The 72089-nt window shown below is 28.8% G+C and overlaps 4 protein-coding genes and 1 non-coding gene across 5 annotated transcripts; 3 read left to right on the top strand and 2 right to left on the bottom strand.

The window, feature by feature from the left end:
• Nucleotides 1-3915: 3915 nt before the first annotated feature.
• Nucleotides 3916-3988, bottom strand: TRNAR-UCU. The gene has a single exon. It is a non-coding gene; the product is annotated as a tRNA-Arg (tRNA).
• An 8920-nt stretch (nucleotides 3989-12908) lies between these two features.
• LOC101203749 (repetitive proline-rich cell wall protein 3) lies at nucleotides 12909-13494 on the top strand. Its single transcript, XM_004147096.3, has one exon. It carries the CDS (start codon nucleotides 12924-12926, stop codon nucleotides 13242-13244), a length of 321 nt encoding a protein of 106 aa, XP_004147144.2. The 5' UTR covers nucleotides 12909-12923; the 3' UTR covers nucleotides 13245-13494.
• Nucleotides 13495-25819: 12325 nt separating this feature from the next.
• On the top strand, nucleotides 25820-26370 carry PRP1 (proline-rich protein). Its single transcript, NM_001280702.1, is given in 1 exon segment — nucleotides 25820-26370. A coding segment is annotated over 1 exon segment (279 nt). The 5' UTR covers nucleotides 25820-25849; the 3' UTR covers nucleotides 26129-26370.
• Nucleotides 26371-33569: 7199 nt separating this feature from the next.
• On the top strand, nucleotides 33570-34688 carry LOC101211209 (repetitive proline-rich cell wall protein 2). The gene has a single exon (XM_031880847.1). It carries the CDS (start codon nucleotides 33570-33572, stop codon nucleotides 34686-34688), a length of 1119 nt encoding a protein of 372 aa, XP_031736707.1.
• A 17090-nt stretch (nucleotides 34689-51778) lies between these two features.
• On the bottom strand, nucleotides 51779-52996 carry LOC101206564 (ethylene-response factor C3). Its single transcript, XM_004150935.3, has one exon. The coding sequence runs from the start codon at nucleotides 52903-52905 to the stop codon at nucleotides 52219-52221; it is 687 nt and encodes a 228-aa protein (XP_004150983.1). The 5' UTR covers nucleotides 52906-52996; the 3' UTR covers nucleotides 51779-52218.
• Between the last annotated feature and the right edge of the window lie 19093 nt (nucleotides 52997-72089).

The following is a 72089-nucleotide window of genomic DNA, read 5'->3' on the forward strand; positions in this document are numbered from 1 at the left end:
TGTGGGCAACCTGAACAATGTGATGTAAATCAAGATAATAAGCAACTAATTGAGACGAGATTCTTTTATAAATCTGGATTGTTCAGTATAAGTTTGTTTAGTATCTAAACGATATTAATTCTGATAAAAATATTTGTACTTATAAACTTTTAGATAGTTAATATAAGATCTTTTCAATCGGGTTCATGACTTGCAGATGTAGGTGTTGTGGCATTGAATTGGGTTACCAACACTTTTCTGCTATGTTATCTTTTTAGTCTTGCTCATGCAGTTTTCTCGGTTATTAATTTGGAATTTATCTTGTCTCTTTGATTGATTGAGTGCTTTTTTTTCTCTCTATTATTTTTTTCTTTTTTTGGTTGTAACTTTTTTTTCTCTCTATTATTTTTTTCTTTTTTAATTTACTAAATTTAGGAGTGATTTTTAAAATCACTAAAAACTCTTACATTATTGTTTCATCCACGTTATTTAGGATATTGATTTTTACTTATTTCAAACTCACAAACGAGAGGGAATGTGTTACATGATATATAATTTTAAAAAAAATTCATCTCTTAATTTAAGTTTTTTGGTTAATCGATGATTTAAGATATCTCAATAACTTTATTTTAAAAGTATTAAACTAATTTTGATGGATTAAGTAAAAATATGATTAAGAGTCATTTGTGGAATTTATTTTAATAATTTTATAATAACTCTCAACCAAGGTTAGAGTTATTTTTGTAAAACTATAATTACGGACGATTGTTTTAAAAGTTAATGTAATTAATTACAAACTCACTCTAAATCAATTTCTTCGTAATGGGTGGAAAGAAGTTAGCATTTATTTTGGTAAGAGAATGGTCCATCTTGGCTGCTGTCTAGTAGTATGTCCACTTGCAAAAGCAAAATATAAAATAGTAAAAGAAGTTATAAAGCATTTTCAAACATGGAAAAAGTTTTTTATATATATATGGAAATTTTCAAATATAATATAATAAATCAAAATACTTATAAAATTTAAAATAGACAATAATAAATATGGATAGATTTTCATATTCATAGACATTAATATAAATCTATCAAAATGTTTATCAAATTTGTTCACAATTTTTTTTCTATAATTTAGTTTTGAAAATAGAAATAAAGGAACATTTTGAAACATAACAAAATGAACTAAATATTTATAAAATATAACAAAATTTAATATTATCGTTGATAGAAGTTTATCGATGATTGTTTGGATGCTGAATTGATATAGCATGTCTAAAGTCCATATGTTCGAGGAGTTTATATGTATTGAGAGTTCTTTATGTATCTATAAATATTTATCACCGATAGAATTTAAAATTAATTTTATAATAAATATTTTCAACCGATTTTCTATTTACAATGATTAAAAAAAATAAACTAAAATAAATAATTAAATATAAAATATTAATTTTGTTTGCCCACCATCCACCTTTTATTCAAGTCGGTAGGTCTTCAATTCTTCCTTAGCTTGTCATTTTGTGCAAAACTATCACCCTTTATTTCAAGTCAGTTGATAACCTTAGTAGCATTTCTACAGATCATGATTAGTTGAATATTGATATTTTAAATAAATTATAAATATAGAAAAATATATCAATGCTAAACTACTAATAATATTGTCTATCACGAAGAATGCTAAACTACTAATAATATTGTCTATCACGAAGAGATGTACTAATTTAATAGTATTAAGATGAAGTTACTAAATTGTTGTTAAATCATATGATTTTTATATATTAAAGTCGTACGTATTGATATTTTGAAAGAAAAATAATTGAAACACTGAATTCGTATTGAAGTCGTTGAAGACACGTTAAATAAAATTACAACTAACCATGAATTAATGGATGAAAATAAAATGTTTTCTTAAATTAATAATTGACTAATATTATGATTCAAAGACGAAAATAGTTGTTCTCAAACATAACCTTAATAAGTAGTCAATTGCAAAAATAATCCAACAGTTTGCTATAAAAAGCCATCTTAAGTAGTCAATTGCAAAAATAATCCAACAGTTTGCTATAAAAAGCCATCAAAAGTTGGAGCATTTCAACAAGCAAGTGAAACAAATCCAGAAAATAAAGAGTCACAAAATGTCTCATAAACATTTGGTTATTCTTCTTCTTGGAGTGATTCTTCTTAGCACCCAAGTGATTGCCCGGCCTTATTACTTGTCGGAGAACCACCACAGACTGACTCCCTCCGCCACCGTCCCATCGGCAGTCGGGGAATCTTTGCAAAAACTCCCACCATGGTTGAAGAAAATTTTTCCCAAAAAGCCTCCCAAAATCCCAAAAATCAACTTGCCACCTCCACCGCCGCCGCGACGCAGACTGAAACCGCCTTCTTCCAACTGATCAATGCTAAAAAGTTGTAGTGATTTGAAGGTGTTTAATAAATCAGCACCGCACCATCACTGTGGTGTGTGCTCTCTCTCAACTCTCAAGCTTAATTAGATGAATGATTATTGGAAGTTTATTTTTAAGTAATATGTTTTTCTAATATTAGTACAATCTAATTAAGTACATGTCTCATGTACTGTGGGACCATTTCTCTCTTTTTCAAATAATAAATGGAAGGCAAGTGCTTGAGTAGTCAATCTCAAAGATGGTGTGTTGTCGTCCTTTGTTATATAATATAAATTGAAAGAATATGATTGTACTGTTTATGATTTGATGAACTTATTTATAAATATATCAAAATTTAGACTTATATACACAACTTTCTCATTTAAGTAATATCAGAATATAATATATTAAGGGGAAAAATGAAACTAATAGCATAGTTATGAGTACTAACATGTTGTTTGTCATTGGAGAGAGTGTCATCTTCGCAAAGTGACAAATTATTTCCATGCAATTTGAATCATTTGCCCAAGTGGACCACAGTAACAGTTTTGATCCCGTGACAGACTCCAATCATAATTCATAACAATATGTTTTTTAATTAGCAATCAAAAATCATATAAGGAAAATTTGTCAACCATATTTGAAAAATAGTCTTTCCACCCCAACCTAGGTAAAAAAATTTAGACTGGCTAATCGTTAAAGATCTAAACATTCCATTGCAAATTTAGAGGTGGTGTGACCCACTGATAGCCTTATGATTATCGCCTGATGACCCTTCGGTAGCTCTATGATTATCGTCTAATATCACTAATTTTGGCATATTTGCAATATGCAAAAAATTGATGTCTTGAATTGTTTTTTTAAAATGTTTTTATCATTTGATTCAATTTTTAGTGTGTTTCAACGGATAACATATATTTTAAGTAGTTAGAAGAAATATTTATATTGTTACACAATTTTTATTGAATTGTTTTCAAATATATAAAAGTGAAAACTAAAATATAAGTCTATCACTGATAGACTATGTTGCAAATATTGGTCTATCATTGATATACTATTTGAAGTCTATCAGCGATACAAGTCTATCAGTGATAGTTTTGTTGTATTTGCAATTTTCAATTTTCCTAAAATTTAAGGTTTGAATTCAAAATCATTTATTAAACCTAATAATTCATTGAATAAAAATGGTATTTTTATATTTATTATTAGTTAATACAATTTCCAAATAAAGTACACAAAATTGGCTAAGCAGCCATGTTCTAATTGGATAAGTAGTATGACTTCTAATGAAGTTGATTGTAGGTTTGAGTCCCACTCGACCTGCTTCCTTTTTGTTTCCTATCACTCACATTCGTCAATCAAGCTGGATTTTGTGTCATTTGTGTTGGAAAAAATCTAGAAACCCCCCCCCCCCCCCCCCCCCCCCCCTCCCCTCATTTTTTAATTAAATTTCTCCGATTTTCAATTTTTATTCAAACAATATTTTTGATAAGTCACTGTCAAAAATTAAAAAAACAAGGAAAAACAATTTAAAAAAAAAAAGGGAAAAAGGAAGCACGCCCAGTGGGACTCGAACCCACAATCGCCTGATTAGAAGTCAGACGCCTTATCCATTAGGCCATGGGCGCTGATTTGATAACAGGTAAACAAAATAATGTATCTATCTACTCTTCAAACGTTTCATAATTGTCAAACCAATGTTGTGTAAATTAACTGTAAGATATTTTAGAATGCAAAAAATTATTGGAATTTATGCATGAATGAGTAACATATTCATCTAACACATATCTTCATTCTCACATGTCTAAATAAATATTGTTACAGATAATTAATTATGGGTGTGTGTTATAGGTTGAAATCATGTTATCAATAATTATGAGTCACTTGCTATTAAAGCTCAAGTTCATAACGAAAAAGCAAAACCTGATATCTCAAAAAGTAGTACTTTATTCCCCTTTGGATGTGTCATTTCCAAAAGAATATATATACATACATATATAATTTTATATATAAATGCTTGCAACCAGGCTTTCAAATTGTAGTTGTGGTAAAGTAGTTAATAACTTTTCCCACATATGTGCATTGTTGATATCCAGTCGAATGGGTTTGGACATGAAAATAAACAACTTTTTACCGTCTCTGTGTGTGTATATATATATAATTTAGTTTTGAGAAGAAATATACAAAATTTCTCTCGTTTTCCTTCTCATTATTTTTTTTAGCCTACTTAATTCTAAGTTGTTTATTGTTTAATTTTAGTATGTATTTTTTTACAAACGCATGTAACGGATGAGTGTTGTGTTAAAGTTGGGATCAACCAACTTTTTATGTTTTAGTATCCACTTTGTAATATTTTTTTTCTTGCAAGTGACAGAAACTTGTTTGGTCCCCTTAGAAAGATGACGATCGATCTTTTCCATGACAGACAACATGTTGATAGTCAATGTGCTATTAATATGATTATTTCATGATTGTGATCCCCTGTTAAATCACATTCATTATTATTTTGTTAGGATCACATTAGTAGCACAAAAGTAAATATAATTCAACATTAATTTAGCCTGTTGCGCTAAAAAAAACTTATATAATGGATCATTAGTATTTTATTAGAATATTTTGACGAATATAAAATTAATTTTATTTTTATTTGAAAAAAGATAAAATATCTTTCTTATATTTATTATCATTTATCAATCTCTTTTAACAGGGAGTTAAAGATTGATCTTCCTTAAATATCTAGTTTAAAGAGAAAGATATTCTTCGTATTTAGAAATATTTTACTGTAAAGTTCTTCTTTTTTGGCTATTTAAAAAGTAGAAGTTCTCTAAACGTAAAATTTATTCTTCACGGCTGTTGTTCAAAAGTTTATATTTTTTTGTGAAGAATCTGTACGAAGATAAACCGGTTACCTACAGATTATTGAAGATCGTCAAGAGATTTGAGAGAGTATCAATTGATAAGAAATATAAATGAAAGCTGAGATAATTATATTGTGGTCAATGAATTCAAGGAGAGCCTAAATTCGTCTTCGAGGAGATTCAAATTTACCGTTAGCTTTTCGAGGAGATTCAAGTTTACCGTTAGGGGGAGCTTAAGTTTATACGGTTAAGTTATGGTGATAACTTGTTAATATAACTTTCGTTAAGTTACAAACTTTTGAATTTCAGTAATACTTCTTACCTGAGCAAAGAAGCTTCTTAGATGTAAGTCATACTTTGCCGAACTAGGTTACCAAAGCCTTCTGTATTATCTGTTCGTTTTGTTACGTTTGTTCGTTTTTTTATGTTAGCTATTTCCTGAAGTTAATAATGTTAGTCATAGATGAAGGATATTATTTATCATCTCACATATTTTTCATATTCAAAATGAAAATCATTGAAATAGAAAAGTTAGCTTACTTCAGTAGAAATCTATAATCAATTCCTTTTAAGTTGTAGAATTATTTTTTCTCGAAATAAAAGTCTAACTTATTAAGGTAAAAGAAGAGACAAATATTTTATTATATGCTCTCAAAATTACAAAATAGTTATAAAGTACGTATACTAAATGTAGAACTCGAACAACATTTATGTATTGCCAATAATAATTCTTAAAACAATATTAAAATTTTTATAAAAAGTACAAGAAAAAACCACATTATTTCATAAAAATAAACTTCCAAAAATTATCTATCTTAAGCTTGAGAGAAGCACACACATAGTTATGGTGGTGCTGGTCTATTGAACACACTTATGGCATTCAGTTCGAAGAAGGTGGTCTCCAACTGCGTACTGGTCGAGGTGGCGGTGGCGGTGGCGATGGTGGTGGCGATTTGACTTTTGGGAATTTGGGAGATTTTTTGGGAGATTTTTTGGGAGATTTTTTGTGAAAATGTTTCTTAAAAAAGGGTATGACTACTTTCCAATATGCGGCTGAGACGGTGGCGGAGGGAGTGAGTTTGTGGTGGTTCTCCGACAGGTAATAAGGTCGAGCAACAACTTGGGTGCTAAGAAGAATCACTCCAAGAAGAAGAAGAATAACCAAATACTTCTGAGACATTTTTGTGCCTTTTTTTCTCTTTTTGTTTTGAGATTCTCAAACTTAGGTGGCATTTTATAGCAACGATTTACATTATTTTTGCAATTGACTACTTATTAAGGTTATTTTTGCAAAGAAGTAATCTTTTGGTCCTAAAATCATAACATAGTCCATGATTATTTTTTAAATATAATTTCCTACGTAATCGCATATCATGATTGTTTAGAAAAAGAATTACACGAAGAATTTTTTCCATCGTTAAAAAGAACTACATGAACATGTATAATTTCTGACACAATCGTGTATCATTTCTTACACAATTGATACACGTTTGTGTTTTATGATTGTTTAGAAAAAGAATTACATGAACCATTTTTTTCATCATTAAAAGGAACTGCAAGATCGTGTATCATTTCCTACGCAAATACAATCGTGTGTCATGATTGTTTACAAGAAGAATTACATGAACCATTTTTTCTATTATTAAGAAGAACTACACGATTGTGTATCATTTTCTACGCATACGATTGTGTATAATTTCCTAGATGATCATGTATCATGAATTGTTTACAAAAAGAATTATACGAATCATTTTTTCTATCGCTAAAAAGAACTATATGATCATATATCATTTTTTACACGACTGCGTATTATGTTCGTGTATCATGATTGTTTAGAAGAAAAATTACACATGCATATGTGGTAAAGTGTTGATACTAGCTACATGAACCAGTAGTGGTAATTGAATGAATGAATTCTATAATATCTCAAGTATAAAATAATCAAACTTGTGAATCATTTGTGTGTTTCAATCTTTTTTTACTCATCTCCATCAATATATTGGACATTCAAGTATTTCTTCTTATGATTCATTGTTCACATGTCTTGCTTCTATTTAATGTAGAGTAAGTTAGCATTTGGGTTTTTTATTATTGTAGCTAGTCGATTATTTATTTATGTATTTACCAAAAGTAATAATAATTAATAAAGAAAACTACAGCTCTAAGGTGATTTAGGGAAAATCATCATTGTATGAGTGCAAGATCAATTCCGTTAATAAAACAAGTTTACTCTGCTTACGTTATAAACAAACAAAATTGATATTGAAAATATTTATAAATATAGTAAAATTTTAGAATATATCACTCGTAGATACTAACAAATTTGAATGATGTATGATAGTACTAATAAAGACTAAAATGATAATTTTTTAAATTTTATTATATTTAAAAACAACTATGGAAAAGTATTTATATTAATTGAATATAATATATTTACGGGAAATAATGAAATTGACAACCAAGTTTGACCGGTTCAATCTACCTTCAAGTGACAAATTCTCACTTTAATTTCAATATCTTCAATAACATTTGCAAGTAGCCAAAGTCAAATTTCATTTATTGGCTATCAAAACTAGAAGAAACTTCTTATCATTAAATATATATTCTCTATTGTAAATACATACTAATTAAGAATTATTATTCATTTTAAAATGACCGTTGATACATTATTATTCATTGAATTATAATAGAATTGATTTAAAGAACTACTAATTGGCATGGCTTAATCTAATCAAATGAATACTTTATTACATATACTTACCTTTTATATTCATGGTTTATTAGCAACCACTAAAAATATATATCTTATACTCAATTGGACTATATATATACACATATGTTTAATTTTATTTCTTTATTAATGCGAAAGAAATTAGGAATTTGAACACTTTAAATATATATATTATTTGAAAGAAAAAATCATAATTATAACGATTCAGAACAACTATTCCATTGCAAATCAAATCACTTAAATCTGCACGCTTCATTTTTTAAAAAAAATCTCCACGCTTCATTTTCCTTTGCCAAGATCTAAAGGCCCAAATTGAATTTAGATTTCACTAACTTTTTCATTTTTCAACCAATAATTTTTAATATTTGCAATCCTGCATAACTCAATAAGCCACCATTGTTGCTTCTCCCCAAGCTTTCATTTTTTTCTTCTATCTTCTTCTTCAAAGAGATATATTCTATGTTGGATGACTTATTTGCTGTGATTTATTTTTTGAGTGTGTTATTTAATTCTTCCAAACCTATTGTCAGGGGATACTCTTGAAGCCATAACAAAAGTGTTGTAAAGGCTAGAACCTCGAAGTGGAAAGGATCAAATTTGTTCTTGGGCACGAAAAAAGAATAATGGTGTGGTGGATTGACTCTAACTCATGAATAGAGTTAAGTTTGTAGTGACATATATCCAAAAGGAACTTGAAAAGTGGATCATATAGATGGATTTTGTACCAAAAACGCTACAAAGATAGCTATTTAATTTTACAAAGTAATTTGTTTATATACTTCGTTACATATAAAATTATTCATTTAGCCCTTGTGTACTTGTCATCTAATCTACACTTTGTAATTGATTTTTAAAAGAACATTACACTACTACAAAATTGGCAATACTTGACACTTTTTACCTATCAAGTATTTGTTTACATGACACTTTTAAATGCGTCAAGTAATCTAATGTTAAGAATAAGAGAAGTTTACTTGACAGTTTTTAAGCGTCAAGTACAATTATACTTGACAGATAAAAAGTGTCAATTGTATGAGATTACTTTAAACTTTTTACATGTCAAGAATAAGAAGGTTATTTGTTTGACAGCTTTTATGCGTCAAGTAAATTTATATTTGCCAGTTTATAAACGTCAAAAATTTATTTATTCTTGACACGTTTTGTATGACAATATTTTTTTTCTTTTAAATAAAAAATTGTACAATTTGAAATATTCATATTATTATATTACACCTGTTTTGAAGTCCATTCACACACATATAAGTAGAGTCTTTGAGATTACACAAAGTTGCTAAACTACGCATATTAATTAAACAATTGAATCAACCCAAACTTTCCATTAAAAAACTAATACTTTAACAAATTGCATATATCACTGAACCATACCTATAGTTAGTCATTACAAACTTAATTACAATAGCCCAAATTTCTACCATATGAAGATATTGTTCTACCTAGCTCTATGTCTAATATGAAAAATCTTAAAGTCTGCAAAATGTAAATATGAGAAAAAAGCTAACATTTGGTCAAAGCTCTGGATTCTTTCGTAACATGTCCACAATAAGTGTTTTCCTACATGTAGAAAAGAGCAAGAGTTTCAACATTAGATTGCACAAGACAACTAACTATGCTAAGCATCAATACATTTATTCTCAATTACATCAGTTTTTATTCACTAAAACTAAGCAAACCATATAAAGAAAGAAGTCATGGAAGGAACAAGTTATTCAAAATCACTCAAAGAATAAGCTAAGCAAAAACATAGAAAAATTAAAAGAAAAGAAAAAAAAGAACTGCTTGAAGTTCATATTTAAGTTTTTTCCTATGAGATATGGTACAGACAACTAACTAAAATGATGAAAGAAAGCAAGTCCAACATACTATTTTTTTTCCATTGCTGAAAGGTAAGCTTATTTATTCTAAGAACTCAAGAAAAGTAGGAACTCAATTTAACCCTCTTCACCAGATTCGAACATTCAAATCATGCAAATATTAATACTGTAAAATTACATCTAGACTTTAATAAATACCACAAGAAACCAAAGGTAATGATTTCATATAAGAGACATAGGGATGGGTTGGAATTTTTTTAAAAAAACGGTCAACTGTTTTCAAAACAAAGATTTAGTGAAGACATCTTCAAATAACCATACAATTACTTAACTTCCTATAGTTAGTTGTATTAATAGCACAACTCGTGTTTTTCTTTCTATAATCATGGATATATGTAAAGTTTTTTAACAACACTAAAACCATGACATTTTTTTCATATGGCACTATAGAACTAATTTGATAAACAATACAAAACAAACTCTTGGTAGAAAAAAATGTACCATACAAATTCTTGATAGTTGACTTTCTTCCATGTGTAATGGTAGGTCTTCCATTAGTGTAAACCTAAACAAAGCATGAAAGAGAAAGAACTCAATCACCAATCAAGAAAAATTATCATAAATAATAATTGAAAAAAGGTTTACAAATATTTCTAATGGATATCCTGTTTTCTAAGTCCATTAACAATGGTCCAAATTTGGTACTTCACAAAAATAATTTTTCTTGGTGGACAATGCCCATAAAGATATAACTTTTCTTGATGGATCTTGTCCATGATTTTTTTTTTCTTTTTTTGTATTTGTCTATCAACAAATCCTAAACCCATCCAGAAATTTAATATATATATATATATAAAATCAAGAAAATTCATCTCTTAATGGGTCTCGTCCATAAAAAAAATCTAACTTGTTAGACATTGTCAATCAACTAATATATTATCTTTGATGTTTATTCTCCATCGACAAATAATTTTCTTTACGCTTGTGGACCATCAATAAAACTAAGGAAACTTTGTCCATCAAGAAAATAAAAAATTCATATTTTTTTTTAGGTTTTTTCATATTTCTTCAACAAAATAAGTGAACTTTTCTTGACGTACATGACCGTTTTTATGATGTTTATGTGCATTCCTTCATTTATAGATTTTTGTGATGTCTAGGAGCAAGCCATCGACCGAACAAAAAAGTTTCAGAGAAATTGATGAGAATTCAAATATGAAGAACGTAAAAATGGGAGACTAAAAAGAACAGATCAGAAGCGTCGTTTCCAAAAAATAACAAAGTGGCATGATGATGCTAAAGAACTAGGTTTTTCATTTTTTTTTTTTTATTGCTTTGTAATTAAGTATGCTTTTGATATAAAGATGTAGGGTGTGCTTAGCAATATATAGTATATTATGGATCTTATAATTGAGGGATGAAGGAAAAAAAATGTCTTTCTCCTTTTGTATTATCTCAAAACAATAACTAATTATAATTCTTGAGAAATGTGTTAAATAATTATACTTCTTGAATACGGTAGAATATGGTAGAAGTACATAAAATAAATAAAATTAACACAAATGTCCAAATAATAATAAAGTCAATACATGTTGATGTCCAAAATTCCAATCCATTTACACATTTGATATGCAAGAGATACATGTAAAAAAAAAACCTACACACTTATCTAAAGTTTGATTGAAAAGATTGTTTCATAATCATACTATCAAATTCTTAATATATTTTAATTAACTCATTTGATTTATACACACTCGTATAAGAAATCTTGAGTAAGAGGTCTCTACAAAATAAAGCTCCAAAATGTAATTCCAAAAATCATGAGTAAAGAAACGTAACTTCATATTATTTGTATAATTAATTACTCTCTTAATTTTATTTAGTCAAATAAAATAAAAAATTGGCGTGTGTATAGTAAGTGTTATTAAGATTTTGGAAACTGTTCACAACTAAGTTTTGTTTATAATTTCATCGTATTTGATTCCCAATTCTCGAATAAATATCCAAATTGAAAATTATTCAAAATCCAAACATAAATAGAAATTATAGATATACACAAATTGGAACCAGCACAATGCCTAGCCACAAAATCTAGAAAGGTTAAACGTGTCCCAGTCTCAATTCAAAAATATCCTATGCAACTTCAAATTTGTCCTATTAAAATACTTAGTTCCATTGGATACTCCAACTAGCTGTTTAATTGGGTAGGTCTTATTAACTCATTCAGTTCCTTCCTAATTCTAATTCTACGGTTAGCTATATTTGAATCAAAGTTTAGTAAGTCAAGTGATCACTTAAAAAAGTTTTTTTTCTTGTTGCAACTTATAAATGTTATAAATGTAAATTAGGAGTAAATTTAGATATTACCTTATTTTCTTGTATTTATTCGTTAATGTACAATTAGTTGTTCAATTAAAACTTAGAGATCACTCATTTACCGAAGAATATTTATAAAATATAACCAAATTTTGTATTTTATTATTAATAAATATTATTGATGCAAATTGAAATTTTGTTAGGTTTTTTAAATTCATTGAAAATGTCCTGAAGATTTATTATGTGATATATACATTTTTTTGAAAAAACAAAAGGAAAAGATTGGAAAGAGGTTACACACGCCAAATCATTATCTACGTTAAAAGAGATACTTTGGCTATACAATACAGTACAATGGCTATACAAATATTTTTCCCAATAAATCATTGCAGCTATGAACTCGTAATGGAGGGTTATAATAATAATTAAAAAAACGGTTGTTACTAAAGCAAGCAATGAAAAATATAAGTCATTTAATATTTATAGTTGTTTTCAGTATAGTAAAATAAATCAAAGTATTTATAAAATTAAATATATTAAAATTTTAAATTCTATTAATATTTAGTAGGCACCCATAATTTTTTTTTTAATGTTGATAAGTTGCTGAAATCTTTTTATATTTATAATTATTTTAAACAATTTTATCATTTAAAATTAAAAACAATAACAGCTTTGAATTTGAAAAAAAATTACAAACATTGTAAAATATTATATTTATAAACTAATATGTTAAAAAGATTTGAATATAAAAAACTTGCCCTCAAAACACCTACCTCATTAATGGCAAAATAATAACCCCGTAAAATGCTATAAAAGGCCACAACGTATGAGGTTCCCAGTAGGAAAAACTCAAACTCCAAAAGCCACAATGTTTCTCAAATACTTCCTTCTCCTTCTTCTCGCAGTTGTGCTTCTTACCACAACACAAGCCCTGAAACACCCCTCCAACTCCAACCAAGAAGTGATTCCAACCACCGACGTCACCCACGGAAAGCTCCCGACCACCATCACCGATCCAAACGAAGAATCCAAATTCTACAGGAGGCCGTCTCCCTACAAGAAGCCTTACAAGAGGCCACCCTACAAGAGGTATCCACCCTACAAGAAACGCCCTCCATACAAGAAGTACCCACCATCTTCCCACTAAATGGCATCCAAAACCAAAGTGGAGGCCATGGACAATTAATGTATCATCTGTTTAATTTCTTTGATAAATAAGTGGTGCTACAAGCTCCAAGGGTAATACTAGGAAGTTCATGATGTTGGCCTTTTGAATTACGTAATATCTGTTAATCCAAACTTCATATGTGTGACATATGGTTTGTATTTTCTGTGTTATTGCTTCACTTATTGTGTAATAATTTAAAGTTCGAATGGATTTAATATTTTGTTTCAACTATGTTAGTCTTCTTTTTATACTCTTTAGATTTAGATATTGAAATTGTACTGATTTCAACATTCAACATGTAGGAGAGAAATTTGAACATTGAACTGTGATCTTTTTCTTAATACATATTCATCAAATTAAAATATATATGTATTTAAATTAACAATTTCATATAACTAATGTATTAGTTATTAATTAATTTTGAAACATAAAAACATTTAAGATATGTTGAATGAGAGAGCGAGATGTTTCCTTTTGAGATTAGACCGGGCTAATTAGTTATATGATAAGAATAACAATTAGGTTAACTAAAATATAGTAAATACTTATGCTAATTAAATTATATGTTTTGAGAAATTTTCACAGTTGAACTATTTATATATATCGACAAAAAGATACTCATAAACCATGATAGACTTCTTTCATAGTTTCTATTATTGATAGTATCAATATTTATAAACTTCTACTAGTTTCTATCCATCGTAGAAATTGATAGATTTCTTTTCAACCTCTATCAATCATAGATTTCAATTAGTTTCTATCACTAATTAACTTTTATATCAATGTTTATCAAAGTTTATCAATGTCAAACTTGTGTATTAATTTCTAACATTGTTAGACATTGATAAACTTCAATTAGTGTATATATGGATATAATGAAAGTAAAAGTTTTTTATATAACTGTAAACTGCTTGACCCATTTTTCTACCTTTAAAATTTCTTAATTAAAAGCATACTTTTTTGCTTTTGTTTTTTGGACAATTATTTATATTCATTTAGTAAAAAAGATAAATAACAACCAACAATAAAAAAAATCACTATTACACAATTATTTATATTCATTTAGTGTTAGAATAATATGAAAGTAGGTTTTGAAGCGTATTTTTAATCATATTTATAAAACATGTATTTAAATAAAGAAAAAAAGAAAGTTAACAATTCAAATTAGACTAACAATTGAGGAAGATTTGATTTCTTTTCCCAAAAAAGGAAGGAAAAAAAAGAAAGAAAAAAAAAAACTGTCTATTCCATCCCATCACAGATATGTGTTCTGTGGGTCTAAAATATTAATATTGTGTATTCCTCTATATAATTGTATTTTGGTTTTGTTCATAACTTCAGACTTCACTTCAGTCATGCATGACGTTACTATAAGATAAGCTCACATGCTCACATAACTCTCTCCATCACTCACCATTATCTTATTGTTCTAAAAACATACTTCCATTCTAAATATTCTAAATATAGATTTCCATTATTATGTTTAGTGTCGGCAATGTGTTACTCTCCTCCACTTCTAATTCTCTTGCCAAACGTTGTGAGGATATCAATTCTTAGTTTTCATATAATCAGAGTGTCATTTGTTGAGTTTAGTAAATTAATTATACATCGCATAATTTCTAGAGTTAGTAGAGATTTTTTTAAGATTTCTTTATTTTTTTTTCTTATTTTCTTTTATTTTTTTATTTATATTATTTACATACTATATTTTAATTATTTTAGTGCTATATTTTTTCGTTTTATGTGTTCCAATTTTGTCTCATTTTTACATCCCCTTCTTATATGAGATTTAGTTTCATTTTCTAAAACTTTTTTCAAATATATGTTATATAAATTATATTGTAAATTGATATAAATGATGTTATGTACATGGTTTATACTCTTACGTATTATAAATCGAGTCAATTTTAATCCTATTTTAATGATAGAAAAATCTCTCTAGAGGATCGTTGGGTCTACCAACTTATCTAAGTTAGTATAAGCACAATTCAACTTAATTCATAAAACATTATCGAACTTTTACAATATATCAATTAATTTTATCTTCATTTTATTTATCTTCTCATACCATATAATACTCATAATTCAAGAAAAGCACACAACACCATGAGTACATTTGATTGTAACACAACACAATGACACTCTCGATTATTCTACCAACATCGAACTTGATGAACGTAAATTTGTCGTGAACCTCGTGGCACAACACCCTAACACCGTGTCTATAAAAAGAGTGTTAGCCCTCCTAGTTATCTCTCTAGGATTGCAACTGATTCCAATGCTTTTTCGGTTTACTTTTCTTCTCTTTTTTGTCAGTGCTGGTATCAAAATTCTATCCAACTTATCGACATGTCTATTGTGGGGAAAAGATAACATTTTCTAGCCTGGATTCTAAGATTTTTTTCTGGTTCTATGTACTTGGAAAACCACAATATTGTAATTAATGAACTGAATTTTTTCTTCATAGTATTATCATAGGCTTGATGAGATTGTATGATATTGCTGTCTAATTCGTGATACTTGATTATATAATATTAATTCATAGGAATGAATATGTTAGGTTAACTTAGACAATCAAATAAAATAAATATTATCCTAACCAATCTAACACTAAATCCAATAAATATTTTATTTAAGATATTAGAGAATTAGATATTCACTTAAACAATAATTTAAATCTTAACGCGATTTGGAACGAATCTAAATTAGTATGTTACTCCAATTTGATTTAAACTGATTAGTATATTAGGACAAGTTAATTTGCGTTTTAATTATTAGTTTGGTTAGTTGTAAGCACTTACATAAGTTCATTTTATTTAGTTTTTTTTTTCGAGTAACATTTTTTCTCATATGAACAATTTTTAAAAATATTTTAATTACTTAAACAACAAGTTTGTTTTTAATGTGAGATATTTTAATTACTTCATCAACAAAAGTATTTGTTTAAATTTCTTTTAAATCAAAATCAATTCTCGTATAAAGTTCACCAAACTCTATCGATATATAGGATTTTTCACTCTCTATGATAGATCATCCAAGTAGACGCATCCAAGAAAAAAACTGTAGCAGAATTTTGATTGAAACCTTTACGTTCAAGTAAATACTTGCATGAAGATTATATTACCTGCCATAAAAATGGATATAAGAGATTAAAGACAACTCTAATAATTGAAAGCTTCAGTTATCTACCTATATCTAAAATTTTCAATTTATCGAAAGATTAAAGTTGCAAAATAGAACTATAGCACATTATCTTTGTTTTTCTTTAAAAACTATGTTCTCTATTCGTACTAATTTTGTCTTCTTTATAATGAATGAAAACACACTATTTATGTTCAAAAGATTTGTCATTCATAAAATGTTTAAATTCTGTTTTTATTTCTAAACTTTGTATCTTTCTATCTTGATCTATAAATTTTATAAATATCTATTTTAATCTTTAAGTTTTTTTTACGTTGGTATGTATCATTGGGATCTTATTAACTTTTTAACATATGACATATATCAAGATGATATAGATTTAGTATATTACTTAAATTACAAAAAAAAAATTACTAATTTATTGTATAAAACTTGTATGTCAACTAAAAAACCTATTTATAATATACTAAGAAAAATTAAAATGGTTGTATTTGATAAAATTAGACAAAACAACTTGAATATAATCAATAATATCACATTATCTTATATTTGCACCTAGTTCAAAATATCAGTCTATAAAGTATTCAAGTTCCACGAAGACAATATATTAAAAATAGCTAAACCCTACACCTATTCAAAAATGAAAAAAAAAGTAACAAATATAAGCAATAGACTCAAGAAAAAAGTTTAATAAACGTAAGTAAAAAGCTCAATATATTAAAAAACCATATCTTCTTTAGGTAGAAATATACTTGCGCAAAATATATATTTGTCAGTTTAGAATTATTGTGTAATCAAACCAATTCAACTATTAAAGAAAAATTGGTTTAGCTCCTTTTTAAAACTAATCTGCTATTATTATCAATGAGGAGGTCAAGAAGTTATTCATTATTAATGAAGCTTTCACTAAATAATCAAACATAAAAGTAAATCTAAGAGTGAAATTAATTAGAATCTAAATAAGACTTAAATTGAAAGAAAAAAAAAAAGAAGTTGATTCTAATGATTGTCATCTTAATGGGAGAAAATGGTAGGCATAATTAGGAAAAATTAGCAATAAAAAAAAAAAGTGCACAAAATTATAGCAAAAACAGTGAATTAGTGCAAAAATAAAGAGTAAAATGCCAAAAATTGACCAATTCAAAATTGAGAGAGAGAAATGAGGACACCAACCTTGATGGGTATTGGATTTCAACTTTTCAAGGAAAAATCCAGCCTTAACATTATTCCAATCTTCGTATGAGATGGATTAAGAAAAGGAGTTTGGAAAGAAACAAGTAAAATAAATTAAAACATCAACTAACATGGAACTACCACAATACTATTATGACAAAGATATGAAATGAAACTTTAACACAATTTTATAGAGAATTTAATGATTTTGGGTAAATAATTTTAATTTTCTTTTTTCTTTTTTTGCTATTTAGACAAGTTCTCGTGAATTAAAAACCAAAGTACAAGAAAGAAAGAAGAAAACTTGAATAAATAAGGTGTGAATTCAACTCAATCATAACTTATTCATTTCCACCAAAAATAGTCATTCTTATTTATAAAAATAGTAAACTCTAAAAGAAGTGTTCCAAAAATTATTTAAATAGATTATCAAACATTTCAATTTTTTGTAAGTAACAAACTTAAAATGTTAAACCAAACCCACCCATAACTCACTCCATAATAAATTAAGAAAAGAATTATATTCTAATATTACCATGTTCTAAAACCCTTTTATCTTTTATCTTTTCTTTCTTTTTTTTTAATTTAAAACGGTGGAAATTTAAATATTGAAGTTCATGAATTAACCAATTTTTGTAGGTTCACACTCTAAACTCCAATTGCTTAAGAAAAAAAACAAATTTTAGTTTTTGGTTCTTGGTCTAGTTTTTCTTTGGTCTTTAAAATCCAGATATTACAATGTCATCCTAAGTCTTGAGTTTATTTTGAGTCCATTTCATAATCTTTATAATTTATCCTTTAAATTTGAGAGCTTCTTGTTAATTTAAGTTTATAACAATAAAATATTTATTTCAATATTTAGAATTAATTCAAATATTAATTAATTGAGAATTTAAACTAATATATTTTTTTAGTTAACTAAAGATTTGAACTACTTCTTACTTTCTAATCAAATACATATTAACTAGCTTACATCCAATGTTAAGTGTTATCATTTTCTTACCATAATTTGCATAGTTAGATTTCAAATTAAAAGTGTTGAGTAAGAAATTTCGGCCAATTAAATTCTGCCACATCATCGCAACAAATATTCAATAATTATATTTTATTGGATTTTGATAATTAAGTTTAATCCAACCCAATTCAAGTCCAATAAACAGATTAGCCAAGTCCAAGCTTAACAAGCAGATGGGCTCAAGCCCAAGTCCAAACCCAATAAGGAAAATGGACCCAAGCGTAAGCCCAACAGGTAAATTGGTCAAAGTCCAAACCCAACAAGCAAATGGGCCAAAGCCCACCTAAAGCCCACAAAATTTCTCTATAAATAGAGACATTTGTCATTCATTTGAGAAGTTCTTTTTTTGAATGAAGAATTGAAGCTCTGAAGTACTGAAGAATTGAAGATTCAAACTTCTATAAAGCTTTCAAGACGTGCAAGTTCTTATCAACTTCGAGATCATCATCTTCTGAAAGATTGAAGACTTGGAAGATCAAACTTTTCTTGAATTCCAGAAGACTGAAACTCAAATAGACTTGCAACTACAACATCCTAAAGACCGAAGATAAAAAAATTCTAAGTTTTTAACTTGTATTCGAGAGAAAGCATCAAATGAGCAAATACTAGAGATTGTATTCACAATATTCATCAATATGCAAATTTCAATTCCACGAAATACATTTCTTCGAAATGTCGTGTGAACAAAAAGTAAATAGCACGTTTTTAAAGACTACTTATTTTGTATTTTCAAAATTTAGGTTGATTCTTTAAAATAGTAGTAAAAAGTAGATAAGAAATAAACAAATTTAGGTGCTCCAAAAAAAAAAGGAAATTTAATTTGAAAAAACTAAAGTAAGAAAATTAAATAACACTAAAGAGGCTTAATTTTCTAATTCTAATGTTACCATACGAAACATTAGGGGGAGAGAAAATGTTAGGGGAAAGGGTTATGTAACCCTTCCCCAATTTTCTCAATCCTTCCTTAACTTCCTTATTCATTTTTTATTCCTTACTCAATCCTTCCTCCTTCCTTCCTTCTTCCTTCTTCCTTATTCCTTATTCCTTATTCCTTATTCCTTATTCCTTCCTCAATTTATCATAATTAATCCATTTAAGTTTATATATTATTTAATCCATTTTTTTCGTTTATAAATTTTATGATTGTGAGTTCGGTTAATTTTAATCTTATTATTTAAAAAACACAACAATTTAATCACACAAATTATGTAAAAAAGCTTGAAAATAGATGTCATATTTAAAGAAATTATTACAAATTGTTTTACCAAAACTATGACAATTTAGTAAATTAAATATACAAAATTTTTGTATTAGATTTAGAATATGAATTTTTTATTAAAAAAATTAATAATTTAATTGTACCTATCGATTACGTAAAAAAGGTTGAAAATGAATGTCGTATTTCAAGAAATTACTATAAATTATTTTATGAAAACTATAGTGGTTTTGTAAATTAAATATATGAATTTTATGTATTGGAATTAGAATATGAATTATTAAAAATAATAATATTTTTTGCTTGTACATTGTGTTCCAATGAAAAAGGATGTCGTATTTGGTTTAAATCAATTGTAAAATATATGCAATCTGTGTATTGCATTTAGAATATCAATTAAAAAACAAAAATATAATATGAATTAAAAAACACAACAATTTAATGGCACATAATGATTACGTAAAAAAAAGTTGAAAATGAACGTCGTCTTTGAAAAAATTATTGAAAATTGTTTTACGAAAACTAAGATGCTTTGGTAAATTAAATATATATAATTTGTGTATTGAAATTAGAATACTAATTTTAAAAAAATAATAATTTATTGGCACTAAACGTTTGCATAAAAAACGTTGAAAATGCACATTGTATTTAAGAAAACAAATGTAACTTGTGGCGAAAAATTACAATTTGATAAATTAAATATAAGAATATTTGTGTATTAGATTTAGAATACAAATTTTTTAAAAATAATAATAATAAATAATTTTCATAATTGTTTTCACGCAATCCTTCTCCCAAAGAAATATTATCATAACACTACCTACTATAATTCTTCCCTAAACACATACGACCATAACACTACTATTCATAATTCTTCTCCCAAACACATATTATCATAACACTGCCAATAATAAACCTCTTCCAAACACATTTATTATAACATTAGAATTATCATCATCATTTTAGTCGGTAACTTTTTTTTCTTTTCTGTTGGAGCGCACCTAATAATTTAATATAGGCTAATTTGTTCCCAAAATAGAATCATTATTTTACATATAATTATATTAATTGAACGGAAACGTAATTTGAAGAGCATGAGAAACAAAAACGTTTCCAAAACAACCAATTTAGAAAATACAAAAAATGAGGTGGATCTTCTTGCTCGACAACAACGCTCAGAAACGCCATGGCAACTGGTGCGTCTCTTCATCAATCCCTCCACCACGTATTCTCTTACCATCGCCGCCCTCCACTTGCCTCACTATTCTTTGGAAGCCTGATATCTTTGGAAGATTGAATAGGAAAACTCCATAATAACCCAAGCTTACTAGACTTTCTCATATATATTCTCAATTGTTACTTGTAAATTGATTTTATGCTGTTTAATTTTATGTACAACCAAAACAATTTCAAACGGCGCTTTTAGTTCCCTCTGCGTTCGACATGTGTACCAACGCTATTACATTTTTAGTTAATAGCGAAAACAATTTAGTTTATCCAATCCGAATTTGGACGAAGAATTTCAAGTTGTTGAAGAAAGAAGTCGGTTGGGTTGAGATGGTAATATAAGAAACAAAATATGAAACCAAAAGTTCCATATGTCAATGCCATTGTGAAAAAAATAGGATGAGAAATGAGGAAGAAGGAGAAATTTTAAAAGAGAAAATAAAAAACTTGGTAAATATATATTTGCATAAATAACCATAATATTGTAAAATGAAGAAAAAGAAGTGAAAAGACCGTCCACGTAAACTTAAAAATTTTGAAATATAATAAGTTTTTTTATTTTGTCATACGGATCATAAATATTTGGATGTAATTTCGTTATATATCGATCAAAATTGACCAAATATTAAATATATATATATATATATATATGAAACAATTTAATAAAGGAGGTAAGGAATAAAATAAACTAAGAACTATTGAACATCTAAATATGAAAAAATAATTTTAAAAAAATCATCAATGTTGAAAACTGAACCCATGAATATTAATATATAGGACAAAATTTGTTTCAAGCATAACTCCACACCAATGTGGTAATTAGAGATTTTAGAAAATAAAAAAAGTTAAATTAAATTAAATAGAAACGAAATTGTGATAAATCACTTCCCATAGTTCCTCAATTTTTATCCAAATTTATGAAACGTTCCTTAATATTTGAGAACGAAAAATGTGAACTGTTATCAAACATATAAGTTTCTTAAAAAATGAGAAACAAATACATAAAACATGAAATAAGAACTTATCAAACAAACTCTAAAATTTTAGAATTATGTTCAGTACCAACCTCTTCTACCTTTTACCTTTTTTTTTTAATACAAGAAGTGTTAGATGTCATACCAATATTTACTAGTCAAGCTTACTTTAACATAATTATATTAAATACAATGTAGGCTCATAAAATGTGTTAGAATGATTCAAGGACCTATTAAGCTTGTTCCTCTTGATTACGTGAGTGATCAAACCATATCCTAATCATGTTCACATATGCAATATAAGTATACTATAAATTTAGTTCTTAAACTTTTCAAACTATATGTTAGTAAAATTTAAAAATTTTCAAAACTTTATTTATGAATAATTGCAAGTAATGTATTGAGAGTATAATTTTCCTTGCAAATTAATTTTCAGTCTAGTTTGTTTAGAGTGCAACAATTACTAGACAGTGTTATCTAGTAAACATTCAATTACCCGATACCCACTCGATATATGGGTACAAATTAATCACGATAGTACAACTTATATAACAAGTGTGTGTTTGTGTCTCACTAGTGAGAATATTTGATTTTGATTAACAAAGCTTAGTAAACCATTACCCATACAATGTCCTTAAGTTGGCTTTCATTGGAAAAGGTGAAATAACTCTACAAATCTTTTTCTATTTCATTTTTCTCTCTCTCTCTTAGATAGATTTTTCATCGACATATTGGATCCATTGACAATAGCCATTCTAAATTTGTCATTTTGAAAAATAGCAAAACCGTTTTTTTTTTAAATAGCAAAATGAAAAAAAATATACAATAAAGAGAAGAATTTGTAAAAGCTCTTGTACACATGAAGTGTAAGCTACTTTCTTAATTCTAAAATAGAATAAATACACTTTAATAAATCATGAATACATACTTGTTCAATCAAAATCTTAACCCTCCATCTTCATTTTCCACGATCAAAGTCAGAACTCTTCATTTTCATTTTTCATACGCGTTGTAACGATTTTTGTTTTTCGTTGTTTCTCATCTTCCATTTTGAAAATCTTCCTTCGTCTCTGTTTTCCATTTAATTTTTATCTCATCTTCTTCGAGCAGGCAAACCTAATCTTTCCACTTTGAAGCGAGCAAACCCCAATCTCCACCCTCTTCCATTTGAAGTTTCAGTTTCATCTTCATCATGTATTTTAAAAAAGAAGAATATAAACATTTGAAGCATGCAAACAATATCTTCATTTTGCATCTTCCATATTTGATTTTTAAGTTTACAACTTGCAATCTCAAATGCTTAGGGTGGAAGAACAAAAACCTTCACTCATAATAAAAAGATACAAAAGTTATCTTCCTTGTCTCGAAGGGAAATTTTAGCTTATTTTTTTAAAAAAGTTATTTATATTAATTATTTAATAAATTGTAGATGAAATTTAAGAGATTTTATATAAAAAGAAACACAATATCTTAGCCTATTATAATGAAAAAATAAATTTAATTTTAAAAAATAAATTAAGATCTAATACGAAAACTAATTTTAATTTTTAAATTATTAAGGGCGGAAACATTCCACTTATTATGAAATAAAAAAGGGTTAGGTTTTAATTTCCAAATAATAAAGGAAAATTTAAGATCTTACTATAAAAACTAATTTTAATTTTAAAATTTAAAATTTAAAATTTAAAAATAAATTAAGATCAAATAGAAAACTAATTTAAATATACAAATTATTAAGGGTTGACAAGAGATTCAGCAGATTTTGAAATAAGAAAGGTTGAGATTTATCAAATAAAAATTAATATTATGATTATTTTGAAATAAAAAAATGAATAAAGTTATTAAAATCTTTAACGAAATAAAAAGATGAATAATGTTGTTGATATCTTTTAAATTTTGAGATATTAGGAAAATGTTAACGAAATAAAAAAAATGAATAAAGTTGTTGATATCTTTTAAATTTCGAGATATTAGGAAAAGGTTATGATAGAGTTTATTAACATTGAAATTAATTACATACTCATAATTGTATATCACAAATTAATTATACTATAAACTCATCATTGTATATCACAAGTTAATTACACATAAAAAAACTTTTGATTACAACGCGATATATTAAAATAATTACATTAATTACACTTTTAAACTAGAAATTATAATTTAATTAATGTCTTTAAGTGAAATGAACATGTTTTGGTATAAAATTCTTTTCAAACATAATCAATGTAATTGTTTTTTATTTTAAATTCATTTACATCATTATATGAATTAATGATATTGAACTAATTATATATATATAATGTTATATTTTTAAAATAAGTTAATTAGAATTTAATAAAAACATTGAAAAACAAATAAGCGAGTTCTCACTCGAATAAAAAGTAAAGAAAATTTTAATTTAAAATAATAATTTGATTATTTTTATAATTTAATGAAGGAATGTTATTTTGATATTAAAACTTATTTTGAAATAAAACCAATTGTTGAAATTCTCCTAAATTCAAAATAATAATTGGATTATTCTGAAACTGCGTTTTAAAAATCAATCGTTGAAATTCTGACATTCTAACATTTATAATTTGGTTATTTTGAAATTTATTTTAAAATAAAATTAATGTTGAGATTCTTTCACTTTTAAAATAATAATTTGATTATCCTAATATTCAAGCCATTATTTTGAGATAAGATATCAGTTGAGATTTTTTAATTTTGAAATTCAATTGGGTTATTTTGAAATTCAAATTCAATAACCGTATTTCAAAATTTTAATTTGGTTATTTTGAAGTTAGTAAGATTGAATAAAGTTATTAAAAAGTTGAATCAATTAGTTGAGTCCCATGATAATAAAAAAAAAATATGATATGAGTTGTTATATATTTTTCAGGTAAAAAATAATTAAACGCTAATAAACGCATAACATAAATTAATTACAATGTAAACACATAGCATAAATTAATTACAATGTAGAAACGAAATAATGATAGTTGGAGAAGATAGATATTTTGGTATTTTATAAAATAACATGCACGTGCAAAAAAATGTTATTTGCTAAAATTCAGAAGAAAAAATAGTTTTGTCATTTTTCAAAATGATCCATAAAAATGTTGTTATATCTCTTATTATTAGTCTAATAACCTCATAAAATTAGTGTTACGTTTTTATTCTATAAAAACAAACGAGCCGTAAGCTTTTTATGATACATCATCGCAGACAAATCAAGAGAAGCTAATGATAGTGACTAAATTTGAGAGAAATTTTGCCTTACACTTCAGCAGTGTTTGTTAGTCATTTAAGAATCAATTCGGGTTTTGATCAAGATGAAATTTTAATAGTGTGTTCTTGGCATGAGAGACTTCCACTAGAAGGTGGAGATTTTGTTTGGAGCCATTTACACTTAGAATTGAATAGATAGTTAGTTGCCACATATTTGAGATTATTTTAAAAATAATAATAAAGGTTACTTTTCAAATATAGAAATAAATCAAAGTATTTATAAAATTAAATATATCAAAATTTCTAATTCTAATAATATTAATAGATACTAATAACAAATTTTTCTATACTTGATTGAATATGTAATTTTTTATACCCCTAAATACTTTTATCATTAAAAATATTTTTCATTGTGAACGTTATAAAAAAAATATTTAAACGAAGTTCAACTTATTGAAATATTATAATAATAAACTAATATGTTAAAAATATTTGAATGTAATAAACTTGTCCTCAAAACACCTACCTCATTAATGGCAAAAAAAATAACCCCATCTATTGCTATAAAAGGCCACAAAGTATGAGGTTCCCAATAGGCAAAACTCAAACTCGAAAAGCCACAATGTTTCCCAAATACTTTCTTCTCCTTCTTCTCGCAGTTGTGCTTCTTACCACAACTCAAGCACTGAAGCATCCCTTCAACTCCAACCAAGAACGTATTCCATCCACCGACCTCACCCACGGAAAGCTCCCGACCACCATCACTGATCCAAACGAAGAATCCAAATTCTTCAGGAGGCCATCTCCCTACAAGAAACCCTACAAGAGGCCACCCTACAAGAAGTATCCACCCTATAAGAAACGCCCTCCATACAAGAAGTACCCACCCTCTTCTCACTAAATGGCATCCAAAACAAAAGTTGTGGCCATGGACAATGTGGCATCTGTTTAATTTCTTTGATAAATAAGTGGTGCTATAAGCTCCGAGTCCTAGGGTAATACTTGGAAGCTCATGAAGTTGGCACTTATGTAATATGTGTTAATCCAAACTTTATATCTCTGATATATTGTTGTATTATTTGTCTCTACGTTATTATTGCTTTCCTTATCGTATAATAATCTAAAGTTTAAATAAATTTACTACTTTCGTCAACTCTGTTAATATTTCTTTTTTTACTTTTAAGATTGTGATATGAAAGTCGTATTGAATTCAACATGTAAGGAGAGAGATTTGAACTTTGAAGTGATCTTTTTTCTAATACATACACATCAAATTAATATATGTATTTAAATTGACAATTTCATAGGGCTAATGCGAGTTATTAATTAATTTAGAAACACAAAAACATTTAAGATATATTGAATGAGAGAGCGAGATATTTCCTTTTAAGATTAGAGACGACTAATTACTTATATGATAAGAATAACACTTACGTTAACTAAAATATACTAAATACTCGTGCTAATTAAATTATATGTTTTGAGAAATTTGTATAGGTAGAAAAAATGTCAAACTATTTACATAAATGGTAAAGAAAGATATTGATAAACAATATTAAAGTACTTTTATCAACCTCTATTAATAATGATTTACTTGTATCACAGTTTTTAAAGAAAGATATTGATAAACAATATTAAAGTACTTTTATCAACCTCTATTAATAATGATTTACTTGTATCACAGTTTTTATCACTGATAGTATTAATATTAATAGACTTCTACGAGTTTCTATCACTCACATAAAAGATAATAGATTTATTTTCTAGAATTCAATTAGTTTCTATCCACTCATAAACTTCTACCAACGCTTATCAATGTTAAACTTGTATCAATTTCTAATATTAGTTTACTTCTATTAGTACCTATTTGGATATAACCAATATATAAGTTTTTACTCTTAACTTGTAGCTTGTAAATAGCTAGCATAACCCATTTTCCTACCTTTAAAACCTCATAATTACCAAACATATTTTTGCTTTTTGTTTGTTGGACAATTATTTTTATGTTCATTTAATAATAAAAAACAAAGAACAACAAACAATAAAACAGTTACTATACCCTATTCTATTTTATTTTTATTAGTTGAAAATGAGAAAAAAGAACAATATTATCAATCAAAATGTTAACAAACAAGCTAATTTTTTTTCTTCCAAAAATTGATTGTATTTGTAATACATTTTGAAGTGTTTAATTTAAAACACAAGTCATGTTGAAAATTTTAAAAGTGTTATAGAAAGCTACTAGTAGCTTTTGAAACATAGTTTTATCCCGTTTTATATTTAAAAAGATATTAAAATAAAAATGAACCTTTTAAGTTAAAAATTCCATTTGATATTTCTATTTCCAAAAAAAGAAAAAAAAACAACTCTCTATTCTATCCCATCACAGATATGTGTTTTGTCAGTCTAAAATATTAATATTGTGTAATCGTTTATGATTATATATTGCTTTTGTTCATAACTTCAGACTTCATTTCAGTCATGCATGACGTTACTATAAGATAAGCTCACATGCTCACATAACTCTCTCCATCACTCACTATTATTTTAGTTATAATCCATCATAAATATAGATGTCTATTATTACGTTCAGTGTCACCCTCTTACCTTTCCCACTTGTTTGCCAAAAATCTTGAAGATAACAATTTTTAGTCATCATATAATCTATTTCATATTTGTCAAATTGCCTCTCAGCAGTGTTATTGGATGGCTTTAGTAAATTATATATACATCAGTGAAATTTATCGAGTTAAGTGGAGTATTTTGAGAATTCCTTATTTTTTTTCTTTTTTAATTTATATTATTTACATACTATATTTATATTATTTTAATATTATATTTTTCTCGTGCTCCAAACTTATTTTCACTTTTTTTATATGAGATTTGGTACCATTTTCTAAAACTATTTCCAAGTATATACATTGCCATTAATGATGTAAATGATGTTATGTATATGATTTATACTCTTACGTATCATGAGTCGAGTCAATTTTAATCCTATTTTAATGATAGAAAAAATCTCTCTAGAAGATCGTTTGGTCCACTAACTTATCTAAATTAGTATAAACAAATCAATTTAGTTTAATTTATAAAACACTATTGAATTTTGACAGTATATCGATTAATTTTATCTTCTCATACTATAGAATACTCATAAATTGAAGAAAATCACATAACACCGTGACATTTGATTACTACACAACATAGTGACACTCGATTATAACCTTCAACAAAGTAAAAACCCTAATTACATAACACCGAACTTGAGTTGCACATAAATTTTTTGTCAACGTCGTGGCACTACACCCTAACACCATGACTATAAAAATGGTGTCGTTTGCCCTTCTAGAGTTTATCTCTCCAGGATTGAAATTGATTCCAATGGTTTTTGGCTCTACTTTTCTTCTTTTTTGTCAGTGCTTGTATCAAAACTCTACCCCACTTATTGACATGTCAATTGTGGGGAAAGATAACACATTTTCTAGCTAATTGGTTGTAAGATTTTTCCTAGTTGTATAAATGGATAGCTAGATTTTTTCATATAGATATCAATGAGATTTAATAATGGATATCTAGAAAATTATAAAAAATTAATAAGGAAGAAAAAGAATAAAACATATATATGAAAAAATTTAATAAGGGACGGAAAGAATGAAATAAACTAAATATGAAAAACTAATAATAAATGATCAATGTTCGAAACTAAACCCATGATTTATGGGACGAAAATTGTTTCAAGCACGACTCCAACCTCTCATACCAATGAGCTAACTACACATTTTACAAAATACAACAAATAAAATTAAATAAAATGGGAACACAATTGTGAGAAAATATTTTCCATAATTTCTCAATTTTTACCTAAATTCGAGAAATGCTCTTTGATATTTAGGAATAAGAAATAAGAACCGTTGTCAAACACGTCTACTTCTTAATAAAAAAGAAACAAATACATGAAACAAGAAATAAAAACGTTATCAAACGGACTCTAAAATTTCAGAATTATGTCCGGTAGCAGCCTCTTATATTTTTTGCCTTTTCTTAGTACAAGACGTGTCGAGTGAAAGTCAAGATTACTTTAACGTAATTATATTAAATACATTGGAGACTCATGTTGAATAAGAAAATTTGAGACCAATCACAAATTGCCACATCATTTATTAAGTTAACGATGAAAAGTACAAATAATTAAATTTGGGACTAATTAAAATTGACATGTGCCCCAAATTAAAGAATTGAAAAAGAAACATAAATTTGGTCATTCTAATAATGTCATATGTTTTCATCTTAATCGTTGGATTAAGTTAATCATTTTGGTTCAATTAAATATTATTTACTTGAACTAAGTTCAATTAAACTAAAAAAATAAGCTTAATTGAGCCCAAAGACTAAATATAACCTAAATCCATATGGTTAAGTCCATAGGTCTAGTCCATGGATCAACCAGGTTTAAGCTCATAAATCCCACCAGTGAACTCTATAAATAGAAGAATTCTTCTCATTTGTAGGGGTTGTAAATTTTTGACTTGAGAAGACTTAGAGAGAATTCTCCCAAGAGCTAGAAGACTTTTTAACTCCTGAAATCGATCATCCTAAAAAATTGAAGCTTCTTTGAAGATACAAACTTTCTTCCAAGACTCCAACTTCAAAAACATCACGTGTTTCGCTTCCTCAAATCAAGCGTAAGCATTCAACCAACTTGAAGAACATCATGTGCTTCGCTTCTCCAAATCAAGCATAGACGTTCAACAAACTTCAACAACATCACGTGCTCCGCTTCCTCCAAATTAAGCGTAAGCATCCAGTAGAGATAGAATCAGAAGATCAAATTCTAGAGATAGAACCACATCGCATCAAATGAACAAAAATACAACATCAACACTCGAGTTCAAATCCACGAATTAAATTTCTCCGGAAATCTCGTGCGAACAACTCATAAGATTTGTTTGTATGATTCAAGGACCAATTAGTTAGTTTGTTCCTTTTCCCTTCGTGAGTGATCAAATCAAATCCGAGTCATATCAACGTGCAATATAAGTATATTATAAATTTAATTTTTAAACTTTCAAAACTACTTTGGTAAAAGTTAAAAATTTCCAAAACTTTATCCAGATTAATTGCAAGTAATTTATTATTGAGTATAATTTTGAGGACAATTTATTTAGAGTGCAACAATTATTGGACTATGTGTTATCTAGTAAATTTTCATTTACAATTGTGTGGTTATGTCTCACGAACAGTGACTGTTTAATATAATTAACAACTTAGTTAATCAATATAATTGCTTTTAAGTTGAGGTTTCACTAGAAAAGGTAAAATAACTCATCAAATATCTCTTTATTTCATTTTCCTCTCTTGGTAGATTTTTCGTCAACATATTCGATTCATTATGTCTTTGACGAATCTATCAACAAAGAATCAACTGAAATGACAATTCCTTCACCAAATGAAATTAATAAAGGAAGATTTGTGTTAAGTTATTTCACTTTTAAAGTGAGAAGTCCCGAAAGGTCCGTCAGATTAAATGAGAAATTTTTAAAAATAGCATATTTTATATAATATTTACGATATATAACAAATTCTATCACCGATAATCATTGATATGCTATAGTGATAGAAGACTATCATTGATAAAATCCATAATTTTGGTGTAAGTTGTAAATATTTTAATTTATTTTTTATTTTTAAAAATACTCCTAATAAGAATTAGTTTTTTATTTTATAAAAACAAAGTAGGCAACAACTTTTTAATACATCATCGATTGAGAGAACCTAACTAGAGCGAGTAAATTTGAGAAAATTTTTGCCTTCCACTTCAACAGCATTTGTCAAATCAACTTGTCGAATTGAGCTCAAATTTTGATAGTGTATTCTTGGCATGAGTGTCTTCAAACCGACAATGAAAATTTTATTTGGAGTTACTTACTCAAATCAGATTTGAGTGAATAGTTATTTGTCACCTATTTGAAGTTATTCTAATTTATTATTTGTTATTTTTTGTTGTGTAGATTGTTACTTTTGATATAATTTTATATAACTCTAGTTGTGACTAGAAAGAATTCATTGTACACGTTACTTCGATTATTGCGGTAATTTTGACTATCGGTCAGGAATTTTTAGTGAGACAGTTTTTTGATGTCAAGATTTCTAGTGTGTTCTTACTTTATTATTGCTTTTGTTAATTAGTATTTTATTAGATTCACACAGGAATTGAATTAAGTTATACAAAATTTTGTGGAGATTTTAGTCGACCAAAAACCACCTTTGCATTGAATTAGGATAAAATTAAAAGAATTATCTCAATGATATTACTTGTGAATTAGTTTTCTAACAACTTCGTTAAAATTTTCCGCTTCCATTATAAATGTTTTCCAGTTTGGAACAAATACTACTTCTCAACACTTCCTTCTTAATTTTATTTCTCCAAACAACTACTTAATTTATTTTCCAGTTGTATTTGAATTACTAATATTATCATTTGATTTAAATAAGACTTTTTTTTTAAAATATAATAAAATTAATCAAAATAATTACAAATAATAGATAGTAACGTTCACAAGGTGTGCATCAATTATAATTAATAGTAGTCTATTGAAATCTATTGACTATTAGTGATAGATAGTAATCTCAATAGTTGTTTATTATTAATAGACTGTGACATCCTACTAAATTTATACACATTCTCAACAATTTTGCTATTTAAAATAATTATCCAAGAAAACTAAATACATGATACCATTGCTAACAATTCAATCTAATTTTGTTCTTGAGAGAGAAAAAAAAAAAGAAAGAAAGATAGATAAACATGAGCATTACCAAAATCTCCACCATAACCGACATTCATAAGGTTGCAAACTACACTCTTAATTTAGGCTAAGTATATTGATATATTGGAGTTAATACTTTGACAGCTTTCTTTTTAGCACAATAAATTTGGGTAATGAAAATTCTACCTCTAATTTTAACAAAGAAGAAGAAAAAGGTAGATATGAATTATTAGATTAGGTTGTCATATTAAAATATAGCCAAATAATTGAAAAAGTGAACCAAAAGTTTGAAATATGAATGACTTTTGCACCAATATATATATATGTAATGGTACATGTTTTGGATTTTTCTCTCTTTTAATACCCATAAAAGTTACAGTTGTCCAATATAAATTTCACACTTCATTGCCGACAAATTTTGTACATCTACTTTTATTTTATTTCTATTATATATTTCACACCTTTTTCTTTTCTTTTTTCTTATCTATTCTTTTAGTTAAAGTATGTATGTATACATAAAACTTTTTGGCAATGGATCAACTTTCAAGCTTGTATTAATTAAGCTTTTGAGTGTTAGGAGAACTCTAATATGTTGGAAGGCTTTCAATTTGTTACGTTCCATATGTTTAAATTTAATAATATTGTTCTCCTTATAACCTTTGAGATGTAACTAATACACTCTTAGATGAGCTACGTATATTTGTTTGTCAAACTTTATATGTTTTTGTATTGGTTAGTTGTTGATTTTGTAACGTTCATGATAAATCTCTCTAAATTATTAATTAAAACTCAAACACCCGCACTAGTTACTATATTAATTTCATATAATTACACCTTCGACATTTTTTCTCAACAAAAATATTTAAGCAAAACCAAAAAGAAATATAGGAGCGATTGACATAAAATTTAAAGTTGAAGGATCACTTGATATTAAATTTAATAAATTCTATGTTATGTTTGTTAAATCGTTCATTTAAAAAGGTAACTTTTTAACGATAGTAAAATGGATCAAACTCTTTACAAGTTATAACAAAATTTTCTACAATTTAAAGTCTAGATAGACGCAGATAGAAGTTTATCACTCACCGTCTATATTAGTGATAAAGACTAATAAAAGTCTATCATTGATACTAATAGAAATCGATATCGGTCTATCATTGATAGAGGTCGATAAAAAAACTTTATCTAAAAAAACTAAAATAATTTTTTTTATATAGTATATATATTTATGTCAACTAAGCTACACTCGTATTGACAAAAGTTGAATACAAATTTAATAACGTGAAAATGTTGATTTAATATTAAATTATGTTTGTTAATCAACACACGTTTTGTATCAAGATCTTCTATCCTGTGCTTATTTTTGCACAATTAATATTCTAATAATTTTATTTATAAAGCACATAAACATATCAACTAAAATGGTGTTTGGTAGGCTTAAAAGTTGTTTCCTATTTTAAAAAAAGTTAAATAGTAATGAAAAGAAAAGGAATGAATAGTTTTTAATATATATTTTAGGTTAATTTGTCTCTATAAATGCAGGCGGCATTCTTTTCCAGCTCCTTCATCACAAACATGTCTTCTTCCAACTACTTGTTAGCTCTACTTCTTGGGTTACTCTCCGTGGTTCTCACCAAGCCCGTTGTTGGTGATTACATCCTCAATCCTCAACCTCCCCATCCACCATTCATTCCTATTTACGAACCACCAAAACCTCCGGTATTTCCTATTTACGAACCACCAAATCCTCCAATACTTCCAATTTACGAGCCACCTAAACCTCCCGTTGCTCCAATTTACAAGCCACCCAAGCCGCCAGTGAGTCCAATTTACAAGCCACCTAAACCTCCAGTTGCTCCAATTTACAAGCCACCCAAGCCACCAGTGGGTCCAATTTACAAGCCACCTAAACCTCCCATTGCTCCAATTCACAAGCCACCTAAGCCGCCAAAGCCGCCGGTGGGTCCAATTTACAAGCCACCGAAGCCTCCGGTAGTTCCAATTTACAAGCCACCCAAGCCACCAGTGAGTCCAATTTACAAGCCACCTAAACCTCCCGTTGCTCCAATTCACAAGCCACCGAAGCCTCCGGTAGTTCCAATTTACAAGCCACCTCAACCTTCACTGGGTCCAATTTACAAGCCACCCAAGCCGCCAGTGGGTCCAATTTACAAGCCACCAAAGCCTCCGGTAGTTCCAATTTGTAAGCCACCTAAACCTCCAGTTGCTCCAATTTACAAGCCACCCAAGCCACCAGTGGGTCCAATTTACAAACCACCAAAGCCTCCGACTGTTCCAATTTACAAGCCACCTAAACCTCCGGTTGCTCCAATTTACAAGCCACCTAAACCACCAAAGTCGCCAGTGGGTCCAATTCACAAACCACCAAAGCCACCGATGGTTCCAATATACAAGCCACCTAAACCTCCAGTAGTTCCAATTTACAAGCCACCAAAGCCTCCAGTAGCTCCAATTTACAAGCCTCCAAAGCCTCCAATGGCTCCCGTTTACAAGCCACCAAAGCCTCCAGTTGTTCCAATTTACAAGCCACCCGAACAACCAGTAGGTCCAATTTATGAACCTCCAAAACATCCAGGAGATCCCATACACAAACCGCCAGTGCCAATTGACAAACCATCTCTACCGCCACCATACTCTTACAATCCTCCGTACAATCCGCCACCATCCAACTGAGTTCGTGTGTTGAGTGAAGCAACCTAATTAAGCTGAATTAGCATATATAAATAAGAGCTTTTGGCTACTCAATGTTCTATGCTTATTGTGCTCATCTTTCTTCTTTGTAAAGCAGAGCATGAGCAGGCCATTTGGTTTATGGCGTTTCCAAAATTATTTCTACCTTGTTGATGGTGTTTCAGAAATTATTTCTACTTACTCTTCTGGTCTATTTTTCATGTTTTCACTTATTGGAAATTTCATAATAAAATCTTAACTACAATCCCACATTGTATTTATAATCCTCTCTGTCTTGAGTGAGCCTTACTCCTAAATGTTATTATCAAGGTATTGTCTTTTTAGTGTATCATTGAAATAAATAAACTCAAACCACAAACTTCTTGATCGCTGTAATTTGTGTAAAACACTAGTTAAAGAGGGTGTATGAATTAATGTAAGTTAAATCAAATTCAACTAAGAGGAATCTTAAAGATTATTAAATTATGGTTAAGAAATATGTTCAAAAGAATTTAAAGTTGTTATCCTACACTAACCAACAAGGTGCCTCTTTCTTTCTCAATGGTTTGATTACGAAAACTTTAAAAAGTCTATTATTTTTAGTATGAAGTAATTCTATGTTTGATGACCTCTTAAAATATGTTATAGAAAGCATGTGAATGAGAACAAAACATCGTACCATGATTTTGCTAGAGGTTCTAAGAATTGTAAATTAATTTAGTTAAATTTGTTCTTGGAGACTATAATTTTCTTTTGAATTTTGTTGGGCGTGTGAAAGAGCAAGAAACTTGGTACGTTTTTTAAATGATGCATAGAGGGAGGCTTAATAAAATGAGGAGAGAGAATTTCATTAAATAAGGAAAGTAGAGAAAGGGGAGAGGGGAGAGGGAGAGGGGAGGGGAATTTTGTATTTGAACAGTGGAGAGATAAAGGGAAAATAGGGTTTTGGTTTAAGATGAGGAAAGAGGGAAAACACAAATTAATATTAATGAAGTGAGAGAAAAAATAGACATTTAAATGATGAGTGATTGATTTTAGAGAGAAGGTAGAGAGTATTATTCTGGAGAAAGATTCATGGGTTCTCAAATTATTATACAACATCATATTTGGCTCTATTTATAAATATTTTCATAAATTTTAATACTTAAAATATTTTTCCAAACAAACATTCATCTCTTTAGTTTAGGATTTGACGTTGTTAACCCTATGTTTGGATTCGAGAAGGTTGAAAGAAAAATTATTTTATTTGGAATGAGAAAGATTTTAAATAAATATATTTAAAATTTCATGTTCAAATGTTAATTGGGAATAAAAAAAAGAAGGTAAATTAAGAGTTTACTAATACTTTTAATGTATTAGTTAAAAATTAGAGAAGGATGAGTTCAATTATGTAATTTACTTTTAAATCTGGTAAATTATTTTTAAAAAATTAAGCATTTTGGTACAAATTGTTAATTAGGTTAGTGTGTTTTTTTCACTCCTTGAGCACTTTGATAACATTTAGACTTTGATAAAGGATTGATAACATTTGGACTTTGATAAAGGATTGAATGAAACGGGTAAAAGGTGCTGCCACTTAGAATTTAAAAAAGCGAGCAAGATTAGTGTTTTCTTTTAATACTCTTTTTGTTTTTGGGGTTTTGAGTTTAGTTTTTATTTGATTTCTATATTTTGAAATAAAACTGTTTGTCCCATCTATTCGAAGGATGCTAAATTTTAGTCTTTAATATAATAAAATGGATGGGTAGTGAATTGATGAAAGATTAAGTTATATAGGGATGATGATTGGATTAATTTAAAAGCAAAACATATATTTATAATGAAAAGACGTTCCTAATATTGAAAGGGCAAGAAGAAAATGGAATTGAGAGGAAGAAACTTTGACGCTTTTTGGATCACTTGGGTCCAAAAGTGATCCAGAAAGTAATAGGCAGACGGGGAGGGATTTAGAGTAAACTAAAAACATTCAATTCAGACTTTTTTATAAAAAAAATTATTTAATTACCTTCTCCTACTTTTGTGGATCCTAAAACCTCAGCAATAACTACAAAGCAGCCTCAAGAAGTACCTAACTTCTTCAAACGCACAGAGTACGTATTTCATTATTTAATTTTGAGCTTCTGCTTCTAATTTACAACAGGTTTGTTTCTCATGGGTTAATTCTTTTGTGCTTTACTTACTTGACCCATTAGGGTTTTGTGTCGATTAATAGTTTTATGTTTTAAGAGCTTTTTGGGGAAAACTATTTGCAGGGATAAAATGAATACAGAAAATTGGGTTGAGAGTGTTTTAGTGATTTGTGCTTTTCTTTTCCAACAGCTCCATCGTTTCATTTTTCGTCTTCTTCTGCATTATTGTTGTTTGCTGATAAAGATTTCTACCTCTCATTTATACTTTGCAGGGTGGATTTTGATCGAAACTAAACTCAAAGACTTTGGACCAAAATGATATTTTTGGTGCATAGCCGATGGATACAGCTGGAGTGGCAAGTGGATGAAACTTAAATCTTTCTAATGTAAGAGTGAATGCAAAACAAAGGCATCCAAAAGTTCTGAGAGAGTTGTAATCTTCTTGTTGGCCAAAAAGGCAATACTGAGGGGTTTGCAACTGTATGATTGATGAAGGTAATCTGTTGATTAGGTAGGCACCAATCGTGAGACAGTCTCCTTAGAATTTTATTGACACTCGTGACTGAAAAATGGAGTTTGTGAGACATTTAGTAAGTGTTGATGCTTCTTTTAACTATGAAGCTTTTTTCAAGGCAGCCAAGACATGAGTATTGATGAATGACTCTTTTGGTGTTGAAAAATTATGTAAAGATTCATTCTGGAGCATTGTCATATCATAATTTCTTCACAACTCCAAACTGATTTTCTATGAGTTTGAAGAATTTTGGAATTATAGACAATACATCTTACTTTCTTTTAAGAAGATATATCCAGATATATGTTGAAAAATCATCTACAACTGTTAAGAAATATTATTTATGTTCACCTCTAGTGAGAGATTGATAGGGACCCCATATGTCACAATGTAAAATATCAAACATTTTATTGCATATATAGTTGTTTGATTGAAATGGTAACTTTTTTGTTTAGCTAAAGGACATACTAAAATTGTCTTGAGAAGTTTCAACAAATATCAAATCTTTCAAGACATTTACAAGTTTGCGAGAGAGGTGGTCAAGTCTGTTGTGTCATGTATGAGAAGGTATAGATGGTGTCGAAACAACATTACAATGATAACGAGTTTGTAGAGTGGTTTGAAAATCATGTAAGTGAGAAAAGACAATAGCTATGATATTTATTTTTCTATACAATTTCTACTTATTTTTAAATATGAAAGTATTTTCTACGTGGGTTACTAAATAATATATTGAAGTTGGCAAACAGTTATTAGACTTATCTCAAGGTCCATCACAAGAAGTAACACACTCTACATGAGGTACATTGTTGATGGATTTAGATTTTGTATCAAGGATGTTGATAATTTAAGAAAAACACAAAATAGTTAGGGTGGTTGAGAGAGTAACTGATAATCAAAATTACTTTGGTGTATTACAAGATATTATTGAATTGCATATATGGGTGAATATATCAATAGACTTGGAAAAGGAATTAGAAACTGATGATCATCGAATAACTAGTGTGAATGTGACATACACATTTGCTACAAATAAGCCATTTGTATTATCATGTTAATCTAAACAAGTTTTTTACCTTGAAGATAGAAGAAACTCGATTTGCCATTTTGTGTTGAAAATTGATCCAATAGATTATTACAATCACTACAAGAAAGTAGATCTTGCCCGATACAACCACATGTCGAAAAAGCTACAATTCGCGTCGGAAAAGGTATTTTCGACGTTTGAAGCGACCTCAAAAGCCACACGTCAGAAAAAAGTGTACTATTAATTTTAAAACGTCACCTTTCCTGACATGGGGCAGAGGGATGTTGGTAAAGGTTGACATTTTAAATTAATATTTAACTTTCCTCGACGTCACATTGATACACGTTAGGGAAGATTCAATATTCATTTTATATTTGAACTTTCCCCAACGTCCCTCTGCCTCACATTGGAGAAAGTTCAATGTTAAATTAATATTCATACGTTCCTCAACTCCTATTTTCCATTCGTCGGGAACATGTCTTATGTAGATGCGACTATGCATGTATCAACGTTGGGTGGTCAACGCTGACGAAGGGTTTGCCAACCTTATGCCGCATTGAAATTTCTCTAATTTCTTGTAGTGAATGTCCTCTTGATCATAGAAGGTTATTGTCAAGATGGTGAAAAAGATGACAATAGATGAATTTAGATGAAGAGAGAAAGATGTAATATGAAGCTAACAATCTTGGTGTTTTTTCATCCGAGATGAAATGTAATATGAAGCTAATAATTTTGGTGTTTTTTCGTCCGAGATGAAATGTACCCTTAAGCTAATAATCTTGGTGCTTTTTCGTCCAATAAGGTATTTAGATGAAGAATGAGTATTTATTTGAAAGCATGAGTTTGCTTATTTGTGAATGAGATGAGAATTAGATTTTGATATTTAAAATATCTTTTGAATTATCCAGGCCTTACCATCTTGAGGTAGATTTGTGTAAAAGATGAAAATAGTGTGAACCAAATTGAATAACAATGATAGTACAAATAGTCACGACTGCATCTACATCTAATCAAATAGTTGGTGATCACCAAACTTCAACAAAATCTAATGCAAAAGCGGATTTAGGAGCTTCATCATTGTTTATACAGGTGAAATTAGATCAACTACGTACTACTCATGAAAAGTTTGTTAATAGAGAGGTAACATTATTCATTGTTATACGTACATATTATTATTTATGTATGATTTGTTACTTACTTTTTTCTTTTTCATTTTACTTTAGAGTTTTCTTTTGAAAAAGGAAAGGTACGTGGCCCCACACGAAATCTCAAACTTGTTAAACTACCACATGGGATGAGATTTGTAGTATCGTGGTGGAAGAAATGACCCGTTACGAATATTACTAATATCTTCAAAAGCCAATGCACTCTCTTAACTAGACATGTCAACTTTACTCCTTTACGAGTGAAAACTTGAAAAGATATTGATAAACTGAAGAAAAAAAACTAATTGAACTTATAGTGGTATGTGAAAAAATAATAACTTTTTTCTTTGATTAATTTACTTCTTATATAATTAGATTACAACAATCATTTTCCTTGCAAAAGCGATTTAAATTAAAGTTGAAAGTCACGAAGCTTCAATGTTGCTTCAAATTAATCGATCTTATAATAATTGGAGGGATCGTTTAAAGAAAAAATGGTTGAGCAAATATGATAGAATTATAGAAGTTTTAGCAAATAATCTATCAGAAATTACAAAAGAAGATGCAGAATATCTTGCGAAGTTATGAAAGTCAGCTGAATATCAAGTTGTAATCTAATATCTTTTTCTTGTACATCCAAAGAAGTTGTACTTACTAATTTAATTTTTATTGATGCTTATATTCTACTTTTGAAATGCAATAGATATGTGTGTGAAAGAAATCAAAAGAACTGCTCTAAGTTGAATGTATATCACACGTGTGGTTCACAAAGTATACAAGAAAGAGTTGAAAAAGAGGTAATTAAATGAAAAATTATATAAACTTCTTTTAATTTTGTGAAACTATCTAATATATATTATTTTCACTTAGGTTCAAGACATGTAATGAAGAACCTAGCTAGTCGAATTAGAATTTGGGAGCTAACTCAACTTGACCAATAATGAATTGCTTGTGAATAAAGCTACACAAGAGAAACTTGTAAGTACAAAATAATTAATATATATGATGTAGCTAGATTGTGTTATTATTTAATCACCATAATTAAGAATAGCGAAATTGTTTATATTGCTCTGCTTATGTATTATTTAACCATCACTCGTGCGTTTTGATTTTGTATAATTGGAGCTTCATGTTCTTTCTATTTATGTTGCTCTGTTTATGATAGGAAATATAATTTTGTAGTTGGAACTGTATATGTTGCTCTATTTATGATTTTGTATCATAGTTGTTGTATGGTGGGTGCAAAACTTAGCGTAGATCAACACATGAATTCATATTTGTGTTAAGTTTTGAATTATTAAATGTGAATTTTTGTTTTGTAGTCTGAACTTAAATCGTATGCTTCTCAAGTGATTGATTGTACTTTTGAAGTGAACGAAGATGATATTTTTGTACAAGTATTTGGACTGGAGAAACGCGGACGTGCTCGTGGTTATGAAGTAGGTGTTACCCCTTCTAAGTTGTTTGGATCATCATCTAAGGTAAAAAATCTTGAGTGTCGTCTTAATGAGTTTGAAAAATATCTTCACGAATTTTAATGACAAAGAAAATCTGAGGTACAAACACTACATGATAGAATTACCGAATTAAAAAACCGTTTGAAGGATAGATTCCAAGTTATGATGGCAGATATGCAATCATGTTTCTAGTTGATCGTCTGTCATAGTTTGATGTTATAGAAGTTGAATCGTCTCTTGTTATGTAATTTTACGATAAACTTACTAGCTTTCATCCAAGTCATTGATTATTTTTTCTATTTCATTTTTATACATTGTAATTCGATATTCACCATTAGGTAATGGATTAGTAAAAACAACATTTTGATTGTAATTCAATATTCACCGTTAGGTGATGGATTAGTAAAAATAACATTTTGATATTTGTCAGTAAATGTGTTAAAAGGTTTTGTGAGAAAATTTTCGAAAGATTTATACATTTGTTGAAAAAGTTCTTTTATAAAAACTTCAAAAAAAAATCATTTAGATAATAAATATTTATCGATGAATAATTTAACCGTTATCAAAGGTATGTGTTACCTTTAAAAGTTATTAATTATTAATTAGTAAAACCTTCGAGAATTAGTAATTTTCAAAAGTTAGTAAATCTTCGAAAAAGGATTTTCGGCGGGATCTACTTCGACACATTTCAAAGGTTGAAATAACCTTTAGCAGAAAATGTATGAAAGGACTATTAAATATATTTTGGAAGGTTGTGGCATTCTGGATTGTTTTTTAGTGTCCAAGTATTTGTTAAAATCACACTTTTGATTTTATTAATCACCCACACAATTATTTTATTCTAAATTTTCTTCTTCAATGATCCACTCCTTTCTAATTAAATTATCTTTGTATTTTGTGTTGTGTATTTTTGTAGGTGGATTGAATGATCTTGTATTTTTGTAGGTGGTCTTCAAATTTTATACTCGTTACTTTAATCTTCCAAACCTTAATCCATCTTGTATTTTGTTTACTCTTGAGTAATTACTTTGTGATGTAATGAATTATAAAATTTCAATTATGAGATGAAATTTAAATTGTTATGATACAAATATATGTTTTTTACCTACCATTTAGGTTTCGTTAAAACATTATCCACGACTTTGTTTTATTTGAATGTTTGAAAATAATTGCTTAATTATTATCGATTTGGGCTATAAATTTTAGGCTACATTGGCAAAAAATAACAATAACAAATAAAAAGTAGTGACATTTTTAAAAATTATAAAATAAATAAAATATTTACAATCTATAGCAAAATTTTGGATTATATCAATAATAGCAACTGATAGACTTCTATCATTGTAGCATATCAATGACTATCAGTGATAAAATTTAAAAATTTTGCTATAGGTTATAAATATTTTGTAAAATTTGTTATTATTGAAATTTTTCTAAAAAGTAATAATAAAAAAAATTGTCTAGAATAAGTTAAGTTTGAAAATAATTGGAAAGACTCACGTGGTTGAAGGACTCTACCTACTTTACACACACTAACCATATAGAATGTTCTCTCATTGAGCATTCTATATTTATATATGTTTAAAGGCGCAACTAATGTTTGACATCAACGCTTAGGACATCCATCTATTGCTTGATTGAAGGATTTGTTACAACTATGAAAGGTCCTGATCGCCTTTAACCTTATGCGATGCATGTGACAAAGAACTGATTATGCAATGAGACATCTTTGCATTGAAGGCTACGCGATAAACTATTATGCGTTTGAACTTATTTCACTGGGATGTAGTGTGACGTCACCCTTATGTAAGGAAGTTGGTGATTGATTTGACATTGCCACCCATTCATCAAAATTTAGAATAAGGACGTGGCACTAGTAGGTGCCAATTTGACAATGGATCATTCCCATCGTCGGACAAAAGTAATCATTTCAGCATTAGAAAGTGTTGCTGGAAAGACTTTATAAATAGGTGAAGTCCAGTCATTTTGAAGCTTCTTTTACCTTGAGCTTAATTAAGATAGAATCGAGAGAATTTCCAAGATTTTTCAGAGAGCTTGAATTTGGCAAGGAGTTGAAAAGAAGAATAACAAGGTGCATATGTATGTTAGAAGATCCTTTTCCGACGCGTTTTGCTAAATATACTGACGTGTGCCTGCATTGAAAGAGCCCTGTATTCTTGTAGTGGATGTTCTATTCTTTGAAGACTTATCGCCATATCAAACTCAAAATGGAGATACCACCAACGCCACCCCTGGCTTCCTGGATCATTTTGTACTTCCTTGTCCGATTTTTGATACATCTAAAGCTTACTCTAGCAGCAGATATGGTGTTTTACTCTTTGGTTCACCATCCAATATTCAATACATTTATGAAAGTAATGACTTCAATGCAATAAAACCTTGAATAATGACATATAACAAAATCTTGAAAGTGCTCCAAATACTGAATTTGTGAAGCTGTAATTGAACCTGAAAACATGCCCAAATCTATTATATCTCTGAGGAGGATCTCAGGACAAACTCATCCTCCTTCATATCTCAAAGATCACCACTGCAAAGTTAGATTGTTATTTTCTGTTGTATTAGTTGTATTAGTTAATATGTTAGACAGTTATTAGTTGCTACCAAGCATCTATAAATACCAAGTTTGGTTGATGTAAATATTTTCATATACGAAAATAAAAGAATTTATTGCAGTCACTGAGTTTTCTTCCAAATTCTGCTTCCTCTGTTATGGTATCAAAGCTATTTCCGCAAAGAAGAGTTGCAGAATAAAACCCAAACGTCCTTTACCCTCGTGCAATCTACAGTAATGACGGCACCTGAGAGTTCGACGTCTGGCAACTCCAACCACTCAGTTTCGATTACCTCTTCTGATCTTGACGCCCAACTAAATTCCTTCATGCTTCATCATTCCATCACTCCAACCACCAACCTTGTTTCTACACCATTGGCAGGAGCGAATAACTACTCATCATGGAGTAGAGCAATGATGCTGGCGTTATCTGGAAAGAACAAAGTTGGGTTCATCACCGGCCTGATCAAGAAACCTTCAGAAGGTAATCTATTATCCGCTTGGAAATGCAACAATGATGTGATAGCTTCTTGGATTATCAACTCTATTTCGAAAGAGATAGCAGCAAGCCTCGTTTATAATGGAAACGTAAAGGAGATGTGGGATGAATTGAAAGAAAGGTATAAACAGTCCAATGGACCTCACATATACCAGTTACGAAAGGACCTAGTAACCACTACACAAGGAAGTTTATCAGTTGAAATATACTATGCAAAAATCACCACTATATGGCAAGAACTTGTGGAATATCGTCCTATGGATGAATGCACTTGTGAAGGATCAAAGAAAATGATCGATTTCTTGAATGCATAATTCGTAATGACATTTCTCATGGGATTAAATGAATCCTATTGGCAGATTAGAGCCCAAATTTTGTTGATTGATCCTTTACCTCCCATAAATAAAGTCTTTTCTCTAATCATCCAAGAAGAAAGACAAAGATCCATTGGATCTTCACCCTTCATTGAGAGCATCACATTGATGACTAACTCTGAAAGAAGATTTTCTTCTGATAAATCCAAGAAGAAAGATACAAGACCTATATGCTCCAACTGTGGCTATAAAGGACACACTGCTGACAAATGCTACAAGTTACATGGCTACCCACTCGGACATAGACTTGCCAACAGCAATAATTCTGTCTATGAAAGGCAGAACAACACAATCCAAGATGGAAATGACAAAATGACAGAAGTTTCTAAGAGCAATCAATCTGCCTTTTTTGCTAGTCTCAATAGTGATCAATATACACAGCTTCTGGGCATGCTTCAAACTCATCTGAACACACCTCAAAATGGTGAGAATTTAAAAAATGAGACTACACACATAGCAGGTACTTGCCTCTCTAACTCACTCAATGATCCCTTAACATGGATCATTGACTATGGTGCTTCCTCATATATTTGCCACGACAAGTTTATGTTTACAAATCTCTATAGCGCCCAGAATATGTTTGTTATCTTGCCCACTAAGACTCGTCTAAAGGTTGAGCATATAGGAGATGTTTTCATATTAAATGATCTAGTCCTGAAAGATGTACTTTATATTCCTGACTTCAAGTATAACCTGCTGTCAGTAAGTACTCTCCTTAAGGATGACAAATTTGACATATCATTTGCTGATTCTAATTGTCTTATTCAGGACAAGTGGCTTTCGAAAACGATTGGGAAGGTTGAATTAACTAATGGGCTCTACCTACTCAGAATGAAAAATGAAAGAGTTAATTGCATTCAACACACTACACTAATGTGTAAAGTCTCGGCCTCTATGTGGCATAAACGGATGAGACATCCCTCTATCAGCAGAATAAAGGAGTTAGCTAAGATGATACAAATTTGTATAATGATGAAATTTGAAATATGAAATTTGTAAAAAGAATAATGATGATTTTATAAGTTTTTTTTTTTAATACGGGAAATAAATATTTTTGAATTTTATTTATATACGTGTAAATTAACCTTTTTAAAATGTTACTGTTGGGTAGGATACACAATTTTCTTTCTCACTGCCTACATTAAAAAAAATATATTAAAATAATTATATAAAAAAAGGATATGATTAATTGTAATTAAATATATTAGGATAGATGTGGTTGGAATGCATCAAAATATTGTATTTCCATAATTAGATGAGGTGTGAGGAAATTTTGTGATTGGAAAGTGAGAAGAGGGAGAAGAGGGAGAAGAGGGAAAAGAGGGATTTGGGTTGCAAAGAGGGAAAAGGGGGATTTGGTTTGGAAATAGGGAAAATACAAAATCAATCAAGTAATAGAAAATTTGAAAAGAGAGAATATTGGATGAGTTTTCAACACTTCGTACATACCTAAATTTAAATGACTGATTCAAACCGTTGCTTAAATTTGTGTCAAATAAATTTTGTAAATATAAAAATTTGTTCATTATAACCTTTTCATCTGACCAATTTAATTGCTTAACATATTTAAATTGTCCTAAAAATGGTTCTAATTCAACTTGTGAGAGAAGAGGAAGTGGAAGAGGAAGAGTTTGAGGGAAGAAGGAGATGTAGAAGATGTGATTGAAGTAAAAGATGTTTCTTTTTAGAAAAATGGGGGCAAAAGGTAAGTCTAAGAATAAGAAGTGGTAATTGCTGATGATTTTAGAAAACTTGGGAAAAATAGTGAGCCAAAGTTTTTAGAAATTGTTGGAAAAGGTAAAATGTTCGTTTTAATTCTTATCGGCCACATAACTTTCCTTCATAGATAATAAAAGTTTATGCCCATGTACGTGGGCAAAAACTAAAATAAGTGTTTGCAAAAATTCCACCTAGTAATTTTTTGGACGCCACAAAACATTTTGCCCTTGTATATATTTTTGTTGGCAAAAACAATGATGTGCTAACATAATGAAAATGTGTTGGAAAAACATATCTCTACCGATATTTTTTGTTATGTTGCCAACGAAAATTGTCTCCAAATTATAAATTTTTTTTGTAATTTGTACTTGTTGTCCCTATTTTACTTGTTAAGATGCATCCTCAAAGGAGGCTGAAATTCTTGCAATCCACGAGGCAAGTGAGAAGGTGTATGACTAAGATCAATGACTCAGCACATTCGTGGAACAAGTGGCTTGTCTTCTAGTAAAAATTTCCCAATGATAGTATATGAAGACAACACAATATGTATAACTCAAATCAAAATAGATTAATTATATTAAAGGTGATAGAACAAAACACATTTCATCAAAACTTTTCTACATTCATGTTCTTGAAAAAAATGATGACATCACAACACAATAAATTTGTTCAAATTAAAGGATAACCTGACAGAGTTATTAACAAAATCACTACCTACCATTCTTGAAAAACTGATGTGCACAACACTGAAATAAGACGACTCAAAGATCTTAAGCGATGTTTCAAATGAGGGAGAGTAATTGTACTTTTGTAAGTGTATTAGATTATATGAAATATATATTCTTTTTCCTTCATTAACATTTGTTTTTTACCTGTAAATTTATATTTTATATAAGTAAAGATCATCTATGGGGAGTATTATAATTAAATATTATGATAATATGTGTCAAATAGATACTAATCTTTAGTGTCTATAGATGACTTCAATTCTAGCCAGAGATGACTTCAATTACTCAAACAGAATTTCTAAATTAATTAGATGGGTTTTCCTCAAGTTTTTAAGGTCAATTTTCAATTTCCAGAACGGAATTCATTTCTAAACCTAGAAACAATAAGATAACACTCGAAATTTGAAAGAGAGAAATAGAAAATTAGGGATTAAGGACGTACTAGAAGCAATTTGATGATGTTGCTAGCACTGAAGATACAGTGAGCAATGGTGAACTTGAGAAGCTCAGAGGGAGGAAAATAGGCCGCCAATACACATTTCTTGGTGCATCTCCAACGGTGAATCTTGCACGCCGCATACGAACTAAGCACCACGAAGGCCTGAATGGTCGGCGACGGTGAAGGAGACGCGATGACGATCGAAAAAGGAGAAGAGTTGAAGTCGAACTGCAATTTACCTTAGTAGAAGAGCTGAGGGAGAATGAGAAAGTGAGGGAGAAGGAGAAAACCATGCAAGAAGAGAAGAGGAGGGAGAAGAAAAAGGAGAAAATGACAATGACCCAAAGTTAATTTTTAGGTTTATTTTAATTAAAAGGTAATATAGACTTTTCACAACTTATTTGTCCTAAAAGTCTTATTTTTGAAAAACTCATCTCAAAACTCTATATACCCATCCAAATAATCTCATTGGCAATTTCCCAGCATGGTTTAGATACTGTTGTGATTCTTGCTCAGAGCGAATTGTTAAGACTCAGAGTAATTTTAGAAAAAGAGAAGATGTAGAGGAAAAGAAAATACTATAAATGAAGTAATATTAAGTTAGTGAGAACTGAGAAGAAAACATAATTAATAATTAATTAGAAAGAAGGCATATTCTGTGCCAAAAAGAATAAACCTAACTTGAGAGCTGGTTGGATTGTAAATTTGTATGTTCAATGATGAGTGGTTGGTGGAATTTGACCCTTTCTTTGACTTTGACTATTTGACTATTTGACCATTTGACCCAATTATTCAACCTTTTAACAGTCTTAACTTTCAAAGTTTCACATGAGAAACTCAACTGCATATATACCATTTTCTTTAAAAATATACATCTATATATATTTCCAATTATCATTAAAAAATGTTACGTTTAGTAATACTTATAACCAGTTTTGGTAAACTGAGTAGAATTTCATTTCAATAATTGAAGTTTAACAGAATATACTTTAGTAAAATATATGTACATTATCACCTTTCTCTATTTGTTGTATAACATTTCCTACTTCTATGTGTGTATGCATATGCATGTTTACTTTGCATGCCATTGTATTAAAAAAGTAATTATAATTTATAGTAATTTTAAAATTAATAATTCAATATATAATAACCTTTTAAAAAAATTACAAATATAGTATAATCTATCACTCATAGACTAAAGTACTCTTATAGTCTGACCAATATTTGTATTCCAATACGATCTATCAATGATAAACTTTATTATTGATAAGACTTTGATAAATGTTTTAAAACTTTGTTATATATTTAACTATTTTGAATCTAATGACTATATTTGCAACTATACATACAAACAATATCATATTTTAGAAATAAATATCTTTTTATAATAAGTATATTTATAAATTAAAATAGTAATATCGTTGGTAGGGAGGCTCGCATACCATTTTGTAGGTTGTGATTTAAGGTAATTTTAAATTTTAGTTATTTTGAATTTTTTAAGGTATAAGTTGGATTATCTAGGATTAGATTATGATGGATGTTAATTAAGTTGAATTAGAAGATTAAGAAAAATGTGCATTTGGTGGGATGTAATATAGATTAAATAATTGTATATATTTATATATAAGGTTCTATATGTTGAATGGGAGATAATATAAAAATTTGACACAAAAATAACGATGACATTTACGTTTTATATATATGTAATTAATTGTTGGAAAGGATTGTGTTTAGGAGAAAATTAGATATATATTTGTATATGTATATTTAATTAGATATAAAAAGGATTTTGTTAGAGTGGTATAAAAATATATTTTTTGTTAATATTTATTTTAGAAAAGGAAAAAGTAAAAAGGTAAACAAAGTTTAAGCATTTAATGTAGTGAGCATCCGTGCATTTTACCTTCGGGTTTTGTAAAAATAGAAAAAAATTATGATAATATAACCTATATGACAACATTTTCTAAATTTGTTAAAGTAGCAATTTTAAAAGTGACAACTCTTTTATAGCCATCTAATAGCTCTATGGTTACTGTTTGATAGTCATCTGATATCACTAATTTTGTCATATTCGCGATATGCAAAAAATTAGTTTCATTAGCTGCTTTTTCTAAATGTTTTTTCTGTTATTTGATGCAATTTTTCTTTTTTGTTTTTGTGTTTTATCCTTCATCAAAAGGATCATCGCCCCTTCCTTGGAGTTTCTTTTCGGTCACTCTCCAATGCTTTTTGGGTGAGTATTTGGTGGTTTTTGTATTTTGGTTATGAGTTTTAATACCCATTAAAAATTGGTTTTAAGGAACTTATTATAAGGTTCATGAAAAGCCAATTTTAGTTTATTGAAGAACTTTTGGAATTTATACGTGGTTTTTCAAACAAGATCGTAATTTGGAGTTTCAACATGAATTGGCTAAGTTATATTGGAGAATTAAAATTGGTTTATAATATATTTAAATTCTTACTTTTGCTAAAATATCGTAATAGCACACTTTTCTTCTAACATCTTTCCTTATTTATATTAATTCTAATTTGGATTAGTCATATTTAAACTCTTACAAACTTGTCAGATACTACTTACCTAAATTCTGAGTCTTTGCATGTCTAAACACTTGGATTCCAACTCCATCAAACAGTTAACCCTCAGTGATCTTGATATGCATTAGTCTGAGATCACCTCAAGAACCTCAGCAAAACATTATTTGTCTCTAGTCTCAACCGACATAACCCCAAGATAGCTCTGAGATCCTTCAATTTCATCTTTTGTCTTCAATAATCTCTGTCAGACTCGCGTATCCAAGATTGCCCGAGATTGTCCAAGATTTTTCTAATTTTCTTTCTCTTCTTCTAATCTCAGTCGAACCAGCACTAAGATTGTCTTGAGATTACACTTCTTAAGCATTTTGTATTTCATCTCGATCGAACCAGTATCGAGATTGTTCTCCTCTGAGATCAACCTTATGTCTTCAATCTTGTCCAAGACTCCACATGATAGGACGAGATCCAACTCTAAACCCCTTCTGTTTTTCATTTCAGTCTACTAGAGCCCTAAGATCAACCTTCTTTCTTCAAAATCTTCTAAAAACTCTTAACTAAAAATTCTTATTTACCAAAATGATCCTTCTATTAGATACTGGTCTTACATAATACTTCTTAATTAATACGTAATAATGTATACTTGATACCCTTAAGTTAAAGAAAAAAAAAAAACTTGACCTTCTTCTTCAAAACCCACCATCTCTCTTCAATATGAAAATTTACACCCTTAATTTGTTCGAGATTTGAAGGATCGGTTTCTAGAAGTAGATGGACAGAGAAGCTGAAATTGGATTATATTCACAAATTTTAGTCTCCGTATATGACCCATGCCCATAAACCATACCTACATCAATTTGCTTGTGTCATGTACCCAACCAATTTTATTTGTTACGGTTGATTCTCTGAGGGTGTACTAATCCCAGTGTTAAATTGAAATCTTGTTTAGAATTGCAATTTTGGAGTTATAGACGAGTATGACCATATACCCAAAAAAAAAAAAAAAATGGAGATTATCGCACAGGAAGAATTTGGAAGAGAATTGCAATTGTTGGAGTTCTAAACAAGTATGACCATATACAAAAAAAGAAAAAACCAAAAAACCAAAATAGAGAGTATCCGAGAGGAAGAACTTGGGAGAGGATGAAGTAATTAATCGATGAAGAGTTGAGAGAGAGAGAGAGAGAGAGGTGCATGAGAACAAAGAAGGGAATAAGAGTGTCGATATGGTACAAGCTCCATTTTGAATTAAAGAACCAACAAAACATAATTATTCTAGATTTTGCCATATCTCTAAAAAAAAAACAAATATGAAAGACTAACTTGCAAAATCTCACTTTGAAATTACTGCCCATTGCAATTTTCCTTTTTTTTAAAAAAAAAGAAACACTTGTACTAATGTTCATATATCAATAGCAAAGACATTTTTAACTTTTCAATATTTTTTTTATTACTTAAAAATTCAAGTGATTTTTAAACGAAATACCCACCGTTTTTTTTTTTATTTTTATCTAACACCAATAGTAAGGTCAGTAAGGTTATTTTTAATTTTTTTTGTTGAATGTTTTATGATATTTTCTTACCTTTTGAAAACTTTAAGGGTATTTTTTTGACCCACATAACCAATTTCAAAAACATTTATTTATATATATATAATTTAGCCATAGAATATATTTATTCCAACTAGTTGATACATGAATAACAATAGTATCATACTAACTTTAGTTTTTTTTTTTTTGAAAATACATATTTTATGTTTTAATTAGTGGATGATAGGAAGCAAGTTCACAATAAAGAATTAAGTCCAACAACTTCTCACTTTTGTGATATTTTAAAAAATCAATTACCCCTTTGCTTATGTTTTTTTCCTTCTGTAATGGATAACAACTATAATAATACTAATGAAGAAAAAACAACAAAAACATATTCAACCTTACACCATGGAGTCTTTCATATAAAAAATTTATAGAAAAGAACAAAGATATTATATACTTTGATGAAGCAAACTATAATTTATACATTAATAACACAAAAAAAAAAAAAAAGAAGAAGAAGAAGAAGAAGAAGAAGAAGAAAAGAAAAGAAAAGAAAAAAAAAACCCCAAGATTCTTGATATCTTTCTCTTGCTTAAAAAAGGCAAGGAAAAATTGATGCAAAATCTTGAAAGCCATAATGGCAACAATCTAGGGTTATATATCTATGTTCCAAAGCTATAAAGTTATAAACAAGGCCAAATAATGACATCTTGATTATGGCCCTTCACAATGTAGTTGTTTCTTTTGAACTAATTGTCTCTTTCCCTCGAAATTTATCAAACTATTGTTGTAGCTTCTAAAATAATGTGTTCGTCCTTTTAACACAAAAATGGCAGAATTTTTGGGGACCGTGAGAGATTCTACCACGGTCGGAGATTCTCGGATGACTCTAAAAGTTCTTCCAAATAATCAGAGCCAAGATCTTCCAAAACAACCACATTATTCTCAGTCTTCCCAATCCTATCTATCTCTTTGCTCTTTCTTCTCGTGAATTTCTTCCTCATCGAATGTTTTCTCTTCAAAGCCACCACCGGAGATCCACCGTCGCCGCCCTCACCCGCGGAGTTGATCATCTCCATCTCCTTCAGCGATTCCTGAACTCTTTCCACCGGAAAATTAAGAACGGCGGCGGAACCTCTCATCGAAAAAGCTGCTTGATCGTAGGCCAAAGCGGCCGCCTCGGCACTGTCGAATGTCCCGAGCCAAACCCTGACCCCATTTCTGGTTGAGTCTCGTATCTCCGCCGCGTATTTTCCCCACGGTCGCCGGCGGACCCCTCTGTAGGACTTTCTCTTGTGGGGGTCTTCTTCTCCGAGGGAATCGACCTCCTCGTCTTTGATGGGATCCTGCCGAGGGGAATTCTCCTGTGGGTCCACATAAGCCTCGGAGATTAAGCTGTGAAGAAGCATTTCGTCGGAGTCATTCTGGTTGAAGGGGAGAGAGTGATCGTTGATTTGAAAACCTTCCCATCGGAGGGATTCAAAGGAGCTAAAGGAAGACTCGGGTGAGAGATCGGAGTTTTGGGAGTGAAAGAATGAAGAATTCATTGAATTGTTAGAGGAAATGAAGAAGGGGAATTGTGGTGCATGAAAGGAGAAGTCTATTACTCTGTTTTTCTCGACAGAGAGATGGCTTCTTCGTCGGCTATAAATAAATACTAAATGGCAGAGTAAATTGAAAACAAAAAGAAAAAATAAAATAAAAAGAAAAAGCTTTTATTTTAGTTGATGTCTATGAATAGTTTCATGTGGATTTAAATTTTTATCAAATTTTGGCCTCATATTTTCTATTTTTAAAATTGAAAACGGGGGTATTTTTTTTTTTTTTTAAGTTAAGTTGAAAATATTTAAAAATAAGCCTAATATTATGTGATAATTATAAAGAGGGTGAAAGCAAAAAAAACCCATTCCTTGTTTACCCAATAAACTATATGAGTTTGAAGGTCTATTTACCCTTTTTAATTATTAAAAATAAATTAAAATATAGTAAAAGTTTAGGTTTTATTGTGTTGATAAACTTTTATAGACATTTTGAATAGAATACAAAATTTGATTATTTAGTAATTTATTACAAATTTTCAATATTTACCTCTTTAGTTTAACTGGTTTTGTGTCTATGAAATTATAAAATATTAACTAGGTTTTAAAATGAATATTTCTTAAAAGAAAAAAAAAAGAGTTTATTCACTAAGTTTGAAATTAAGAATAAAAATGATTATTGATTATTGGAGAGCATATATAATAATTAAGAATGAGAGTGGATTTTCTTGGGGGAGACACCAAGGCAGAAAGCGAAGGGTAGAAGGTTAAATGGAAAACGTGAGTGAATTAAGAAGTTGGAAAAGAAAATTAAAAAGGATTGGTGGCCAAGTCAAAGTGGAAGAAAGGATAATGATGACGTCAGGCCGATGACCAATTTTTTAAAATCATAAGATTCTTTGTACACGTGTCAAGGGATTTGGGATGACCTGGAATTTAATGTTCAATTCATGTAGACAAGTTTTATTTATTTTTTGTGTATGTATGGATGGGGAAGTTTTTTATTTTCTATTTTTTATTTTTTAAATTTAGTGACAGTTGAGAGGGAGCATGTGATCCTCAACTGAAACACACATTCTAAACTTTCTAGAACCCCCCCTCCTTCCCTTCCCTTCCCTTCCCTTCCCTTCCCTTCCCTTCCCTCTCTATCACATAATTATTTCTTTTAGGTTTATGTCTTAATCTTCCATTTCTATTTTCATATTTATTGTTATTCTTTTTTATGTTTTTTCTTTTTAAATTGATGTTCAATCCGACGTAGATAGATTCCCACAATCTACCACAAATCCATTTCCAAGAGTTCACATTAATTAACAAACCAATACAAGATAATTACTTTCATTTTACAATTCTACCAACAGTTTAGACTATATTTTGAAACCCTCTAAATTCAATTACAATCAATTTCCTTCCATTTTACTTCCTTACCTTAGCTACACCCAACTCAAGAGTGGACTCAAAATTCACATTTAAAACTAATTACAATTGGTTTGATCCCCTACCAACTAATCTATATGTTCCACCTTTACTTAGGCTCAGCTTTAACTACACTTATTGTGCTAGCTACTTTAAGATTAATTTTCACACATGACAATACATAAATATACATAAAATTAGGTTCCATACTCAGAATTGAATTAAATGGGTCCGGGTTTGAAGTTTGATTTCAAATTAAAATTAAGCTTTTGTGTTAAGTAGTTATTTGCACTAATATAAAATTGTCAATAAAAGCTAAAAATGAGACTATGTGTATGTGAGAGTGAGTAAATCAGAGTGTTCAAATATATCATTGTGTCGTGGAATGACCAATAGGTTGTGATACAACCTCAATGATAAATAGTTTCTTGTCGATTTCTCTCCAAGATTAACACAACTCGTCTCTTTCTTATATGTTCACTCATTAGAGAAAAGGATCATCATAATCAATCGAAAATTTTGTCTGTATTAGAAGAAGAAAATATGTAAGCCTTGTTTTTAGAAAAGTGTTGTTGGAAATGGTACTGTGAACAATGCGTCGAGACGAAATTTAGGCATATGAAGTTGACATGTGAAAGTTTTATGCAGTGAACTTCAATGTTTAGAATGAGAGAATGCATTTAGATGAACATCTGACAATGAAATATCTAGATCTTGTTGTCTGAGTTTGGACGCTTGAGACATATGTAGCCAAAAACTGCAAAATATAAACTTGTAGTTAGGAAGAAGGTTGAGTCATGATCATGATCTCTTTAAACCTTGTTTTTTTAGAAAAGTGTAGTTGGAAATGGTTCTACAAACAATGCGTCGGGACAAGAATTAGGCATCTAAAATTGACATGTGAAAATTTTATGCAGTGAACTTCAATGCGCTTAGAATAAGAATGCATTTAGATGAACGTATGACAATGAAATGCCTAGATCTCGTCACCTGAGTTTGGACACTTGAGGTGTATGCGGCCAAAAACTTCAAAATAGAAACTTATTAAGAAGAAGGCTAGTGAGCATTGCTCGTAGTGCAAACAATTTTGATCATGTTGTATCGTCTCCAGGATAAAATAGTCAAAACTCAGCCGGAGTTGCACCAAAACCGATTGGAATACCAACACTCTTTTGATTTACCTTTAAAACAAAGAAGAGAAAGAAAAAGGATGGACAAAACTTTGTGAGATATGATCTTGGTATAATTTTTTCTAATTTTCAAATGAGAAGTGTGGAAGATCTTATATAGAAGAGAGATCCGTTAACACCCTAACAATCATGTCAACGGGTAATTCACCTCAACGATCATAAGAATCTCAACCCCTTGTTCAACAAATTGAAGAATTATGAAAGGAAACCTTTTTTCATTAAGGAAAAATGGATTGTTTTAACTAAAACAAAACGATTGACCATTTGATTAAGGAACTAAAATAAATGTTTAAGGTAAAAAAAAGAACTATTATTTTATTCCTCACTTTACCTCTTGCCACACCAGTCCAACCGATGTACCAACAGATTAACTTTTTTCTCTCTAAAACATGAGTACTCCATAGGGCGTTTTCAATAATAAATATTTCGAAAAAACATCATAAAGGAAGGATAGCAATGCAACTATTTTTTCTTTCTTAGATTTGAATATATATTTTTAGTAAATAGTATATATATGTTAAGTAATTGAACGTTTATAATTTGACAAGTACAAAAGTCTCATTACTAATAAGGGAAGATTTGTATTACTACTTTTATTTTATGCTTAATTGTCAATAGCGAAGATTTGAAATAATTCACTCCCTGAAGAGATGACAAACCAAATGCATATTCCTCACGTCTCTTATCCCTTCTTTTCTTTTTCTAAAACAGAAAAAAAAGGTACAAAATGGCATTTAATCTTATGTAAAATGAGTACATAAATAATCAAAATTTGCTGCCTAAATATTCATTAATACCAAATACAAACACAACCAAACTAATGATGATCCTTCCTACTAATCATCCCCAGAATAATAATTAATGATAAATAGAGCCACCACTTCTAGAACTAATTAATATTTGTTTAAAAAATAAAGAATAAAATTATTACCATTTCTAAAAACATTTGAAAAATCTTAAAATATGTAAAATTGATGGTGTGTTAATGATCCAAATACATGCCCCCTTGAAGAAGCAGTCACCCTCCCTCCCTCCCTCTCCCTCTCTCTCTCTCTCTCTCTCTCTCTCTCTCTCTCTCTCCATTTCAAAAGTGATATAGATTTATCTTTTAATTTCTGCAAATCCTCCAAGAAGAAAGGGAGAGGTAGAAAGTGACCATTCAAATCTATAAACAGTGGAAGAGCATCTTTCTAAATGCTTTTCTTATTTTCTTTTCCCTTTCAATATGAAACTTCTCAGAAAACCTCCAAATATAATATATAAATACCATTATATTTCTTTCTCCTATCTCTTTCACAAATCATTTCATACCGTGTTTTCGACTTTCGTCACCTTATCATTCACTCATGTATTTACTTTTTAAAAGATATTTTGATCGGTAAAGTGAACTATTATAGTACACTCCACGTTTAAGATTCCAATTACAATCAAAATGATAATCACCCATACTTCAAATTATTATCTAAAATTAACTATAATATCATTATTTTAAATCTTTCTTATTACAATTGAATGTTTACTATTTATTCAATCTATTTTTTTTTGTCAAAGTGTTTACTATCTTTTGTCTATATTAAAATAGTTTCAACCATTACTATAAATTGAGTGTAATAGTCGACCCTACCATGCCAAACATGATTTAATTTCTATGATTATATAAATAAAATTTCATGTCATTTGTCACATTTTGATATAAAAAAATATGACTTTAATTAAGTAGGGAATGAAAATCCATGTTGCATTTAATTATTGGTTTTCATTTTTAGAATAAAAAACTTTGTCGATTGACTTGGAAAGTAAAAATGCCTTTATAAGATCAATTACTCAAAATTTCAAAAAGCCATCTAATCAATGTTAGCCTAAACGTTTTAAGTCAGATAATTAACTTAATATCATGATATGATATATATGAAAGTGAAATCTATTTAGAATCTCTATAAGACCCACTGTATCCATCAAAATTATTAGAGATTAGTCCATTCCTAATTCCATGGTTTTTGACCTCTTACCTTATATCCAATGACTTTATAAATATATATATAATGAAAGAAAAAAATGAACAACTGAGAGGAATAGTTCATCTATCTATACTATATATAAATAGACGATATAAGGAAACTTTTTCTTTCCATTTCTTTCATTTGAGTAATTCTATCTACGAGATTTAGTGAATTTTGTCGATTTTAAAACTTGTTAATTAAATAAAGATCGAAAAGAAAATTGTAAAGCAAATTACTTGTTAAATTAATTAATCATTAATATCTAAATATTAATTACACTTATAATACATCATCATTAAATACATTAATTAGATATTAATTACACTCTATTTTTTTTAATTTCAAGAACTTTTTAGCTTCCAAAAATCTTGAATGGTATTTTTCAAGTAGCATGGTGAGCTTTCATTCCTTCACTTAGAAAATATATTTTATTAATTTTTTATCGTTATAAAATCATCCACTAACTACATTGATTAGACATTTCACACCAACAATAAATAATAAAAAAATTATATTTAAAGTCTCTTCACTGTATAAAGCTCGTTATTATACTTGAAAAATATCATTCTCTCAAGCTTGCGACGGTGGATAGCCATATAGAAATATGAGAATGTTTGAGGCCAGGTCATTGGAACATCAAGTCACATATAAGCCAATCCATTGAAACAAAAAACAAAATAGAGGAATGAGGCACCAAAAGTCACTAGCTAGCAAAATTAGTAGAGATTTTCATATTAAAGTATTGTTGATTAACGTAAGTATACACCATAATCATTAGAGTTTGAAATTTACGAGCTTTGATACCATATTAAAGATTATTAGTGTCGTTGATTTTTTCAACTTAAGATTTTCGCCAAAAAAGATTGAATTGAATTTTGAAGATTGATATTAAACTGTTGATGATTTAATTTCTTAACCTAAAGTAGTCTCTTGGGATTGGTTTTGGGGAAACTTGTTGTAACATGGTCATACTTCATTGCTTCATTTTCCCTTGGGAGGAGACAACGACTCACAAAACCATGTGTTTCTTTCTCCCATCTTTGCCACATCATCCATTTGTGTGAGAAAATGACAACCAATATAAAGTTAGGTACATAAAGTTTATATTCCAATTGAGGTTTACTTTATTTTGGTCAGAAAAGCAAAAATCAAAAATGTTTTATTTTAATCTAACAACATTAATTTAATTAAGTGTTAGGTCAGTTATTATATATAGTATTTGATTATTAAAATCTATGAGTTATAAGTCCATGTAGTCCATAGAGTACTCTTTGTTTGGGAGTGACTAAAAGTAATATAGGTTATAATCGATTTGTGTATGCGATATCTTAATTTGGACTAAATTTTTTTTCACATCATATCTCGAAAATCATATACATTAATTATCAAAACCAATTATTTCTTAACTTCTAGATGAATCAAGTGATAAAAGTATCCTAAATAAGAATTTTGGCCCAGAAAAAAACTGTTAATTAGTTACATATAGGATGTTTTTCTTTTCATTAAATCTTTTGTTTGTATCAGAAATTATTTGCTTATTCTATAGAACAAGATAATATATGAAAAACAATAATTGACCTACATTTTGTATCTATTATCTCCTACATTTCATACACTAGTTTTGAGACCTAATTTCAACAATTCCAGTAAATAACTTTAAGAGATTTATTAATTTTATTGATTTCATTTCATTTTTTTAAGAACTAAACTAGCCAAAGAAATTATGAAAAAGAAAAGGAGAAAAATATATATAATTTTTGTTAATCAATCTAGTTTTCATTTTGGTTTATTATATTTGTTTTAAAACATTACACAAGTTTGTTCGTCGAGAATTTTCATAGGTGATTCTCATAAGTGATCCTCGAAGTTGGTCGTTGGTAGTAGTCATCAAAACTAATTGTTTGAAGAAGTGGTCATTGTTGAATTTGGAGATTAGAAGTCTCAAGTTCATATGATTAGATTTTCTCTTTTATTTTTTAAAATTCATGATTAGACGAAATTTGTGAAATTGTGTACATTTTCACAAGTTGAATAGTTTTAATTGACTATGTCGAGGATGTCAAACAAAATTGTGATATATCAATAATGACTATATGTTGGAATTTTTTGTCCTAAACTCGTAGTTTGTAATCATATTATGTTTCAATAAAGTTGTTATTGAGAAATTAAATATTATAATCCTAAATCCAATAAATCAAGTTCCAAGGCTATTTTTTGAATAAACTTGAACTTTATGTGTAAATATAAACGTGGATCAAGTTCGAGTATATATAGCCTAAATAGTCTATAGTATATGAATAAAGGTTGGGCGCCTTATTTAGAGAAACTATGGATGCGGCCCACTTTGTAGTACAAACGAGGTGATCCTGAATCGTTCATGTAGAGACATGAAAGTGGGGGCATCCTATGTAAAGTGTTTACATAAGACTGAACCATGAATTAGTCTTTTTTACGTTATAACATCGTTTACTGTTTAAAACTGACTATCTCGATTATTGATGACCTTGGTAACTTAATCTTAATCCTAAGTTAACTATGAACTCCTGTTCACACGAGATTATCAACGTTGGCCCAATAAGCCTCCCATTTCAGGGATAAGATCGGGTGGATAGCTGGGAACATAGGGTACAAGATGGAATTCACTCCTACCCGCTTTAGGGTTAGTAGATAAGTTGTTCTCTTAAGCACTGAATCCAAGTCTTGAACAAGGGGCCCCACCCTCTCATTGGCCCGAGAGGGATTAAGTTTATAGGTTGAACCTTAAACCAATTGTTCAATAGTGGATTAGTGGGACTTAAGGAGCAAGATGTAATCTTGGGGGTAAAACGGTATTTTGACCCAGCCAAGGTTACGAGCAACCTGTGAAGGATTAACTTACTGATTATGGTTTTATCAAATGGACACAAATATATCTATAGTGAGGGGAGTGCAACTACGGGACTTTAGTGGAATGACCCGTTAGTTAACGAATGTTGATTAACTCGGTTTAAAAGAGTTTAGCTAGTTAATCTTGAATCGTTGGAGCCCATGATCTATAGGTCCATTAGGTTCCTCTGCTAGCTCATATGGATTAAACTTAGAACAGTGTGATGAAATAAGTCGAATTGTTCGAATTGGGAGAAGAAAGAGAAACCGACAAATATAGTGATATAGTCCTCGATCTTCTAATTAGAAATAGAGCTTTATGTTTTACATACTATAAGTATGAATGCGGATTCATACTAAGAAGCTCGAAATTGATGGAATTGGTCAAAAATAATAAAAAGTCAAAATGTTGACTTTTGACTTTGAAAAGTCAAACTTTGACCGGCCTTATATTCAAATGTGATTTGAATTTTGGAAAAATGAATGCGGATTCATGCTCGGGAGGTTGGAATTAGTCAAGACGGACAAAATGGTAAAAAGTCAAAATATTGACTTTTGACTAAGAAAAGTCAAAGTTTGACTTTTGACTTGAAAAATCTAATGACCATTTTACCCTTGGACTAAGTTAGTGGGAAAATCCAACATTTTATTGGATAATCCCACTAACTCTTAGTGGGATACATGGCTATATAAGATGTAGACACCTAGCCCACTAAGTTCCACTCATTGTTAGTGGAACATTAGGTGTTGAGATTTAACAAATTAATTACATGCATTTTTGCATGTAATTAGGTTATAAATAGGGGTGTTTTCAAATGATTGAAAACTTTTGCCTTTTTTATTATCCTCCATCTCAACCAAAGGAAAAAAAAAAACTTCTACCTTCAAATCTCATTTTATCTCCATTTCTTTCTACACCAAATTGGATCCCACAACCCGATTTTTTGTCCAGAGGATAGTAGTTGAGTACTAGTGGTGGTCTCAGTTTGAATTGACAAGAAGATATCAAAGCTTTTTAAAAGCTTCAAATGTAATATTTCCTAAAACCCTAACTTGATTAGTTTAGGGTTACATATTAATTGTGGCAATTAGGGTAGAAATTCGATTCTTTTTCTGCTGTGCATGTCTTAGTTCTATCACTATAAATTATATTTGGGTATAGGCAGTGGAATGTGAAAAAATATTTTAAATCACGAAACTATTTAAAATATTTAAAAAATTATAACAAAACTTTTCCTTATATATTGATTGATTGTGATATATCAAGATGTGTCATTGAAGTGATAGATTGTTTATTTAAATTTATCACAATCTATCACAAATAGCAAGTAAAAATTTCCTAAATTTGTAAATAAGTTAACACGTTTTGCTATAATTTGAATACATGCCTAGTTGAATTGTATCAATAATAATAGACAACCATTAATTAACTACGACGTCTATTATTAATATAATATAAAACTTTTCTATATTCTATAAATATTTTAATGGTTAATTTTCATAAATATAATAAAACACCAAAATATTTACGGTTCGTGTAACAAAAACGAAAAGCTCATGAAACCAGTAAAAATATTTTCATAAATTCTAGATTTGTTTTTTATATTTCAAACGATTCGTCACTTCTCTCTTCCTTCTTCTTTGCAATTATTCATTTTCTCTTCCAAAATTCTTCAACTCCTCTTCCAGGTTTTCTTTATTCTATTTTTAATTCATTTTCTTTTTCTTTCTTTCTTCATCCTCTCTTTTTTTCCTTCAATCTCCTCTTTTAGAATATCACGATTGTTTAAATACTACTTTGATATAATATCTAAATGATCGCTTACCTAGTTAATACGATTGTTTGGCATTATCAACACAATAATTTAGATTTAAAGCCTTTTTTCTATCATTTAAAAAGAACTACACGATCTTGTGAATATGATCTAAACTACCACGTACCATAGTCAACTTAATCGTTTAACGTGGTTAACACAATCGTTTAGATTTGAAGTTTTTTCTCATTGTAAAAAAAATTACACGATAGTGTTGATACTATACCTACACGTTTGTGTATAATTTCCTACACAGTCGCGTATCATGATTGTTTAGAAGAAGAATTACATACACGTGTGTGATTGATTACACGCGCATGGGACATTATTTTAATTTGTTTTTGGTGGATTTTGGTTCATTAGAATAATGAAATATGGTTTAGTTTGTGTCTGTGGTGGGTGATGAAAAGCCAAAAAGAAACTATATATTTATATACCAATAAGATCTTACCAAACTTCATGAATCACACCTGATCTAATATTTATTATATTATTGTAATTTTGGCAAATATCCAATAACATTTTTATGATTTGAATAAAAGAGGATTTCTTTTAAATTAAAAGATTTAATAATCGTGTTTTTATAATGGCCATTCAAATAAAATACAGCTACCTAACTAAAATATGTGTTAGAATATTTGAACCTCACCAGATGGTATGACATTTTTGGTTTGTGTGTAGCTGAGGAAGACTACAAACCACTTCTCCTTAAATGCTATCATCTATTTACACCTATCATTCTTCCACGATCCTAACTTGTTTAAATATTATTTGTGTGTTTACTATTTTTTTTTTATTGGCAACTTAACTGAATGATCTTCCCCATACGAATTTTGTATTAGAAAAGTTTATACTTTTAAAGAGTATTTTCTGGTGTTATGAGACAAAAAAGTAGGTTGATTGGGGTTGAGGAACAAATTTTGTATAAAAACAAGTGGAGAGAGACAAGGAGTTTGATCAAATTGGGGCAAATTAAGGATAAAAATTTTGGGGTTTTTTTTTTTGTCTGACTTTTTATTGTTAGGCAAGTGATGATGTCTATTGATACTAAAGTAGATGGGCAGATTCAATTTATTTGCTACACACACTTGCCACCTTTCTATTGCTTTTTCTCATGTCTTTCCTCCTCCTTATCTCATCAACCTATATCTATTTTCACCATTTTTAAACAGACGTTTCAATTTTTAATCCAAATTTAAAATAAAATTAAGTTTTTTTTTTATTATTATTTCCTTTAAAATTCACATCTGTATGAGATCCACACACACATATATATATTTTAAATTAGGATCTAAATATTTACTAAACACAACCAAATGATCAAATTTTGTAGACATATCATGTATTCAAGCATACACCATTTGGAAAACTTTGCAACTTTAGTAATATAAAAAGCTCCTACTCAATATTGACACATGTACGCACACACAAGCATTCACATACACTAGAAACTTTTATATGATATTTACACCACTTCTGTCTATTTTACTTGATAATAGATTTACATATTTTCATTTCAATTTTGTTTCTTGGTACAATAAGAGTAAGAATGAAAGAACAAACCTTAAACTCTCTATATATATATATTACCACTTGACTAGATTTATTTTGATTTAGTTTTTCTCGAGAAAGAACTTTGTTGCTATGATAACTTGAAATTTTCAAATGCCCTAGATTAGAACCTTGACTAATAAGAAAAGTAAAAGGAGATGGATTTGGTAGGCTTGAAAAAAAAGAAAGAAAAGAAAAACTCCCACTACTACATTCAAAATTAGATTGACCCGAAGAATTGACATAAGGTTTGGCACCCAAAGGCCAAAAGGATAATATAATTTAATTTCTTCTTCAAGAAAAACGATTGGGTTACGTCTAATTCTAGTTAATTGAAATCATTTGATTTTTAATTTATTAAAAAAAAATTTGTTAAAATGAGGTAAAATATACCTCTTAATCAAATCGAATTCATTCCATAAGACAACTAAATATAATACTATCTTGAAAAGGTTTTTATTCTGTATAAATTAATATAAATTGTATATATATAATACCAAATTTAATTAATTTTAGATTACATTTCACTAATGTACTTTACACTTTTTAAAAGATGGTATTGACATTGAAAATATTCCAATAAAATATCTTTTCAAAGACTTTGCTTGTCAAAATAATGGATGCATAAAATTAGAAGGTATACATAACCTTATTTGTAATATTATTCACATAAATATGAAAATAGATGTGTAAAAATTGAATGGGTCAATAATGTTATAAATACTGCTAACAACAAGCTATTCTATATGTAAGTAACAACTGCAATCAACTTTAAAGTTAAATTTTTATAAATATATAAATTTGTGTTGACATGTTGATATGTCAAGAGTCTAACATTAATATTAAAATATTCATTAATATCGATATATGATACTTTTTGTAAATATTTGTATAACATTGTCATCTATTTTGTTCAATATTAATAAGTAAAAAAAACATAATTACTAATTTAAATAATTTTTATATTAATATTAACTTCGATAACTTAATATTTCTCATAGTTATGTCTTTTCAATTTTTACCACATCATCATGTAAATTTTGAGTTTAAGTATGGTGGAAAAATATTTAAAAAATCAAATGTAATTTTGAAGAACAATTTCAAAACTGAAAGTTTAAAATACGACTTTATAACCCTTGCCAACAATATAATTGAGACTTTATTTTGTACCATTTATCTATAGTTATATAACTACTTCCAAAATCTAAAAATAAACTTAAAAATGAATGTTTCTACTTTATTGGTGACAATTCCTAAGGCCTAAGTACTTATATAATTAACAAGAAAAGAAAAAAGAAAGAAGAATCATGGACCCCAGTTCCCAACATCACACTAATAACCTAATTAACTAAACCATAATATATTCTTACTTATTCACCTTAATTAATTATTATTATAGTAAAAAGAAAGTGATGTGGAATATATACTATGATATGACTCCTCAATTCTTATAGCTAGATTTCTTCTTCATTTTTTTTTAGGTTAATCTTGTAATAATCGCACCCAGGTACATGAATCTGGATATTAAACTTTACACAATAATTAAGTTAAATGAACCATATGGTTTAAAATAAATAATTGATATAATATTGGGTTGGGAAAAAGGGGTATTTAATTTTCATTATTTTGTTTTGGAAGAATATGCATTATACTTCAATACACATATTTTAAAAACCCGCCCCCTTTTTTATAATCATTGTGTAAATTATTTTCCTTTTACCCAAAGAATTCTCAAATTGGTTCCTTCTTTTTTTTATTTGTATTTTAAATTTGTTTTGGATTATTAAAGAAGTATGCAGTAGGTTTTGATGTTGGGTTTTATTTCAAACTTGTAAAGTGACAATGGAAGTCGATCCTGTGTTTGGTTCATGATCCCATTGTTATTTTAAAATTATTTTTAAAAAGAAATACTTAAATAAAAAATAAAAGTAAATTCTATTTTCAAACTAATTGTCAATTTGCAATAGTATCCAATGTTTATAATTTTTTTAAATAAGCTATATTTTTTAAAAAACTCTCTCTCTTTTTTTTTTTTTTGAAAAAATAAGTATACAAGATTATTTTCCTTGTTACTTGTTTTTGAAAACATAAAAGTAAAAACGAAGGATGAAGCAATGCCTAAGTTTTCTAAAAGAAGTTAAAGTGGATTGCCTTAGAAATGGTCGAAAGGAATTTGAGAAAATCTTAACAGTGTTTGTTGTTTCGTAAATTAAAGTGTTAAATAATTTGACATAATCACTTCTTAATGGTAAAAGTGGATAATGGCAAATTTTAGATTCAGTTTTTCTAAAAAACTTATATAGATTTTCAAATAATGTGTTTTTTGCAAGAACTATAACAGATCAAACTATGACAAAAAAAAAAGAAAAAAAAAAGACCCACTAAATTAAAGAACAAAAATTATGATTTTATTAATACGAAAAAATAAGGTAAATTACATCAAACCGCAAGAAAAATTAGAAAAAAACATGTTAATATCATTTAATAATCATTCCGTTTTCTATTTTTATTTTTGAAAATGAACCCTACATGTTATAAATGTAAACTTCAATTTTTACCCAAATTCCAAAAATAAAAACAACTTTATGGAATTAAGTTATATTTTTTTTTAATTTTTAAAAGAATCTAAAATCATTTTAGGTGATTCATGGTAACTTGAGGAAGGAATTTTAGACAAATATTTATCATTTTTGATGGTTATGTTTTGAGCATTATTTTATTAATTTCATTTTTAAACACTAAGGGAATGTTTGGAATAATGAGTGACTTATAATAGTATGAGGATTATAATAATCTAAAAATTATAATAGTCTACTCTTCATGTACAAACTATTATAGTTTATTTTATTATAAGCTACGTTTGGAATGAAAACTATTATAATCTAGGTTTTTTACTATTCTTTTTTCGTCTACATATATACTTTACATGAAATAAACATTTTTCTTCAATTGATTTATTAAATCTTGTTAATTATGATGTTAATTTAATAAATTTAACTTCAAACTTGGGTTTTACTACTCTTTTTTGCCATGCATATATATGGTACCTAAATGTTAAATTGATATTATTAAATCTTCTCAATTAAAATTCTCATTTGAAAAATTTTATGGTTAATCTCCACAAACTAATTTTCTCATATCTTTAGAAATTGAATTTGAAATTAGTTTAACCATATACCGATACAATTTGGCTATGTAGTTAGTAACAAAGCAAGATAAAAAAAAAAAAAAAAAAAAAAAAAAAAAAAACTACAATTTGACATCCATCGTTGTCTATCATTGATAGAAAGTGAAGACAACTATTACTGTCTATCTACCAATGACAGATAATGATAAATTTGTCAGTACCGATGATATAATTGTTTTCATATATTTTTGTGTAGGAATACATACTGCTTTCAAGATGAATGAAAATGGGGATTTTAAGTTTTGCTTCATGGTTATTGTTGACTCAGAAAATGATGCATCCTAGAAATGGTTTTTTGAAAATATACATACTTGTTAGGAGGAACGTAATCATTTAGTCATTATCTCTACTAGGCATTTGAGCATTCCAAATGGTGTTTTAAGTGTATTTAAGGATGTAGAGTACTGTGTTTGCTTGCAACGGGTTTTTAAAAATTTGAAGAAGTGTTTAAGGGATTCTTTGATTGATAGATTTTACTTTAGTTGTGCTAACACTTATACTTTTGATAACTTTGAGTTCAACACGAGATCTATGGAGTTTATTTATCTAGATAATACGAAGTTATTTTAGTAATGTTGGATTTGAGAGGTGGTCTCAAGCATATTCACGAAGAAGAAGACACGATACGATGACAACATATCCTTCAAAAAGTGTTAACTCATTTTTTAAAGAGGATAGAAACTTGCTTGTTGCAAGTTTACTTTATGAAACTAAAGTGTTCGTGTAAAAGTGGTTTGATGATCAAAGAAAAGCTAGTTTGTCAATTTTTTAACCTCTTGGGCTGAAAATACCTTGCGCAAGCAACATAAAGAATTAAGAAGTTTTTTGGTAAGAGTTTTTTTTTTATTATTCTTTTTATTTAGATATATCAAATTGATGGAAGAAAGAAAGGCATAGAAGTCTATCACTAATAACCAGTAATATAACTATGAATGTCTATTTGTAAATTTTGATTTCATTTTCTATTTTCATTTATTAAGTTTATACTATCAACAATGTTGAATACATTGTAATGGTTGGTGATAAACAATTCATATTGAAGTTGAACTTGAGATCTTGTAGCTGTCGAGTATGGAATTTCAATGAGATTCCTTGTTCTCATGCACATGTTGTTCTTCAAATGCTTAACCTAGATACTTATTTCTATGTGTTTGATTATTATCATTCACAAACATCGTTGTCAACATATTTGGGTTGTGTGCGCCCAGTTGGAGTTCATTCAAATTGGAGGGTTGTAAATGACAACATTGGAGCTTTACCTCCTATTTTAAACGTCCACCTATAAGACCTAAAAAATTAAGAATCTCATCAATTGGTGAGTTTATAGTAGTTCAAGAAGATGTAGTAGTTGTCATGGCAAGAGTCATAATTCTAGTACTTGCAAACTTCGTCAAATTAATCAATGATGCAATCATTATAGTTGCATTTTTATGTTGTATCGCTAAACGAATTTATATTGAAATTTAATTATGATAAAACTAAAACTAATTCGAAGCAATTTGAAATGCTTCACAAGGATACAAATCTCCCTTCAATTTTCTACACACTCTAGAATGCCAATTAACACAAAATAAATAGGAACCCAAGATACTGCTATATTCCAGGAAGGAAGGAAAGATAAAGTCTTGAACCACCAAATCTTTCTTTAAAAGATAATATCTTGAGATAAACATTTAATTAAAAGAATATCTTTTATATTAACTACATTCTTTTAATAAAATATTGACTTCAAATATGGAGGCCTTCTTTAAAATAAACTCCGAACAAATATTTTGTACTTTCAAAGATGGACCCACAAATATTCTAACAAACTCTCCTTTGGGATCGACTTCATTTATTTGTTCAGACATGCAAACCAAGAAGGCAATAGAACTCAGAACACCATGAAACAAATATCTCATAGGATTTCATTTCATATTAAAGAGTGGACAATACAATCGAGAATACCAGAACTAGCCACTCAAGAAGCATACACAAAAATTTTAGAGAAAACAACTAACAACAAAAATGTTTTTCCATCTATCACATCATATCAACACTCCCTCTTGCATGCTGACTAATAACTAAGAAGCAGGCAGTGAAGAATGAGAGGGGTCTTGAGAGCGAGTAAGCAATGAACGCACAACGTTAAGCACAAAGTCAATAGCAGCACGTTGGCCAGTCATATCGAAGATAACTCCTTGAAGATTTTGGATAGAAATACTTAGAGAACGAGTCTCTTCTGACAGAAGTTGTACAACTCTTGTAGCAAAAAACACAAGAAAAATGAAGACCATTCAAGGGAATTCTGTGAGAAGAAACAAAAGACTAAGATCTTGAGCGAGGAGACCAAAAAGTTGCTTGAAGGTCTTGTACATGGGAACCTTGAAAGAGCTCATAACAGATAGCTAAAAACTTTGAAGCAGACCCCATTATATCTGATTCAATGAGAATATCAAAATGTTGAGACATAAGAAAAATAGATAACAGTTAAGGAAAGAACATAGTAATGTTTATTCCATAAGTAACAACATGTTGAAAAACAAGATCTTCAACATCAACTTTCGCTCATGTTCCAATCAAGTAGATCAAAATTTCCAGAGAAATAGATACTTTAGCTAAATGAGTTTACGAATAACAATTTGAAATGCCAGTTTTGTGAAGAATAGCATACTTCACACTTAATTTTGTAGCAGGAAACTAACCATCAGAAGACCATGAGAGAACTGTACCACTAGAGGGCTCCAAATCTAAATGAATCTTACAAAATTCTAAAGTTAGAGGATTATTTAAATCAGTACGTAAATTAACAATGAACTCCTTAATAAGCTTAGGGTAGAAAACCCCAACATTTGTAATAATGGATAATATATCAGCCTTGGAGACAAGCTCATTAACAGAAGTGCACGAACAGTATTGATTTGAAATGAAAAACTCATCTGGAATGTAGCTTTGCACCACATAATTTCAATTGAAAACACAGTCTTTTGAGTGAAACGATATCCCATCTATTGGGGCACTTGTGGAACATTGGATGAGCGCTTGCGTCTCCCAGCCTTTGTAGTGACCACTTTTTGTCCTTTGGTAGGAGGACGATAACTAGATCTAGCACAAGGATTCATAGGCATAAATTCAGTGACAGGAGGACCAAGCGACATTCAAGATGGAGGAGGATGATCAGAAGTAGGTCCGTGCAACATCAGAAGGAGCGGTGGAATCAGAAACCATAACAAATTCAACAACTGGTACATTTGAAGAAGTACCCTGTGGAACATTAGTATCACGACCAAATTCCTTAACCAAATCTTTAATACCAATATCTACAAAAGAAGTAACTTTCGACGAAGTTTTGGAATTTGCAGGAGTAGTAGTAACATTTTGAGAATAAGGTAGATTAGAGTTATACGTTCCATCATCAGATCGTTCAAAACAAATATTACCAATCAGCTTGTTATATAGTTCATTAGCAGCAAAAATCTTCTCAGTTCTAGATTTCTTATTAGACTCAGAAATAATTTTCTTAGGTACAAAAAAGGAATTGCAAGAAACTTTACGACATTATCATCATCATCATCATCAGAAAATTCACAATCAATATTACTAGTTTCTATGAACACATATTTAGGAACTTGAGCCATATTCTTCCATTTAGATTGAGAAAGAAAGGAAAAAAAGAAATAAAGAAAAAGAAAAATATTTTATTTAATTTTATGAAATATGAAAATAAAAACATCAAAATTGTACTCCCTCAAATAGCAAAATTGTCCCAACAAAAAACTATTATTCTCCCAGAAGGACAAAAAAATAAATAAAATGAAGAAGAAACAGAGGCATTCTTATGAATAGTCAAATAATGAAATTATTTATAAAATAAAGTAAAATTTATCTAACCTTTTTAGAGCCACTTAAATTTTTTAATATATTTTATAAATAGTTTTATTTTTTCCTAACAATTTGTAAAAAGAAAACATTTTATTTATTTTCTGAAATGTGAAAATTAAAACACCAGAATTATATTCTCCTTAAAATTAAAAAATGAACAAAAACTATTGTTTATAAAATTATTTTATTTAAAACAAAAGAACGAAATGAAAATTATTTTATGTTTATTTTTATTTAAATGCACAAAGAAATAAAATTCCGGACAAATTTAGGGATCTTACGAAAACAATTAAACACTTTAAATTTCTTTTAAGTTAAATTAATACTCTTTTTACATAAAAATACATTAGTGTACTCTCACATATGATACAATCTAAACCTGAGTATTTCTAGTTTTTACACCTAGTTTGATAATAATAGACTGAAAATTTGAAGTAGATGACAACAAAAAAAAAAGTTAACTCATAACATCCTTTTTTATATTGCAAATTTGACAAATACGGTGATAATCAGATGGTAATCCAACAGTAATCTACTTTTAAATTTACTATTTTTGTAATTTTGAAAATGTGAATGACATGAACTCTGTTACCATAAACATTTTTTCTTTTTGCTATTTTGCAAACTCCACTAACAAATTCATGAATATTATAAAATTTATTTTAGTCACACACATATGTTTTTAAATTTTCAACTATAAATTTAAATTTGAGTAGGGTTAGAAATTTAAAATAATGACATTTTCATGGTCTTTTATGAGCTAGAATAATATGCTAATTAGTTATGTACACTACCAAACTTTTTGATACGTGGACTACTTGAAAATGACATCATTGAAACTTCAATGAATTGATGGGACAAATAATGATGAAACATAGAATTAAAGTTTTTTTTTATTATTATTTGGGGGGGACAAAAATGTAATTTAAATGCATTTTTATTTCTTTTATAGAAATGATTGAAGAATAATTTCACGTGTTAAATTTAGTGGAGGGGAGAAATTTTAAAATAAAAAGTAATAAAAATGCAAATAATGTTTTTTGTTAGAAACTAAATTTAGAAAAATGTGATAAATAGTATATTGAGCATATTGATTAGGGTGTATTGTAGGGTTCCATATTTTGGAAAAGGAACAAGTGGGTTAAGTGCATCAAATAATGCCACCAAAAATGAAAATCATTTGTTTATTATATTTCCCATGATAGGTAAATTACCATTTGCTAGGTTCAATTCATTTATACTATGTGGAATTCAAAAAAATATAAATAAATAGAGCCACGTACTTTTTCTTTGTTTATAAGATAATTAT

This window comes from Cucumis sativus, chromosome 2 (assembly GCF_000004075.3).
Source record: "Cucumis sativus cultivar 9930 chromosome 2, Cucumber_9930_V3, whole genome shotgun sequence".
Taxonomy (NCBI): domain Eukaryota; kingdom Viridiplantae; phylum Streptophyta; class Magnoliopsida; order Cucurbitales; family Cucurbitaceae; genus Cucumis; species Cucumis sativus.

Coding starts and splice junctions, on each gene's coding strand:
- LOC101203749 (XM_004147096.3), top strand. CDS start 12,924: ATGAGGTTCCCAGTAGGAAAAACTCAAACTCCAAAAGCCACAATGTTT.
- LOC101211209 (XM_031880847.1), top strand. CDS start 33,570: ATGTCTTCTTCCAACTACTTGTTAGCTCTACTTCTTGGGTTACTCTCC.
- LOC101206564 (XM_004150935.3), bottom strand. CDS start 52,905: ATGAATTCTTCATTCTTTCACTCCCAAAACTCCGATCTCTCACCCGAG.